Below are 72,089 nucleotides of genomic sequence, written 5' to 3'. Positions count from 1 at the left end.
TTGTGGCCCTAGCCTCCAGCAGGATTTGCAGCGAAAATCAGAGGCCTACCCCATCCCGAGTGACCGTGGGCTCCTGTGAAGCATTTCCTCATGAGGCGTCTTTGCTATCCCTTTCCCGTTGGCTTGTGGGTCCCCCGAAGACTTTCTTATCGAACCAAAAGGTTCCCCTGGTTGCTCCAGGCTTGCCCTCACTCACCCTTGCTGGGTGAGTCCCTCAGACCATGCTGGTCTGCACTGCTGACTTTATTCACTTTCCATGAGACTTGCTGTTGCCAAGGTTTGTTGGCTCCAATCCGGCTGCCGACACCTCAGTAAGCTGCAGATGTCGTGGGAGACTCTGAATCCAGCTGCTGGTCATCGTCGATGCCTCTTGGTCCTCATGAGCGAAGAGTCAAAACACCCTTGATCACCTGAAATCACCCGACTTCCGTGGACATCCATCTTCATGGCCCCGGGTCACTGGCAAGTGACTGAACACTGTCCCTTCTGCTTTCAGGTCATCTTCATCCTGAATCCACCCTTGGATTCCACCGGACACTTCTTCAGTCTTCGCAAGCAGCAAATCTTCTTTGGTCTCCATAGAAAACAGCGACGCGACCCGACACCAAAAGACACCTATGCACCCGGCTTCCCTGGGTGAGGTAACTCGTGCACTCCGGTGCCCTAGTGTGTGTTGGCCCTCGAATTACTTACCTTGTAAGTGGCTTGCTTGTAGACTTCCTCGAAGTACCCTTAAACTTTAAAAATCAAACCGCGACTTGCTCCATTGAAATCAATAGGGAACCCGCGGCTGTGTTCTCACACTGCACGCGTCTCCCGTGGGTCTTTTACATGCCTGCTTTTGCTGCATTAGTGAAGCCCCAGCGACTCTACAGGCCCTAGGCCTTGTCCCTCTCCAAGTCGACTTTCCTAAACCTCTTTTTTAGTATATGGTCTGGTACGCCCCTAGGGCCCCAGCCATAGTTGTGCTTAAATTATTGTGAAACATTGATAATTGAATGTGTTCCTGACTTCTAATCTCATCAAGAGATTAGTAGAGTGTGTCTAGAAATAAATATATATATATACCTATGTGGTGTCCTTTCATGTAGTAATTCAAGAGATTATAAGGTAAAAACAAGCTGCTTTACATTCCTCAGAGACTTATCCTGAAGGCTGCTCTCCACAGCTACCACTAGGATAGCTTTCTTTAAAAGGTTGTCTTAAACCTATCTACCATAAGAGTCAAATTTGACTGGTGCAAGGTGGCCACTATAACTAGTGACCAGCATATGCCAGGCCAACTTCTCACAATTCCCCTGAAAAACTGGCTTGGCAACTTGATCCCCCCTCCCTGTCCCTAGTGCAAGCCTGTCTATCCCGGCAATACAGCAGCCCCTCTCCCAAGTGGTTCCCATTTGCCCTTCAAAGGTGGTTTCTGGTTTGAAGCTTACCTTTTGGGCCAACATTCATCGACTTCCTACAGGAGGGAGAACACCTCCTTCCAGTAAAGGCCCCTATTGTATCCTTTCCTGGGAGTCAACATGTCTCCCCAGGAAAGCGGCAAGCTGACTCAATGACAAGACCTAACGTGTAACTGTTAAGGGCACGGGGGATTAAAAGCAACACAGTGGGTTCATGAGCTCCCATATTCTCACTCTAACAATGATATCACTTGCTCTAGGTGTGACATTGTATCTCTCAGCAATTAAAATATTCTGTGACTTTTAGATATGTATTCACCCCTAATCACTCTTAAAATGCTTCCCACAGCGTAGCCACAGAGGTAACAGAGCCCTGGTTCAACGTGTAGAATAAAATCACTTGGCGACTTTCTGTTCAAAGACTGGGTCTGACAGCTCAGATGGTGGCAGCTGCTACATTCTATGCATCCCCAGATAGCTGTCAATGATCAAAACCATCAAAAGGGGACAATGATCGGACAGGGTCCTAGGTAAATGTGTTATAATTTCAACCCAGCCCATCTCATCTTTCGATTCTAACCAGAAAACTATCCTGGAAGATATTCCATGCACTATGGAATGTTTGCACTATGGAATGTTTGCACTAAGGAATGTTTACACTCTGGAATTAGGGCATTCAACAAGGTACAAGTCTAGCAGTTTGCACTGGTGCATAATATCCTATGGCATAGATCTTCCTGCACTTCAACTGGACCTGCTGCCGGTGCTATCCAAATTAGCTTGCAGCATTAAAGTATTTTCCACATATTACAAAGCAAGGGGGGGAGGGAGCATCCAAAAGCCAGTTTCTAACTTAAGTGAAAAAAAAAAAAAAAAAGTAGGATCATCGAAGTCCGGACCATATGTACTGATCAAGGTAATGTGTACCAACCCAACAATCCCTGTACAACCACACACCGGCCCTCTTCATCACAAAACGTGTCGACAGGCCTAAACCATAAGCCTTGTTTAACCAATATAGACACTTTCGTAGCGACTGAGGAAAAGAAATGGAGGTACGAGCTACAGATTTTGGAGAAATGATTAACCCCCACATAACAAGCATGCATCTCCGGAACTAATGGAAAACACACACCTTAGGCCTAATAAGGTATGCAGTCACAAGTTGGGACTTGTGGTGGTCATTCACCCCTCTCATTACAGGCAAGCAGCCTAGCCTTACATCCAGAGCTTATCCCAGTCATATGTGTTGTGTCTGCAATTTCGACCCCCCTTTCTTCCTGCTAAGCTTTTCTGTCAAATCAGAATTATTTGATCAGAAGTATTTCTACCATCAAAACCCTGTGTCACCTGTGTTCTAATGATAGTCACCCACACGGCCCTCCCAACTAAACCCTACCCACATTGTGTGAGTAACCTTACAGACCACCATGCATAAAAAGCAAAAGGAAATTTGAAGAAATCATCAGCCCAATACTAGAAGCCAGTGCTGATTCAGAGGACTACTGCATACTAGGTGATTTAAACCATCACCTCGAAAACTCAGAAGACCACAACAATTTGTCGCTAATATAGATGATGGCCAATGCCTCGTTGGAGAGGAAAGTCATGCATCCAACACATGACGCCGGTCACACCTTGGATGGGTTATTTACATCTAACCCCCACCTTAAAATAATAGAGGTTATGCCAGTACCCTGGTCAGATCACAGAGCCATCCTGTTCACCGTAACCACCACACATCACATTCCCGACCCACACATTCCCCATAAGACACTCAAAAGACGCAACTGGAGGCACATAAGCCCCCAACAGTTGCAATGCACTCTAGCATCCTCCAAACCTGACCTAAAACCTGAGGCAAACCTAGCTGCAGACAGTTTCTCCAACTGGGTCAAATCCGCAGTAGACTTGTTGGCACAAGAAAAAAGCGTTACCAGCAAGCGCACGAAGAAATCTGAACCCTGGTTCTGTGATGCCCTGCACAAACAGAAGCAGATCTGCAGAAAAGCCGAGCGGCGCTGGAGAAGTAACTACACAATAGCCGAAAAATAAATATATTCCCAATCATTGAGCACTTATAAAAAGATGATAATGGACAAAAAAAGTAAATACTTCTCAGATAAAATCCAACAAGCAGGCAACTCCAGCAAAGAACTATTTTCAAACTGAAGAAACTTGTCAAACTTCCAGAACCACATAGAAAGGACACTAGTGCAGCATTCTGCAACCAACTCGCAGGTTATTTTAAGGACAAAGTGCTTACCATTTTTGAATCCCCTACAGATTGGGATGATGGCATGACAGTCACTCCTGCTACAAACATCCCATGTCCCACCAGTGTCCTAGATTCCTTTGCACCACCCAGTATTGAACAAATAACACAGACAATCAAATCCATAAAATCTGGAACATCCTCGGACCCTTGTCCACCCATGATATTCCACATGGCACCAGACAATCAGCAAACAACTTAGCACACTCTAAAAAGAAGTTGTAACATCTGGCATCTTTCCAGACGCTTGAAATCGTTGTGTCAATTTTGCCTTTACTAAAAAAAACTAATTTAGATCCCAGCGATCACAGTAATTACAGACCTATAGCAAGGATTCCTTTTCCTGCCAAAATATTGGAAAAACTCCTCAACGCCCAACCTAGCGACTTACATCTCCCCGGCAGACCTACTGGATCCCTCCCAGTATGGTTTCCGACAAGGGGACGGCACAGAAACTGCCCTAATAATAGCGGCAGGAGAGATCTGGGCAATACTAGACACGGGAGCCAAGGCTGCCTTGATCCTGTTGGATCGGTCGGTGGCTTTCGACACCGTGAACCATGATATACTAATCTAACGGATCCAAGAGGCAGTAGTCAAGAATACTGCTCTAAAACTGGTAAACTCCTATCTGAACAACAGACATCAATATGTTCAGGTCGGTGACTCCCGTTCAGAGCAGTTCACGCTACCATGTGGGGTGCCACAGGGCTCCTCGTTGAGGCCTACTCTGTTCAACCTTAATGTGACTCCTCCAGCCAACATCATCAAGCAATATGGCTTCACAATAATATCTTACGCGGATGACACCCAAATCATGGTGTCTATTTCAAGCAGCCCTGAAGATACAGCGGATAGCTTTAATAAATGTATGCACCACATAAATCAATGGATGGGGTCGAACTGTTTGAAGCTTAACGGTACCAAAACAGAGGTCCTCCTACTGGGATCAGATACCTCTTTCTGGTCACAGAACTGGTGGCCCCCTAGTATGGGTGTGTACCCCACCCCAGTTCAAAAAGTGAGGAACTTGGGCATCATCTTTGATGACAAACTGTCCTTTCAACACCAGGTCAAGAAAGTCCTATCGATGATATTTCTGATTCTAAAATCTATCCGCAAAATACGCACTTTCATCCCCCCGGAAGCAGTAAAAACTCTAGTTACAGTTCTAGCCTTGGCCAAACTAGACTACGTAAATGCCCTATACTTAGGCCTCCTAAAACAGCACATGGCCAAGCTTCAGTGCACACAAAATGCCGCTGCCAGAACAATATTGTCACGATCCACTGTGGTTCCTGTAGATTCGAGTGAAGCACAAGGGTTCCACCTCCAGACGTCCCCGGCTCTGGCTTACAGAAACACAGAGTACCAGGGCAATCAGGCGAGGGAAAAGGAATAGGATGGGAACAGCGGGGATTGGGAGTCCTGCAATAGAAAGGAACAAAAGAACTTAGAGAAAAGACCACAAGTCAACCTACTCTCATTTAGGTCTCACTAATGATGCCTAACAAATGTGTCACATCAGTCATGCCACTGCACCTGCAGCTTAGCCTCAACCGATAGCGTTAACCCCAAAAAGAGAGGACACACCCCCTTCAACACCAGCAGGATAGTTTAGTCCTTTCACCCTCTTATTTCCCCTGTTTGCTTCCCCAGTATTAAATGGCACTGAAGTGCGTTTCTCTGGTTACCGCTCAATTGCCTAAACCCCACAGTTACTACTCTAGCATTATCAGCATGTAGAGATTAGTGGTTTCCGTTTCCATATAAGAGCGAGAGCGGAAGTATAAGCAAATGTCACGCAAGCCCCAGCACCTAACACGATTTGATTCGTTGTGCAAACTATATAGTCCCGAACAGGGCAGCCCCTCACTTGTTCTGGTGATACCTGGAATTTATAATGACTGCGGATCCTTACGAGAGTCCCAAATGATGCTGCCTCGAAGTCCGTTAGGAAGAGTTCGCTCCTAACCTCTCGACAGTCCTCAGTTCTGGGAACGCGGCGACGCTTACGTCAGTGTCCCGCGGTGGAGTTCCTTGAACACGGAACCAAAATTCCCTGAGCCGTGTACCTCCCGGCGGCTTCCTACCACAACAGGGTACATGCTCGCAACGATCTCGCAGACGCTAGCACCAGCATCTTCCTCATTCCACGAGTGGCATCTTCTCCAACCTGACTCCAATTGCCAGTATTACGCGCCCCGATTGGTTCTCGACACACGTATTTACCCGCCTTGGCCACGCCTCCGTACAGCCGGGAATTCTGGGTGATGTAGTCCTCCTCCGGCTGTACCTTCGGTAGGCGCACTTGATCAGCGCCTGACAGTATGCCCCCCCCTCCCGCGCGCCTCCTAGAACCAGGCTTGTCCGGGAAGCGGGCGTGGAACAAGCGTACAGCCTCCGGTGCGTGCACATCAGAAGACGGGACCCAGGAATCCTCCTCCGCCGAGTAACCCTTCCAGGCCAGGAGGTACCACAGCCGACCCCTCCGATATCGCGAATCCAACACCTTCCGCACTTCATATTCCACATGGCCGTCTCGGTAAATCGGCGGGGCTGCCACCCTCCTAGCCCCCGCCGCCGGCTTCAGCAAGCTGCAGTGGAACACCGGATGGATGCGCAAAGAGGCGGGCAAAGCCAATCTATACGCCACAGTGCCCACGCGGCGTAACACGGGATACGGACCTATGAATCGAGGATGGAAAATGCTGCACAACTTGAAGCGGAGGTATTTCGTGGACAACCACACACGGTCGCCCGGTTGTTACGAAGGTCCGTCCGGACGGTGGCGGTCCGCCCAGGCTTTGTAGATGCCTTTAGCCCGCTCCAGATTCATCTTTAGGCGCTCGTGCAGTTTCCCCAGAGCCTGTAACTGGGCCGCAATAGTGGGCTGCTCCCGTACTTCCGTGGGGAAGGATAAAGGAAGTACCTTGGCATGATATCCGTAGTTAGCCCTAAAGGGAGATTCCTTGATGGAGCTGTGCCACACGTTGTTATAGGAGATTTCGGCCAACCATAGAAGTGACACCCACGAAGCGCTTGCTTCTTTGGAGTAGCATCGGAGATATGTCTTGAGCGTTTGATTAAGACGTTTGGTCTGGCCATCCGTCTGCGGGTGGAAGCTGGTGGACGTGGCCACCTCCACTTGTAAGGCTGTACACCATGTTTTCCAGAACCGTGCAATAAACCGCGGGCCTCTGTCAGAAACGATCACTCCTGGAAATCCATGCAGTCGAACCACATGAGACAGCAACAGCTGGGCGGTCTGACTGGCCGAGGGTAGGTTTTTGCACGGTACAAAATGACCCATTTTGGTGAGGCTGTCCACCGCCACCATGATCGCATTGCATCCCTGGTCCATTGGTAGACCCACCACGAAGTCAATGCTTATGTTTTGCCAGGGCCCTGCGGGAGTCGGCATCAGGACCAACTTGCCTTTAGCTTTCGAGCGGTCTCCTTTGGCTCGGGCGCACACGTCGCACTGTTGGATCCATCGACGGATGTCCTCGTTCATGCGTTTCCACCAAGAGTGACGTTGTAGAAGTTGAAGAGTTTTTGTGCAACCGGGGTGACCCACGATCAGCGACTCGTGACACCATACGAAAGCCTGGCGCTACAGCGCCACTGACGGAACAAACAATCGTTCTCGGAAAAAAGGCAATCCTCCTTTCATATGCCGATCCGCCCCTTGTTCCGCCCATTGAAGCCATTGCACCATAGTGCAGTGTTTTCTTACAGAGTTCAGAAACGTGTCTGCCCTGACAACACATATCACTTTCTCCGGGGGGATGATGGCCTCTGTGACTTCCCGGTGAGACACCTGCCCTCCGTCTTGTCGAGATAGCGAATCTGCTTTCTTGTTCTCTGAACCAGGTCGGAAAGTGATGACAAAGTCAAAGCCAGCAAAAAACAGCATCCAGCGCATCTGCCGTTGCGTGAGATGCCGGGCTGTATTTAGGTATTGCAAATTCCTGTGGTCAGTATATACAGTTATCGGATGTTTGGCCCCCCACAGGTAGTGCCTCCATTCCTGAAACGCCTTTCTGACTGCCAGCAACTCCTTTTCAGCGATCGTGTAGTTTGCTTCAGCCGGGGTCAATTTTCTAGATAGAAAGGCTATGGGATGCAATTGTCCTGACAGTGCCTCACGTTGCGATAGTACGGCCCCCACTGCTATGTCGGAAGCGTCTGCTTCTACTATGAAAGGCACTTCTGATTGGGGATGTTGTAGAATTGGGGCGGCGGTAGTGAACGCCTTTTTTAAATCGCAGAACGCCTGCATGGCCTCCTGAGTCCATGAAAACGGATGTCCTTTTCTCAGCAAACAGGTAAGAGGAGAGACGAGCTGTGAAAAGTGAGAGATAAATCTTCTGTAATAATTAGAAAAGCCCAGAAAACACTGTACGTCTCTCACTGTCTTTGGGGTAGGCCACTCCTGTACTGCTGACACTTTTCTCTCAGCCATACTCAACCCTGAAGGACTTAGGACCACTCCCAGGAATTCCACCCTCTCTACATGAAATTCGCACTTGCTCAACTTGCAAAACAAATTGTTCTCTCTCAGTTTGTGTGAAGATTTGTGACACGTGCGTGCTGTGTGCTCTAGGATCCGTGGAATAAATCAGTATATCATCTATGTACACCACAGCTGTTTTATCTATATATTCCTTGAGTACATCATCGAGGAAGTATTGGAGAGCTGCCGGGGCGTTACACAGCCCAAACGGCATTACCATATACTCAAAAAGACCATATCGCGTTTTGAACGCCGTCTTCCACTAATCACCCTCCCTTATCCGGACCAAGTGATAGGCCCCCGCTCAGATCCAGTCTGGTGTAAATGGTTGCCTCCTTCACCTGGTCCAGCAAGACAGGGATGAGTGGAAGAGGGTAGCGGTTACGAACCGTGTTTTTATTCAAAACGCGATAATCGATACATGTCCTTAATTCGCCATTAGCTTTCTTGATAAAGAAAAGGGGCGAAGCGGCAGGAGAACGGGAAGGCCTGATAAACCCTATATCTACGTAGTGCTCCCAAGTATTGTCGCAGATGCTCTGTCTCCGGCTCAGATAAGGCATACACTCTGCAAGAAGGCATGATCGCCCCAGGGATCAAGTCTATTTGGCAGTCATAAACGCGGGTCGGTGGCAGGTTTTCCGCCTTAATCTCGCTAAACACTTCCCTGCACTTGTCATATGCTGCGGGGAGGACCGTCTCTTTCTCTGCGGCGGTGAGAATGTGATACCCCTGGGTGAGGGCAAGAAGATGTAATCGGTGAGCGTTAGCGCACTCCTCTCTGCAATATTCGGTTTCAAAGCCCACCGTCTTCCGCTTCCAATCTATCGTGGGATTATGGGTTGTTAACCAAGGCATACCTAGTATCAACTCATACTGGGGAGCCTCAATGATGTTTAAGGCTACCTCTTCCACATGATCCCAAAGAGGTCCCGGTTTGGTCAGGGTCAAAGTTTCAGTGACTTCCGTGATGGGCCCTGATTTAAGAGGTTTCCCATCCACTGCACATACCGTTTCTGGACTTGTTCTCGGAATGCGCCTTAACCCTAGCCGCTGCACCAACCCGCTATCACCAAAATTCCCTGTGGCACCGGAGTCAACCATCACTCCGACCTCATGTTCTTGTGTTCCCACCGTCAATCGCATGGTTAACATAACGTGAGATTCAGATGCGACTGACTCTATGACCGCCAATGAAGGCAGCTGTAAGACACTAGGTTTGGTTATCTTGGCTCCCTCTTCTGGAGTCTGGGTGTCTGGGAGGGATGCCTGCAACGTGGCTACCGCCACTTTCTTCATACCGGCATACCCACTTTTCTTGGGTTTTACGGGACAATCCCGAACATAATGGCCCTTCTTACCGCAGTACATGCATAAACCTGCGATTCTATGGTTTTCTCTTTCGGCCCTAGACAACGGGGCCCGGATCGCACCCACCTCCATGGGCTCTGCCTGGACCTCCGAGGGGGTCCCGGCGGTTCTGAATCCCCTCTCTGTTTTATCGACATGGGCATACACCCTCTCTCCCTTTCGCTCAGACAATCTATGATCTAGCCTTAATGTGAGGTTCATCAAATCTGTGTACGTGGAGGGCTGAGGATCGATTTGGGCCAGTACATCCTTCATGTCGTCTCGTAAACCCTGGTAATAGAGGGACATTCTTTTTTCCTCTGGCCACGCCGTCTCAGCAATGAGACGGTTGAACTGGGTCAGATACGTCACTAAGTCTTGTTTACCCTGTCTGAGTTCCAACAATTCTCGGTCAGCCGAGAAGGTGGTGGCCCTTCGATCAAACACCCGCTCGAACTCGCTTCTAAAGGCGTTCCAATCTGACAGCAGGGGATCGTCGTATTTGACCAAGGGTACTGCCCAATTGGCAGCGTCTCCCGTCATATACAAAATCGCAAAAGCCACCTGCGAATGATTAGAGGGAAAGGAAGCGGGTTTGCACAAAAAGTGCAAAGCTATTTGCGTCAGGAAGGTCTGGATCTTGTGGGGGTCTCCCGAGAACCTCTCCGGGCTAGCCAGGGGTATGGGAGGAGACACGTTCACCTGTATCGGTGACGAAGACTGCGTGGCGTCAAACGGATTCCGACCCTGTCGATCCACCCTCTCTTTCAGGGCGGCCGTCTCTGCCTTTGAGGCAGCCAATTCCTGTTGTACCAACAGGAGAGCCTGCAACACATCATCTAATGAGGCCATGTTTGTGCTTTACTCGAACCCCAAGGATAAATTTCGTGGGCGCATAATTCTGTCACGATCCACTGTGGTTCTTGTAGATTCGAGTGAAGCACCAGGGTTCCACCTCCAGACGTCCCCGGCTCTGGCTTACAGAAACACAGAGTACCAGGGCAATCAGGCGAGGGAAAAGGAATAGGATGGGAACAGCGGGGATTGGGAGTCCTGCAATAAAAAGGAACAAAAGAACATAGAGAAAAGACCACAAGTCAACCTACTCTCATTTAGGTCTCACTAATGATGCCTAACAAATGTGTCACATCAGTCATGTCACTGCACCTGCAGCTTAGCCTCAACCGATAGCGTTAACCCCAAAAAGAGAGGACAGACCCCCTCCAACACCAGCAGGATAGTTTAGTCCTTTCACCCTGTTATTTCCCCCGTTTGCTTCCCCAGTATTAAATGGCACTGAAGTGCGTTTCTCTGGTTACCGCTCAATTGCCTAAACCCCACAGTTACTACTCTAGCATTATCAGCATGTAGAGGTTAGTGGTTTCCGTTTCCATATAAGAGCGAGAGAGGAAGTATAAGCAAATGTCACGCAAGCCCCAGCACCTAACACGCTTTGATTCGTTGTGCAAACTATATAGTCCCGAACAGGGCAGCCCCTCACTTGTTCCGGTGATACCTGGAATTTATAATGACTGCGGATCCTTACGAGAGTCCCAAATGATGCTGCCTCGAAGTCCGTTAGGAAGAGTTCGCTCCTAACCTCTCGACAGTCCTCAGTTCTGGGAACGCGGCGACGCTTATGTCAGCATCCCGCGATGGAGTTCCTTGAACACGGAACCAAAATTCCCTGAGCCGTGTACCTCCCGGCGGCTTCCTACCACAACAGGGTACGTGCTCGTAACGATCTCGCAGACTCTACCACCAGCGTCTTCCTCGTTCCACGAGTGGCGTCTTCTCCAACCTGACTCCAATTGCCAGTATTACGCGCCCCGATTGGTTCTCGACACACGTATTTACCCGCCTTGGCCACGCCTCCGTACAGCCGGGAATTCTGGGTGATGTAGTCCTCCTCCGGCTGTACCTTTGGTAGGCGCACTTGATCAGCGCCTGACAAATATTGAACATCCCCAAACTCCAGTCCATATCAGAAGGCCTGGAAAAAACTCCACTGGCTCCCCATGAAGAAAAGAATAGACTTGAAGGCTCTATGTCTAGCATACAAAGAATTACATGGAAATGGCAGCATCTCACCTGGTTAAAAGGAAGGAAGTTTTGTTAAATTAAAACATGCGGAGCAATCCTTGCAGTGTGCCTGGCAAACCTAATGTTTCTCAGTGCTAGTGCAGTGTTTCAGTCTGTGAGAATTGTGAGAGGACAATACAAGGGTGCAAAATAAGATTTTGTCACAAGAACATTACATTTGTGCCACAATTCTGGATCCACGGTCAAAATCGGCACTGAAAAGTAAGACATTAATTCCTTTTTCAGGAATGGATGTTGCCCGGTACAAAACTTGGATAGCTGAGTCAGCTAGTAAGTTGGAAAATGAACGGCTGCTAATTAAAAGCCCGCTAGATAAACCCACAACAAGTACTGCAGCAGGGCATCCGGCGTAAAGTTCAACTTCGGAGCCTGAGGGCAGTGCGTTTGGCTCAGAACACTCACCAACACTATCGACAACAGCAAGAACCGGATCATTCGCCCCAGTAAAATTGTTAAGGGATTGGTATTTACAGCAAGGACTTGGTAGGTCCAGTGCTGATGCAGACAAAAGAACCCGAACAAAGTGTAGCACCCCTGAACATTGAGCGGATGGTCCGGGCCTATCTGGACAACCCAACAGAGGTGTACATTGATCAAAACCCATTGTGGTATTGGTATGGGAAAAGAGGCCAATGGCCACTGCTCAGAAGGCTGGCGATAAACTATCTGGCTTGCCCTTTCGCAAGTGTCTCTTCTGAACTTGTTTTCAGTGCTGCTGATTCCATTGTAACAGTGAGAAGGACCAGTCTCTCGCCCAAAAACGTGGAGAGGTTAACCATGATCAAAATGAATCAGCACTTTATACCACCGAATTACACAATACATGAATCAAGGGAGGAAGATGAGGACAGCGGCTCAGGTGACAGAAGTAGTGTGTTAGATGAGGATTACCTACTTCTGTTTCAACCCCCAGAGTTTGAGGACGAGCTAAACTTCCCTGACAATTAGGCTTGCACGTCTTACTGTCTTCCTCCCTTGTTTTGTTTCATTTGTGTGTTAGAAACTTCAAATCACAACAAATCCATCACCACTGTCTTCTAGTCTTTTTATTGCCATATACGAGTTTCAGCTGTCTGCATTTCACAGTTCACTCCTCCGAATCATGCTCCTCCATCCTCCTGAATCTCCCTAAATCCATTGCCCTCAAGCCAGATGATGATTGGATGATGCAAAATAGAAGAAAAAATAAAATCTTTCCTCGTTGAGTCCCTCCAAAAGAAGCGGAACATGATGATGACAACTATAGCTATCCTCCTTTCTGAGCCAAGAGAGACTGTCCTTTAACTGAAGACGAGATGGAACCGGTAAAGAATGATGCCATGCATTGGACGCTGACCGAGTGATTAGTGTTGTTGTGGTTTGTTGTGCATGAAGTTAATTCATTGTGTACTATATGTAATCTACACACTAAAAGTAATTCAAGGCAATTTTTCCCTTCTTGTATTTTTAATAACAAAATTGTACTTCTACTGCAGGCCGATACATTGCATTTTGAATATAGAAAGAGGACTCAATCTGTACACTGCACACTGAGCTGAACAACACCATGATGATAATGGAGAGAGAGACTGCCCCTTCACTTAAGATGAGAAGGACCAGGTAATGAATGGCATGCATTGGACACCGACTCTGAATGATTGGTGTATGTGTTGTTGTTGTTTGTTGTGCATGAAGTGAAGTCAAATTGTACTAGTATTTAATCTATACACTAACAGTGACTCAAGTCAATATTTCCACTGTTGTCGTTTAATAACAAAATTGTACTTCTACTGCAGGCCAATCCATTGCATTTTTTAATATGGAATCTGGACTCACTCGGTACACTGCAGACTGAGTTGAACAACACCATCATGATGACCACAGTGACATAGTATCTTCGCAGTCACTCAGTAGGATCAGAGATAATTGATGGAATAAGTCAGGGCGTTTCATGAGTGGCATAAAAGGTAAACAAGTCAACAAGAACCACAGCAGACCTAAATGTCTGTGTAGCGGTGGAGTCACGTGTAGTGTGGTATGACTAAATGGAGGATGTGCAAAGGATGCAGTCAACGTGGGCCTGCTCTGTCCGGTTGTTGTAGGTTAATGCTGGAAACAGACTAGAGTAGACATGCTGCATTCATGCCGCCTCTGAAAGTGTTCTTGTTGCACTACACCATAACTTGTGCATTTTTTTCCGACTTGGTTTTTCAATATCCCTTTTGTTTTTCCATCTACAAGGCCGGCTCTTACCATGTGCTATACTTGGGCAAACAATGCACACTTATCTTACCAATGTATTTACATCTGCCAGGCAGGCAGTGGCGTCACCCAAGATTGAGGGACGGAGCATCCATGGAAGGGAGGACCAAGAGGAATGCCGAGATGCAACTCCCTATTTTCACCAGGATAACACAGTAAAAGTATCAACTTTCATCGTCTTTTAAATAATTTGATTCATTTTTTTGTCTTCAATCATTACTACAGTGTGTTGTTATTATTATTATTATGTTTGCTCTTTGCTTATAATTCATCCCTACAGATATTTTTAAATTTTCTTTGCTATCTTTAAAAGTATGCCCGGTAGTGAGAGTTATGTGACTATTTTTACCAAACCAATGATCAAGTAGTCTGTTTGTTTGCTTCGTTGATGCCGGTTCTTACCCTGCTATTTTAAAGATGTGTGTGTTGGTTTGATTGTCGGCAAATACAGATCCAAGGGAGTTTTCTTTTTTTACTACGATCTTTAAAAGTATGCCCGGTACAACAGAACACAAACTGTATGTAATCCGGGTCTCCTTATCATCATGCATGCATTTCCTTTTTCTCCCTTAACAGATTGATATGGATATGGTAGTCTACAAAGATTGTGTTTTGTTGTTTGTCCATGCGTACTATTTTTCTCTGTCAAACCTTTCCCCAAACCCCCCTTCCCAACCATTCAATAAACCCTAACCCTCTTTCCCCGGGCTGTGTGACTTATTGAGGTGTGACTAAATTAAATGTACACCAATAATTTATCACACGCTTGCTGGGGCGGATGTGGCAAAAGCAACAGTAATTCAATTTCAAGGCAGGGCGAGGACCTTCTTCTGCTTGCCCACCCAAGAGCAGTATATTTGTGAGGTCATTTTTTTACCAAAGGAACCTAATACATCCGCATTAATTGCCGGCATCGATTGGATTTGTTGTCATCCTCCTACACAGCACTAACGGTTATGCTTGTGTCCAGTGTACTGTAGGCCTAGTCGAGTGACTTGACACAACTAGAGTTTGTAACTCTATGTACTAGGCTATCCCCAGCACCATTATGTTTTGTTGTATTTTTGCATATTATTGTTTGGCAGTAAGTTCTGTACTGTACTTCATTCTACTGCTCCTCCAACAGTCTCTCTCAGGCGACTGACTGTCTCATTTTCTTTTTTGCAAATGCTACTGCCAGTGTCTACTACTACTACTACTACTACTACTACCACCACCACCACCACCACCACATCCATGGTATGTTAGAAAAGAAAGCCATCATCACCATGCAGCCATCGCTGTGCCTAAGTTAATCATCAAGCAAAGGTAAGAGAAGTTTGGGGAGACATAATTAATAATGGACATTTTTTCATTAATTCAATTTCACACACCCCTTTGAGTCCAGTTGCAGAATGCATAGACGAGGAAGAGAGACTGACAGTACTAGTAGGACAAGTCACTCAATGAGGGGTGTCGCATCTATCTGTTCGTGTCTTACAAATTCCGCCAATTATTTAAATCAAACACTGGCTGTGGCCCTGCACCAGCAAGGAAACAGTGTGACGTAAAACAGAAACCCCACCCACAAAACATTAACAACATTGCATGTAAAGTATAAATATATAATTTAATCCCCTAACAAAAATAAACTATGTAAAAAATCCCACAACAACACCTGACCCACCCCTCCCCCTAACTCCAACCAATGTCCGTAACGAAAAAGTCCAACCTATATGAATGTCCAATTGTCCAAAGAAAGTTAACCCCAACGCCCGATTCCCACCCACCAAAAGAAGAAATAAAAAAGGGGCAATTAACAGGGTCTTATCGGCGGGCTCTCCTCTCCTGGAGGACACGAACTTGCTCCTCTAGCCGGGCAATGCGGCGCTTCAACGCGTGGCAATTGAATCCACCGGGGGGGGGCAGCAGTAATATTAAAAGAGGAGCAGCGGGCGGCTGCCAGACGGTGGTGCCATAACACTGGAGGGGGGTGGCTGGGGCCCGGGGCATTGGAAGAGGCTGCAGCTGCTGCTGCCGCCTACTCCTCCTTTGCCAGAACCACCAGCCGACGGTGTTCCCTTTGTATGGCCTCCAGCTTCCGGCGCCGGGCCTTGGCTGCCAACTCCTTCCTGTCCGGTTTCCTTTTGGAAGGAGTAGCTATATCAAGAAGAAAAAAACAAGACTATTGTAAAATATACTCTTAGCAAAGCAGTAAGACATATTAATTCTACACATAGTAGCACTAGCAAGCACAGTACATAACATTTGTGGTATGTATATATCCTCCCACTTCCTTGGCCTTTAACATTTGTGGAAGTTCCAAGCATTCAACCAGCCATGCATCTGATTCCTATCAGCCACCTATGCATGCATGCATCCCACGTATCCTTCTCTGCCAGTCATAAACATTAAATCTCGCCTGTCCTTCTTCCTTCCACCCTTCTTTCCCTTTTCATTCAACACATCCATCAAGGACATCTGATCTGAGTTTTAGTCTTCTCCATAAAACTTTCACAGCTGAGTTGATGTCATATAGAAGAGGCCATTGGTTACTCAACACTCCCACAGCTAATGCTTTTACTAATGCTAAGTAAAGGGTGTCTTCAACCGTTCACAACAACTTCTTACTTAGTAAGTCTCAACAGTACAGTATACAGTACACCCTTGCAGTGAGTGTAATGTCAATAAGTAAGGATTAGGAATATAACTTACCACCGCCTGCCACTGATGCTGGCTCACCGCCTGCAGCTCCTCCTGCAACTGCATCTTCTCCCTCAGCAGCCACATCGCAAACGCCGCTGGCCCCGGCACTGGTGGTCGGTAGTATGCCTAGAAAAAACAGTACACATTTTTTAGATGTCATATTCAACTCCCCCTATTTTTCACTAGCAAGAATGAAAAAATAGTTCTAATACATACATATACAACATACATCACTAGTATAAATCAGGTAGTAGAGTAGACACTAGTAGTGTTATATCATGGGTACTCACAAACTTTCTCTCGGAGGCCAAATTTACAGTGTGGTTTGTGGCAGAGGGCGGGCACCGGTGGGGGCAGGGTCAGTGGGGGAGGGGGGCAGGGCTAGAGCAAAAAAAATAAACTGTGACCATGAGGTTGAACACAGGCCCCTGCAGCGGACGCCTTCATCTACTGAGCCACCAGACCCGGAATACACATATCTATCTATCTATCCCTCTCTCTCTCTCTCTCTCTCTCTCTTTCTCTCTCTCTCTGTCTCACTCCCTCTGTCTCTCGCCCTCTCTCTATCTCGGTCTCCCTCTGTCTCCCTCCCTCTGTCTCCCTCTCTCTGTCTCCCTCTCTCTGTCTCCCTCTCTCTGTCTCCCTCTCTCTGTCTCCCTCTCTCTGTCTCCCTCTCTCTGTCTCCCTCTCTCTGTCTCCCTCTCTCTGTCTCCCTCTCTCTGTCTCCCTCTCTCTGTCTCCCTCTCTCTGTCTCCCTCTCTCTCTGTCTCCCTCCATCTGTCTCTATATGTCTCGCTGTCTGTCTCCCTCTCCCTCCCTGTCTCCCTCTCTCTCTGTCTCCCTCCTCCTCCCTCTCCCTCCCGCTCTCTCTCCCTCTCTCTCTCTCTCCGGCTCCCTCTCCATCTCCTTCTCTCTGTCTCTCTGTCTCTGTCCCTGTCTCTGTCTGTCCCTGTCTCCCTCCCTCTGTCTTCCTCTCTGTCTCTGTCTATGTCTGTCTCTATCGGTCTCTGTCTCTATCTGTCCCTGCCTCTATTTCTGTCTCTCTCTCTGTCTGTCTCTCTGTCTCTATTGCTCGCTACCTCTGTCTGTCTCTACCTCTATCTGTCTCTGCCTCTGCCCCTGCCTCTATCTGTCTCTGCCTCTATCTTTCCCTGTCTCTATCTAGCTCTGTCTGCCCCTGCCTCTATCTGTCTCTGCCTCTGTCTCTGCCTCTATCTGTCTCTGTCTGTCAGTCTGTCCCTGTCTGTCTCTATCTGTCTCCATCTGTCTGTTCTGTCTCTATCTGTCTCTGTGCCTTGGGCAGTGCACCCGTACTGTGTCTACACGCCCCCATCACCAGCCCAGAGACAGCTCCCCCCACTCCCGCCTCTCCCTGTGTAATGTAAAAGCCAGCTCGTTTTCTCGCTGAATTTGCTGCTTTGTGGAGTTTGTGTCCCACCACTGGGCCTGGGGTCACATCTGTCGCTGGCTTTAATTTGGACTCTCACCCCGAGCAGTCAGATCAAAGGCCCCCTTTGGCGCCAGTCACACGAGTACTTCACAGGTCTTTAACGAACATTTACTTGTTAATGAGGCCTTGTTGTATCTGACCTCTTCTTAGCTCCCCTGCATCTCCATTCTGACTATCTCTGGAATCACCCGGCCCCCATAGAGCAGCAACCGGCGGTGTTTGCAGACAAAATAACACTGGTATGATGTCTGCAACGTCTGCGGGCCGCACAGGAAGGCTTGCTGGGCCGCTGGCGGCCTGCAAGCCATACTATGAGTACCCGTTTGTTATATGGTCCCTAGGGTCATTCTAGTCTTTGCTTAGTTAGCCCGAGCCATGCAACCATTTTACCTTTGTGCCATTTATTTTTGTGCACGTTACCTTGCAGCTTGTTATGTAAGATGCCTTTGAGCCCACATGAGCTCATTCTGCTACTAAGCGCTGCATACAAGGTTGAACAAAACAAGCCACTTTGTTATGGAGTTCTGGTGTTAGTCCATATTGCTTATCCATAAAAATGCTACACTTTTTGGCACGACTGAGAAATGCTTACAATATACTAAAGCGCACCATTTTTCTCATAACAGACGGAAGATTCCCTTCTACGAACCAGAGCTTTGCAGAGCTAATGATGTAACCAGTACTAGGTTCTTCTAAGGTGAGGGGTCCCCAAAATTCACTCAGAGATCTTCATTTATAATTTTATATAAACTATATTCCTACCAAGGGGAGGGTGGTGCTTCCACCACTGTTCAGTTATCATGATTTCGCCTTTTGTCTTCTACTTGCAGTTGTTGTAAGTGTAACTAAGTGCAACAATGTTTATTATTTTAATCTTATGCATTTTGCTGTTGGTGCTGCATTACAGAACAACGTACAGAGCTTGTCACTTGAAAATAAACCTTTTCAATTTACATAGACTCAGTGGTATTTGGTGTGGACTTACACGAGTGAGTGAGCGAAAGGAAGGGTGTGCATGTGCAATGCTTCCGCAACTGTGAGGTCGGGAGTGTTATGTTCTGGGTTGTCTACTCATTGGGTATCTTGGGGGGGGTTGGAGAGCTAATAGTAATGAGACACTACTATAAGTAGTAGGGTAGGGGTTTGTGGTGGGTTCTGATTGAGGTGTGAGGAAGGTCCAACCTCTCATCACCAACGTCCTATTTTCATGTGCAAAGTTCTGTATGTGCTGAATCCCTACAACAGTAGTAGTATGTCCTATCCTATCAAAAATAGTAAAATCTGGTTGGCCATTTTGTTGGTGGGAATTGTCGAAAAGCCTCAAGATTAAGAAGACTAGAGGTAGTAGAAGAGGACAACCCAAAGGACTGGACTCCATAGCTAGAGCTATTGGTGAATCTGAGTTTTATTCAAAACCTTTTAAATAAAGAGTGGCCAACTGGGCAAGCTCAGCTACAGACAGACTAATATTAGTAATACAGAGAGTCATAGCAGAGACAGTTAGAGGCAGGGATAACAAGAATTTAGAAATACATAGTCTAGATCGAAGGAGAATTGCTAAAAAAATAGCATAAGGAAACGGAAACAATAGTTTGGAAAAAATAAGGTGCAGTAAAAGTTAAGGAATAATATTTATTAATTTTAAAAACAGGAAGACTTACTGGGGCCAGCAGCAGAGCCCTCGATAGAAGAGCGGTCCTGGTCCTGCTGTCCCTGATGTTCTCCAACTGCTCCCGTCGACTCCGACCCCGTCTTCTTGCCCATGGATGCTGATCATGAAAGGTATAAGAAAGAAAGAGACAAACATTGACGATTTGTGTGAAACAAAAAATATATTCTTTTAAATGGTCAAAATAACACTTATGTAAACAACAATTGCAATAAAATTCACCTAATCTGGTCGACTAGTAGTATCGGAGGATTCGCGGACCGACTAGTTACTATTTATCAACACTAATCCAGTGTTCCATTCTGATTCCAGAATACTAACTAAGCCTAAGTACCACCTGAACTAGCCCACCTATTCCAGGCGTGTCAATTGTTCATTAAGTCTGCATTTCCAGTTCTTTTAGTCCTCAAAAATGCATAGATGGAGGACACATGCCTACATTTTTGCATCCATCAAACTGTTGGTTGGTTGGTTGCTGCTGATGTTCTGCTAGTGCTAAGCCTATTACCACTCACTGAACAAACTACAAAAGGTTCTACTAAGGACTGGGGTAAGCAGCACTCAGCAGCACGTGACGTAACAGAGGGTGCGTCACACAGACCACTAAAAAATTACCAACTCATACTAATAAGTAACTAAACCTAAGTATCAATCCACCACTATCTCTTAGTGACAGGACAAAGGAAGGACTAGAGTCTCTCTAGCATTACCTAACTTAAGTTCTCTAAAAGGAACTCTTACATAATCACGCTAAGCGAGCGCAAAGTTGCAAACAAGTAAGATTAGTAGCGCAGAGCACCTGTGTCATAACAATCACAGAAGACTTTTAAACGTAATTTACCTGCAAAGTAAGCAGCAGCATTCTAGCTGGTCGGAAAAAAAATATATTCGCAATATATAACACAGAACAGAAGAACAGACACAAAGTAGTAATAATTAAATAGCTACTCACCAAGCCCCGGGACCTCCACTCCTAGCAGGTCCAGCAGGTCCTGCTCCCGGTCCAGGATATCGGACCACCGGTGCGTCAACTTATGGGTGCTCCGGACACCAGAGCAGCGAAACACTACCCGGTGCACCTTTCTCCAACGCTGATGCTCCCGGAGCCCGTACCCAGACCCAGGTCTGCCACCTGCTGCCAGGGTTAAGGGGAGGTGGAGCTGCACAAAAAAAACCAGTGCGGCCACCTCCGCCTTCCCAAATAAGGCCCGTGCCTGCACCCCTTGTGGGCGCCGCCTTCCGCAAGGAAGGCAGTCGCGGCTCTGGCAACGACGAGTCCTGTGGCCCTTTGCCATGTTTCTGGGTAGGCGGGGGGCGGAAAAGAAAAGGTAAAAATTAAAAAAGTAAGTAAAAGAAATTAAAAAAGCAGGTAATAGGAAGAGAGTGAAAAAGTAGTTAAAAACACACAAAAAGTAGACAAAAACAAAAAAAGATTAAAAAAAAGTTTCCTGAAACAAAGGATTGAAAAGATAGAGGGAGGATTAAAAAGCAGGCCCCAGAATCATAGCAATAGAGTGAAAAACAAAATGGCTGCGCCCATTGCGCCCGCATGGGCAAGTTCGCGCAATATTTCCCACCCCGAGCACACAAAGAGTGTTACAAACACGTAATACGCGTTCCCGAACAGGAAATAATTATCGCAAACGGACGGGAGCTTGCAATGCACGACACGGAACAGGAAATAAGCATTGCGAGCAGGCAGGACAAGTGAAAACAAGATGGCCGCGCCCATTAGCGATCGCATGGGCAAGTTGGCAACACATTTCCAACGCGATCACGCAAAAAACATCGCGAACAGGCGGGGCAAGCACTACCACGTCTTCGCGATATTTCCACGTGTTTGCAGAGATTTTTGCCGCTTTCGCAGAGATTTGCGTAACGCGAATACGTAAATTCCACCCACCCCTAGTGGCCAACAGACATAGGATACTGCTTCTGACCACGCCAGAAACCTTGGAATCATCAACAATCTCACCATGAAATCACAGATCAACGCCACCTCCTCTGCCTGCTTCCACACTCTATGCATATACAGAAGATGTTCAAGTGGCTACTCCTCCACGTAAGATGCACCGTGACACAGGCCCTCATCACCAGCCGACTGGACTATGGCAACACCCTCTACGTTGTCGCACACCTCCTGCAGAGACTTCAAACCAAACCGAATGCCACAGCCAGACTCATCATCTGCCTTTCCCGACAAACCCACATCACAAACCACCTCAGGCAACTCCACTGGTTCCCTGTATGGAAGAGATGACAATTCAAGCTGCTGACCCACGCACACAAAGCTCTACAAAACCAAGGACCCATATACATTAACCACTGCCTGAACTTCCACCAACCGTCGAGAAGACTACGCTCTGCCTCCCTTTTACTTACCCATACTCCCTGCATCCACCCAAGCAGAAGTGGAGGACCCTCGTCCCACATTGCAGCAAAGACCTGAAACAGCCTCCCACACTCCTCCGGACCATCACCTCACTTCCCATGTCCCTTTGAGGACATTGTTGGGCAGCATTTTGAGGGGCAGGGTCTAGTTGTCAACTGGCCGACCTGACCCAACCCCCTATTTAATGGGAGTCACGACGCGATGCAGCTGCGCCAAAGGCAAGCCTGTCTGCGCCCGTCCGTGGCCAGCACCAGCCATGCTGCCCGATTTTCTACCTTGACCCATATTGCCTGGTATGGAGATCAGCTTCTAAGCATGGACGAAGCGGCCTCGCCGGGTAAGGCCAAGATAAACCTGGGGACATGTGCCTTTGAGTATTGCTGCAACACATGCCTCTTTAAGCCGGTGGTTAGCGGAGGTAGGGCGAGTGGCAGTATGACCACGTCGAAGCCCCTTCTGATGCCCCCCTTGGCCAATAGCATTAATATCAAGGCCTGTTTGATCAACTGTACATCTTTACCCAAACACGCAGAGGACTGTTGGCTCTCCCTGGAGTCAAACTCCTGGGATCTTATGTTTCTAACAGAAACCTGGCTGAGGGAGGGTACTAACCCTGACCTGATGCTGGCAATACCCGGCGGCTTTTAGATTACTTGTGCCAATTGGGGTGGCAACAAGATAGGAGGGGGAATGGCTGTTATCCTGAGGGATGTTTGGGAGATCTCCAGTAGGAGAATGGAGCACATTGGGAACATTGAGGCTCTGACCTGTGTCAGAATCTCACCCTCCTCCTCCTCGCTGGCCAGGATGTTGGTATATAGACCTCCTGACAGCCCATCCTGCCACCTGTTACAGCTCCGCGACGTTGTCGCTCAACTCTCTCTGAAGTACATCAATCTAACTGTGCTGGAAACTTCAACATCCATGTGGATGATGAAAAGTTTTCCTAGGCATTATTGCTGGTAGAAACTCTAGAGGGTTTAAATCTCACGCAATGGGTGACCGCCCCTACGCATACGGCGGGCCATATGCTTGACCTTATTTTTTCCAACAATTCTAACCTTAAAGTGGAGGCACCAGTACACCTGACCTGGACGAACCATTTTCTGGTATCATTCAGTTTCTGGCTTGAATCCAATTGGTCTAACTCCTGGTTGATTTCTGACAGGAGGAGAAACTGGAGGAGGGTCACCCAGAAGCTATGGGACCGGCACTCCAAGATGCTCTCCCCCAGCGAGCGGGTGATCCCGACAGTGACGTATCCAGCTTCAATCGCTGGGTCACCTCCGCCTTAGACAGTGGCACCCCACCTTAGTCGGTGACGTCTTCAAGAAGGAAACCCTCAGCCACCTGGTTCTCCACAGAATTACGAACAAAGAAAAGTTTCTGCAAAAAAATTAGAACGTTCCTGGAGAAAATCCTATGATCCAGTGGCTAAATGCCTAAACAAAAAGGCATTGAAAAAAATCCATAGGCTTAAGCTCAGTAATATGAGAGAATATTTCTCTAACCAAATCAAACAATCTGACAAAGAATTGTTTAAAATTGTCCAAAGTTTTATTAATTCCACTGCTCTGTACAGTACAGTAATGCCATCTTCTACCCTCTGTGCTGACCTGTCAAAGTACTTTGAGGAAAAGATTCAAATGATCTACTTCACCTTTCCTCTGTCAACGTCCTCCCATGTGCCAAGTCTAACCCCAGACCCTCCTGGCACCTGGTCTGAATTCCGCCAGTTGCCGCCCGAGGTGTCACGCAGGGAGTTGCACAAGTGTAAATCTGGCTCTCCGGGAGATCCTTTCCCGGCTCAGTTCTTCAAACTACTGGTCCCTTGGCTCAATCTGCTTCGGAACCAGATCTGGAACTCCTCCCTGACAACTGGCATTTACCCAGCTGCCTGGAAAAAAGCATTCTTGCTGCCTCTACTTAAGAAACCAGATGTGGATCCAGCAGAACACAAGAATATTAGGCCCATCTCCCTACTGCCAGCTCCAGCGAAAATTCTGGAGAAGGAAGTCCAGAAGCAACTTGCTGAATTCCTTGAATTGGACAACTGCTTTCATGATTTGCAACCGTGTTTTAGAACGGGGTACAGACCGGAGTCCGCACTTCTTGAAGTCTCTCAAACTGTGCGTGAATCTATGGACCAGGGCACCTAGCTTTGCTGGTGTTGCTGGGCCTGTCCACGACTTTCGACACAGTAGCTCAGCCTATTCTACTGGAGAGACTGAGACAGGTGGGAGTGAGGGGTACTGCTCTGTCCTGGCTCCAGTCGTTCATGGAGAATCTCTAACAACAAGTATTCCTACGCCCTTATGTCCCCTCCCAGAAACCCCTTGTTTGTGGGATACCCCGGTGTTCAGCGCTGAGCACACTACTTTTTAATGTATACATGGCCCCTTAGAGACCCTGATTGAGACATGGGGTGTGAGAGTAATCTCCTAAGCTGATGACACTCAGCTGGTGTTCTCTTTCAAAGAACACTTGGAGGCTGCCTTTTTCCACTTTAAGCAATGCCCGAAAAACATCTTGGCGCGGATGATTTAGAATTGCTTAAAGCTTAATGCTGAGAAAACAGAGGTCTTATTCTTCACTCAGGCGGCACCACCACCTTCTAATTTGTGGTGGCCCTTGGAGCTGAACCTACCACCTAACACGGTGGATTTGGCCAGGAATCTGGGGTTTAAATTTGACAACGACGTCTCTTTCAAGACCCAGGTGCGCCGTGTCTCCTCTATATGCTTCTGGAAGTTAAGAGCTTTGAGAAAATTCTTACACTTTCTGCCAGAGGACTGCAGGAAGACTACAGTCCATGCACTGATAACCTCCCAGCTGAACTATTCTAACTGTCTTTATCTAGGGCTGCCAGCTTATCTGGTCCTGAGGCTGCAGATAATTCAAAACGCCGTTGCCAGACTAATTAGGAATGTGCTGCTTCGCCATCACATTTCCCCACATTTGCAGCACCTCCTTTGTCTTCCTGTTATTAGGAGGATTGAGTTCAAGGTGCTCACTTTGGCCTACAGAGCCACCAGATATCAGGGCCCTGGTTATCTGAGGCAGAGATTGCAAATATATCAGCATGACCGGGCCCTGAGATCAAACCACCTGCAACTGCTTAGAGTTCCTCTCTTCCTTAAGGCCAGGATAGGTGGCAGACTGTTCACGGTGAAAACTGCTAAACTCTGGAATGCTATGCCCCTTCACCTCCGCAAGATGGAGTCAGAACAGGACTTAAGGAAGGCACTAAAAACTTGGCTCTTTAACCTGCCTTAGATTGACCCACTTGTTACCCTCACTGCAAATCTGCAATCTAGCGGTGGGGCACCTCTGTTGAATTAGCCGTGCGCTCTACAAACGACATTTATTATTATTACTCCGGAATTCCGAATGGCCCTTGTTAGAAATGGGGGTCTCTAACTGGCAGAGGTAGGTACCTTTGTCCAAATAGGGACCCTTGCTTCTAGTCAGGGTAAGGGGATATACACTTCAGATAACCCTTGCTCACCCCCTTGGTAGCTTGGCACGAGCAGACAAGCTTATCCCAAAGGCAATATGTAAAGTATTTGTACCAACACTCACAGTAACACAGTGATAACACCACAAATGGACACCAGACTGGTTTAGAAAAAAAAAAAGCTTCTTTATCTAAACTTTACAAGACCAAAATTAAGCCTGGGCAAAGCACTACACTACGCTCGCGTAGTTTGCTAAGTTCGCACTACTTCGCACTACGCGAAATGCACGTAGCACAGTGCAAACATGCGTAGCGTAGTGTTGCGTAGTGCTGCGGTCATTTTTTGCTTGCTCGCGGTCCTCAACGTCAAGTTGGCGACTGCAAGCAAGCAAAATGACATCCCGGCGAGACTTTTTCCTTGTTCGCGATCAGCAACATCAAGTTGGCGATCGCGAGCATGGAAAATAAACCTCCCGGCGAGATTCCCAACGCGAGGAGGTCAGGTTTCTCATTGCGAGTGGTCGCGTATGCTCGCGACCGCTCGCGATGAGAAACTACCAGTTCGCGTTGAGAAAGCTGCTGCTCGAGTAAAAATCTACTCGAGCAGCAGAAAACGACAGCTCGCACTGTGCAAGATGCCATTTTCAATGATTGCACAGTGCCGGTTGCTTGTCCGCACTGTGCAATCATTGAAAACGAAATCTTGCACAGTGAGACCAAGGTACCACGCAGTTTGCGAAGTGCTACGCGTAGCTCGCGTAGTGCGAACTGCACTTTGCATAGCTTCGCGAAGTGCTACTTCGCGAACTATGCTCAGGGTTAACCAAAATGACAAAAATCCAACATACAAGTATTAAGAAAAATGAATTTCAAAAGGTTTTAGCAACTGAGTCCATAGAAAACTATGGATGTGTGATTTCATGCAAAGTACCTGTTGTTGCGACAAAATTCACCAAGCCAAACAGCCGCAGTGATGAGACGCGTCGAAAAACAAAGAGATGCGTTGTTCCTGAGACCTTCGTGGATGCGATGCGACAGTTCCGCTGTACACAGGGGAGCAATGCGTTGGGTCCAGTCTGTAGGGGGAAGCGATGCATCGATTCGGAGACGACTCCGATCCACGGGTGATGCGTGGGGGAAAACTTTCCACACAGGGGCAATGCTTGGAAATCCGGGATGCGTCGGCGAACGATGCAGCAAGGCACTGCATTGACCTTTTCAGCCGCGATCCCTCAATGCATCGATTATTGCCGCGGTGACAAGCGCTGCGTTGGTTTCGGCAGCGGCGTGGCGATGTGGGAAGATTCTTCTCGCACCCCGGCTTTGTGTTGGAAAAACTGTCGCAAAAAGAGCGATGCATCAATTTCCTTGTCGTTTCCAGCTCCCAACAGCAGAAACAACCTCCAGAGGCCCAAGACTCACAGGCCCCTCTTGGCAGGTCAGAACTCCCAGCAAGGAAGTTCAGGGGAGCTGGGGGTGAAGTCTTTGTGTTCCTGAGACTTCAAAACAGGAGGCAAGCTCTACTCAAGCCCTTTGAGACTTTCTTCAAGCAGGGGATACAACACACAGCAAAGTCCTTCTCCTTTCCTTGGCAGAAAACAGTAGCTGCAGGCCAACCCCAGACACAGCAAGGGCAGTACTTCCCCCTCAGTTTCTCCAGCTCTTCTCCTTAGCAAAGGTTCCTCTTGATTCTAGAACTAGTCTAAACTTCAGGGGTTTTAGGTCTAATGCTTATACCCAAAATGTCTTTATCCTCTTTGTGCAAAGGTCTCTGAGCCCAGTCCAAACTAGTTCTGTCCTCTCTGGTGCAGCTGCCCGGCAGGAGGTGGAGACAGCATTGTGTAAGGTGTTAAATGGTAGCGGCAGTTTCAGTCGATAACCTTTCAATTATTGCCCGGCGGTAATCGCCTCTCATACCATTCGATAATTTACCAACAAAAGAGGCAGGCGCCGGAGACTGGAAGGCAGGAAACAAGGTTTTATTCTCTCCGGAGGAGAACACATCAGATCAGACAGCAAGGTATCGTCACGAGGTGCTCTAACTACATCTCTGAGGCCTGGCCTCTTATACACAGGTTTATTGCAGGTTCATCATACATGGCACATTCCTGAGATCGCTTTGATACATGAAAGGACATCCTCGGAGCCCCCGGCTCAGGGCCGTTCCCACACATAGTTACAGTAGAAGTCCCCACCCCACCCGCGGTAGGAGATGGCTATCACACAGCTGGACATTCCGCCAATTCCCGGGGGTGTGTGCAACCGGTCGGGTCTAAGGGGGTGGGAGCCTTGATCAACTGTAATCCCTTTGATGTGGGATGTTTCCCTTAGAGAAGGGGCAATAAACTGCATCCGCGGGGCTTAGGTGATGGCCTGGGATCGGTTCGGACAATTTGGGCGCAGAGGAAGGGGGTTATCAAAGAGGTGCATGACCATGTATGGGATGTCGGTCAGGCGTGGGATGCGGTTCCACGGCAGGGTCGCGCAGAAGGAGAGGGTTTATGGCCCATGTATGAGAGAGCGGGGGTGGCCGGCGCGCGGGGGAATGTTTGCAGCGTTAGGGGGATGCGTTGGTGGTCGGCGGGGGAGGGAAGGGGCAGAGGGCCCATGGTGCTTTCGAAAAATGGCTACTGCTTGAGGGAGTGTGCGAGCTTGGGAGGGGACAAGATGGCGCCGATTATGTTGACATTGCAAACCAGATTTTAACAAAGGCAGACAGGCCCTATTCAGGTGCAAGGGAAATCCTCTCCCATATTCAGGTTCAAGGGAAATCCTCTCCCACCACTCTAAATGCAGACCCGGCCTACTTAGGTGCTAGTGAGAACTCCTCCCCCTACTCTGAATGCAGCCCAGGTCTATTCAGCCCAGCCCTGACTCATTCAGGAAAGGCAGGACACACATCAACCCCCCCCCCCCCCCCCCGGTGGATGGCTCAGATAATGCACCTCCCCAGCCCCTGTCACTCCAAAACCAGACAGTCAATACACAATTTAACAAACATTGGCATAGCCAATAGGTCTCGCCTTTGGGACCTTATTAGTATTTAATTATGTAGCACAATATCCTCACTGCAACAACATTAACTGTTGCATGGCTAAACACTTATAAGGTCCCAAAGGCGAGACCTATTGGCTATGCCAATGCTTTTTTTTGCTTACTGTGCCCCTCTAGACAGAGGCCCAACTACTGCAAATCAGTACTGACCCGGTTTCTCTTGGAAACAGTTCATCCTACCACTCAACTGCTTTTGCGATTCACACATCAAGAATTTCACTGAATAAGCTCCGCCCCGGTGTTGCATGCTTTAGCAGGTCAAACCCAGACCTGTTAGCTTTGACAATGTTTTTCTTTTCCTGTTGTGTTGTTATACCTTGCATACACAGTTGTTACCTATATTTACAAGGCTGTGTTACAGTCTGAGTAGATATAAATGCATAGTTGTCGTGATACTGTGGTGGCATCCAGTTACTTAGCATTTGGTGGCGCATGCTGCGTTCTGCACTCTCGGTGGAGCGGAATTAACATTCCTAGCGGATAAACATTCTAATGTGTTATTCATGTTTGGATGCCTTGAGAAGTGGAGCAACCAGGGCTGGTGTGCTTAAATATTAAAGACATCTATAAACACCCCCTCACGGCATGCTTAACCTCATGGTCCCACCTTACAGCCTATAAAATGATCAGTTAAATCCATCATAGTACGGTATCCACCGCTGACCTGGAAATGAATACATCGTATTCAAGGCCAAGCCACTAAGCCAATGGTCAGCAATGGGCGGAACGCGTTCCCAGGGAAGCTTTTTGAGTGTCCCCAAGATGTTGTCGCTAAACCAGACTTTTGGACCTGAACAGAGCAGCTGCAGAGAAGTGCATGTGGGTGCACGCACTCACGCACAGCGGCTGACACGTGCATATGCGTGCACTCACTCAGCACAGTCTCAAGTTAATCAAAGACAGAGACGTACTGGCGCGTGCACGCTCTCGCACGCTAGACTCAAAGAAAAATAGATAGAAGTACACGTGCTTACACGCACTCACGCTCCGTCTCAAAGATAATTAGCTTAGTCTCAAAGGTGAACACACACGGAGATGTATACTCATGTGCACTGTGCACACACTCAGGTAAACACACACGGAGATGTATACTCGTGTGCACTGTGCACGCACTCAGGTAAACACATGGATATGTAAGTATACTCCTGTACACACTGAGATGTATACTCGTGTGCACTGTGCACGCACTCAAAGGTAAACACACAGAGGTGTATACTCTTGTGCAGTGTGCACATACTCGTATGAACAGTCTGAAATGTACACACAGAGGAAGGGGAGTATACGTGCATGCACACACGCACAGCCTCAAATGTAAACACAGATGCAGACAGGGGAGCGGGCACAGGAGCCACACACTCCACGCACGTACTGGGGCCACACTGGTGAAGTCTTGAGAGGGGGGGCACCTCAAGATGGAGTGTGGTGGCAGAGGGGGGGCCCCACCCCCACCCTCTCATCCGTGCCCTTTCTCCAGCTGGATCAGGTCTTGTTGCTATCGCTCCTCTGAGAGGCCCTTCACTGCACTCTCAGTACCTCTGCTGCACCTCCGGCGGCAGACTCGGTGAGGGGTGCACCTAGCTTATCCCCCCCGCACCACCACGCTGCTGAAAATCCCCTCCCACCGACGCACATGTTCAGCAGATTCGTCTGGGTCTTGGGCTCTATGTGAATGTCCACTCTGCCCTCGTCTGTGTGTGCTTCTGTGGGTAGGGGGTCTGTGTGTGTGTAGGGGGGTGGGGGTGCGTGTGTTTGTGTGGGTAGGTGCGCACGTGTGTGTGCTTTAAAGGCCCTAATCAAATTTGAGTATATATATGAATGTGTGTGTGCATGGAAGTATAAGTGCATGTTTCCTGCCACATGCGTCGGTGTTTGCTTGTGTGTGTGCTTGCACAAGTGTGTGTGTGCGCACGCGTTAGCTTGCTTGCACAAGTGTGTCTTTTCTTGCGTGAGTGTGTGTGCGCCTGTCTGTGTGTGCATAGATACATGTGTTGGTTTCCTTCTGCATATGTCAATGTTGGCTTGTGTGTTTACTTGCACAAGTATGTGTGTGCATGTGTGTGTTCAATGGGCTTCCATCACAAGTGCAAATTCACCACGTTACACCCATTCCTGGGAGCAGCCCTCTTCCCAGAGGTCCCCGCGTGGTAGTATTTATATCACCCACAGCCAGGTGTCCATAAAATCCTCGATCTGATGTTCTGACCGTGCTGCTCAGTGCCCACCTCCCACAGCAGACATCCTAGCAGACACACATCACTGAGACGCATCAGCAGCTCTCGCCACGCGCTCTGTGTGTCTGGGTGTCTCTATCAGTCATCGGCTGTGGTTGTTTATATAGGGGTGGCATCTTTATGTGTGGCAAGGGGGAGGCGAGCTTGTATCAGTGGTAGGGCAATCATTATATAAATAAACAAGGTTGGTATCGTACGTGAGAGCTGCAATAGTAAAGGCTTGCACAGACGGGACGCAGATGGCATGCTGCAAATCCACCCTTCACTGCCACCACCAACCTTTTGCCCTCAGAGCTCTTACAAGCCTTTTTTGTCATTTTCCTTCTTTTTAGATCTCGCCTCACCTGCTACGACATGTTACACAGTTGGCACACTAGACAGCTGTCACTCGTAACTGAGTTTAAAAAGTTGCTTTATAGTGCAGTATGAGCATGGTCCCCTATAAACGCAATAAATGTTTATATTTACACCTCTCACTCCCTGCATGTACATGTGACCTATTTATGCCAAGGTGTTTCCTCCATGTGTGCCTAGGAGTTAACGTGTAAAGGCAGCGGATGTGAAATGAGTGGTGCGTGCGCCACACCGAGACATATGTTTCCTATTATCGCGCACGCCTCTGTGCACGATAATTGCAAACAGATGTCGGGCCTGCGGGTAACCAACACCAATAGGCCATGGGCGGAGCAATGCGCCCGCCTTCGGCCAATTGCGTGCTGTCTTTGTTAAAAAGACGCACACAAAGGCCAATAGCGTGGGCCAAAACAAAAAGCACACGCATGAGAGTGTGCGATTCTTAGGTTAGTTTTCGAAAGCCCCTACATGAAGTCTTCGCCAGAGCCTAATCTTTATTTTTCTATCTTATACTATGAGAAGATATGCTTGTAAAATGTTAGAGCATTCCCCATTCTGTCCTATTGGGCAAGATAGCCTATCAATAGTGAAAAACGAAATTGGCAGTATTTCACTATCAGGACATGTTGTACACATCAGTACATGTCCTACCTTTCACATACACTGCATCCTGCGCAGGGGGCTACCTTGGGCCTACCATAAGAGTGTCCTATATGTAAGAAAAGGGAAGGTTAGGGCCTGGCAAGTGGGTGCACTTGCCAAGTCGACATGGCAGTTAGCAAACTGCACACAAGCCATGCAGTGGCAGGCCTGAGACATCTTTTTAGGGCAACTCATGTGGGTGGCACAATCAGTGCTGCAGCCCACTAGTATTTGATTTACCAGCCCCGGCACACCCAGATCACTTTACTAGGGACTGACCAGTAAATCAAAATATGCCAATCAGGGAGAACCAATCATAATAATTTACAAAGAGAGCATATACACTTTTGCACTGATAAGCAGTGGTAAAGTGCCCAGAGTCCTAAAAACAACAACAGGTCAGCAAAAAATAGGAGGAAGAAGCAAAATGTTTGGGGATAACCCTGCAAAAAGGACCACGTCCAACAGCCCTCAAGACCTGGCTGTTCGAATAAGCCTACAGGACCTGCAAGCGCCTGGATAACCTATTGGGCGATTAGCCGTGCTTTATAAATCCTGCTCGACTGAAGCCTTGATCACTGTGGAATTAACAGTTAGCCTTTCATAAAAAAGTAAAGCGAAGCCACCAGTTTTTTTATAGCCTCTATCCAAGTATCGATGTCTTCAGGATGGTGAAACACTGACCTATCAATTGTCCCTTCTGTCCATTCAAGGACTGAGGATTTATTTTTGTATACTTCCCACTGTGGCTCTTCGGTCACCAAATGGGCCCATACAGTTCAGTAGTATTATGTTTGTTATCCTTGTTACTCAATCAGACTCCCGCCCTACTCCTGAACCCAAGGACATCATCTGCAGCACCTCACAAGGATCCTCCGTTAGCCCCCCTTCTCCTACACTTACATGACACCCCGAGCCAACATTGTCAGTTCACACGGGCTGAAGGTCATCTACACCGACTAGACCCACCTCACTAAACCCAGAGACAACTTTCATAGGTGCACGGCCAACATCACCGACTGGATGAAGCACAACTGCCTAAAACTGAACATGGACAAGACAGAAGTCCTCATCTTCAGTAACCACGCATCTCCTTGAAGCAACGCATGGTGGTCAGCAGAAACTGGCTTCTTCCCCTTCCCTACCGACCATGCCCGTGACTCCAGCATTGTCCTGGACAACAAGCTCTCTATGAAGAAGCAAATCAACATGATCTCTGCCATCTGTTTCCTCACAATGCGCATACGCCGCAAGATCTTTAGATGGCTCCCCGCCAGATACATGCATTCTGCCTCCCTCTTCCTAGCTTTAACTCCTAGAGTCTAAGGCACAAGGAACGGAGGTCGCTCTTACTCTCACCTGGCTGCAAAGACCTGGAATGAACTCCCCCTGCACCAGAGATCTGCCTCATCACTGAATCTGGAAAAAGAGTCAAGACCTGGCTGTTCAACTGATCGGCCCCTCCGGACAACAACTCCTCACCCAGCGCCTTGAGAACCTCACTGATGATTTGCCGCGCTTAATACCCATTGATTGATTTAGTCTGTAGATTCATATAGATTTTTCTCAGTGGGGACTTTCTGATGCGGATTTAACTCTCCCTTGTCAATAAATGCCTTGCTGAATTCAGTGAGGGCTTCAGGGTTGACTTTTGATGCAGAGTTAGCTCTCCATTTATGAATGCATGGTCACATTCAACACATTTATAGAGTTTCTCTCCTGTGTGAACATTCTGATATACTACATTTTGTAATCAATCCCTTGTCACATTCCATTCATTGATAAGGTTTCTCCCTAGTGTGGATTTGTTTATGCTGCATTAACTTAATAAAGTCTTCCACAGGAAGAATAAACTCTGTACAAACATTGGCTTTCCTGCCATGTAGATTTTCAGATGTTGCTTCAGTTTTCCCTTTATTATGAATGCTTTGTGGTATTCAGAACATACATATGTTTTCTCCCCTGTGTGAACTTCCTGATCTTGTATTACATTTTGTTTTGTAATAGATCCCTTGTTACATTCCATAAATTCATGTGGTTTCTCCCCAGTGTGGACGCTGATATTCCTTTAATTCTCCCATTATAATAAGTACCTTGTCACGTGCGGTGCAGTTGAATGGTCACCCTCCATTTGGAATAAAAATGCTATGTCACATTTTGTACAATTATATGGCTTCTTTCATGTGTGAACATTCGGATGTATTTTTAAACTTTGCTTTGTAATAATTGCTAAGTTACATTCAGTACAGCCATATCGTTTCTCACCAGTGTGGAATTTCTGATGTAGTATTTATCTTTGCCTAGTAATAAATGTCTTGTTGCATTATGCATATTCAGAGGGTTTCTCTCCTACATGGACTATCTGATGTTGCATAAGATGCTACTTTCTAATAAATGCCTTCTCACATTCAGTCCAGTTGAATGGTCTCTCTCCGGTGGAGATCTTCTATTGTTGCTTCAGCTCTCCATTGATTAAAAAGGATCAGTCACATTCTGTACATTGATATGGTTTCTCCCCAGTTTGGACCTTTTGATGTCGCTTCAACTGTTGATTTGTTATAAATGCTTTGCCACATTCTGTGCATTGGTATGGTTTCTCCCCAGTGTGGAATTTCAGATGTTGTTTTAGGTGTCCAATTGTTATAAATGCTTTGTCACATTCTGTACATTTATATGGTTTCTCCCCAGTGTGGAATTTCAGATGTTGTTTTAGGTATCGAATTGTTATAAATGCTTTGTCACATTCTGTACATATATATGGTTTCTCCCCAGTGTGGATTTTCTGATGTTGTTGTAGCTCTCCATTAGTTATAAATGCTTTGTCACATTCTGTACATTTATATGGTTTCTCCCCAGTGTGGATTTTCTGATGTCGCTTTAGCACTCCATTTGTTACAAATGCTTTGTCACATTCTGTACATTGGTATGGTTTCTCCCCAGTGTGGAATTTCAGATGTTGTTTTAGGAGTCCAATTGTTATAAATGCTTTGTCACATTCTGTACATTTATATGGTTTCTCCCCAGTGTGGAATTTCAGATGTTGTTTTAGCGGTCCAATTGTTATAAATGCTTTGTCACATTCTGTACATTTATATGGTTTCTCCCCAGTGTGGAATTTCAGATGTTGTTTTAGGTGTCCAATTGTTATAAATGCTTTGTCACATTCTGTACATTTATATGGTTTCTCCCCAGTGTGCAATTTCAGATGTTGTTGTAGGTTTCTATTACATATAAATGCTTTGTCACATTCTGTACATTTATATGGTCTCTCCCCCGTGTGGATTTTGTGGTGTCGTTTAAGACCTTTACTTGTTTTGAATGATTTGTCACATTCTGTACATATATATGCTTTCTCCCCAGTGTGGATTTTCTGATGTTGTTGTAGGTCTCCATTAGTTATAAATGCTTTGTCACATTCTGTACATTTATATGGTTTCTCCCCAGTGTGGTATTTCTGATGTTGCTTTAGCTCTCCATTTGTTACAAATGCTTTGTCACATTCTGTACATTTATATGGTTTCTCCCCAGTTTGGACCATTTGATGTCGCTTCAACTGTCGATTTGTTATAAATGCTTTGACACATTCTGTGCATGTATATGGTTTCTCCTCTACGTGGACACTCTGATGCTGCTTTAGGTCTTTCATTGCAAAGAAACTTTTCCACAGTCAGTCCGTCAATATGGTTCTTCTCCAGTATGATATTCTGATGTTGCACTTGATTTCTCTCCTTAATAAATGTGTTGTCATTTTCTAGATATTCATACGGTTTCTCTTCTGTGTGTTCTTTCTGATCCAGGTTAGCTCTTCCTCTGTAATGAGAAGAACCTTATCAGACTTGCTTCAGTATGTCAGTGTGTTATTTTGTCAATGTATATCAGGTGATCCCTAAGAGCCAAGTACAGACCACACTGGGCAGTTTGGATTTATTGCTGTAGAAAAAGACTTTGGCGAGGCATTAGCCTTCAAGGGAAGAAATTTCGAGGTGTACTGTTTTTACATCACTTCCTACACAAGTGATGTTTAATGCTTCACCTTTTTTGTTCATTACTGTATTTAGTTCACCTGTTGGAAAATTAAAAAAAAAAAAACACTGGATAAGCTTAAATGGTGGGTCCATCACGAAAATCTATTGGCATTTAATGATACATTTAATTGACCACATAGACAAGTGTGCTGAAGAAATTCTAGATTACACTTTCAATGTAAAGATGCAATAGGCAGAGCAAGGGCATACGATCCTTCCTTGACGCCCTCCTATCGCGGAGTGTGGACTCAAGGATTAACCAAGACTCCAGTTGAGTCTTTTGTGTAGCACCACAGTTCTTCTGACAGCGGTTCTGTGTAGATCCATAAGAGTCGGATTTGATGGGGCTAGAGACTCAGCACTTACGTCCAAATTGGCCTTTGATATGAGGGAAACTTCAAAGAGTGGTTTTGAAGTACACCAGTATCTCTTTCAATCCCAGCACTCACTCCAGACTACCAAAGAGAGCTATCATTCCTTTGTATGTGGTCAGTCTACTACCCTGTGAAGGGTAAGAGTGGACCCCCTTCCTCCCATCTGCCCAGAAAGACCCATCAGGATGCAGATGGATGCAGATAAGTGCTAAATCACACCCAACCCTTGCAGTGTCTGTGGCTCTCTAGAAGGAATACAAAAAGGGGTCGGTCACCTAGCCCAGACGTGTACTAGAGACACAAAGAGCAGTACAAGCAGAAAAAAGTCCACTTTCTGAAAGTAGCCTTTCTAAAATAGTAATGTTAAATCCGACTTTACCAGTAAAGAGGATTTCTCATTACCATTGCAAAGATATAAAACATGAAAAGGCTACTCCTTTCCAATCAGGAATTACAGCTTAAAGGTATTCTAAGGAATGCCCAGTTCTAGCCAATGACAGGAGTAGGCCTTACAGCAGTAAAAAAGTACTTTAGCTGTTTGTCACTACCAGGACATGTAAAACATAGAAGTATAGCATCCTGCCCTTTGGGTTACCAAGGGGCGACTTATATGTAATAAAAGGGGAGTTTTAGGCTTGGCAAGTAGCTTTAAATGCCAAGTCGATGTGCCAGTAAACTTCACACACAGGCACTGCAGTGGCAGGCCTGAGACATGATTTCAGGCTGCATATGTGGGTGGCACAGTCAGTGCTACAACCCACTAGTAGCAAATAATTAGCAGGCCCTGGGCACATGTAGTGCACTTTACTAGGGACATAAGCAAATTAAATATGCCAACTGAGTAGGAGCCCATGTTACCATGTTTAGGGGAGAGAGCACAAACATGTTAGCACTGATTAGCAGTGGTAACAGGTGCAGAGTCCTAAAGCCAGCAAAAACGAGCACAGAAAATGGAGGGAGGCAGGTAAAAAGTTGGGGAAACGCCGCCCTAAGGCTGTCAGGTCTAAGAGAGCCTTTTCCAGTGAATGGACCACACAACAAAGAGCTCAAGAGAAACAGGGGAACCCTACTCACTAAGGAACCAGTGTAATAGTTATATAGGAAAAACAGTGGTTCCTGTGGAATGATATACTATGAGGTTATGATACATAAGCACAATCGTAATATAGAGGGTTAGATAATGGCAGAGCGCGAAGGCACCACTAACACACCGATTCCAGTGTAGTATATTTTATGGATTTTTTAAACAATAAAGTTAGGAGTAAACATTATACATCAAAACAACATTTGTGCAGTGTCCCAAGTGACAAAGAGAACCTAAACCTAAGTGACAATGTGAATATTATATACAAGGTTTACACCTTTTGTACAAGTCGACCATTAGCAAAATAATTCCATGTGAACAGCTGCTATATACAATGATATGTGCTGGGAAAATGGTTCGCTTCTGTTTGTCGACGACGTTTCGACCCTCAAAACAATGTGGGGTCTCTTCAGGACTACTGATGAAGGGACATCTAAATGGGAATGAAATAAAAAGAGCATAAGGCTCATAGACCGACACAGATGCGAAAAAAGGAAAATAAAGGCAGTTGGCTAAAAGGTACCTGAATTTATGATCGCGCAGCCTTGAGAAAAGGATGTGCCACATGTGAAGAATAGAGGAAAAGGGTTTGCTCACATGAGGACACGTCTGGGTACTATGATTGTAAGAAAAGAAGAATTTTGCAATTACTGATAATTGGACAATGCGCTGTGTATAATCAAATACGAGTTTCACCGAGGTTCTTACCTCAATGTGAGGACAGGCTGTCAATCCAATAGGGTATGTAGATAGGCCAGAGGGGCTCAATTAATGTTACGCCACAGCCGTAGCATTGTAGAATCCCTTGTGGATTAACAGTGACAATGCACTGGGAGTTTCTCTGGAAATTCAAATAATAATGATCTAGGGGTCAATATGCTAAAAGAAGGGCTCAGCGCAAGGGCTAAGCGGCCTGGATGTGCCATTTCTCACCTCAGTAGAAGACAAAATCTTATAATCTAACAAGCATTTGCAATGCAGCAAGTCTTGCATTTGTATAGCCAGAGCATTTGGTGTTTACAAATGACAGTGCGGTGAAAATCTGGGTCTGAGGGTTGTTATGAATTGATAATTAGGGTGTGTGTATGTGGAAAGCTTGCTGACGGTGAGGGATGTTTTAAGGGAAAACGAAGTAGCGCAAAAGCACTTTTATGTATACAGCGGAAGGGCTGGAAGCAATTTTCTGCCTGCCCTCTTACCCCCCACAAGGCTAACAAAAAACAAGCATTGAAAATGCAATAGGTCTCGCCTTTTAAGTTAAAGCCACTTGCTTCGCTATACAATACCATTAACAAAGCAAATGGCTTTATCTTAATCAAAGGTGAGACCTACCGCATTTTCAATGCTTGTTCTGAATCTACACGCAGAGCGCTATCCCGCTTTTCTAATCTTCTACTGGAGGTAAGAACTGGCACATCCAGGCCGCTTAGCCCTTGCGCTGAGCCCTTCTTTTAGCATACTGACCCCTAGATCATTATTATTTGAATTTCCAGAGAAACTCCCAGTGCATTGTCACTGTTAATCCACAAAGGGATTCTACAACGCTACGGCTGTGGTGTAAAATTAATTGAGCCCCTCTGGCCTACCTACATACCCTATTGGATTGACAGCCTGTCCTCACATTGAGGTAAGAACCTCGGTGAAACTCGTATTTGATTATACACAGCGCATTGTCCAATTATCAGTAATTGCAACATTCTTCTTTGCTTCTTTTCTCACAATCATAGTACCCAGACGGGTCCTCATGTGAGCAAACCCTTTTCCTCTATTCTTCACATGTGGCACATCCTTTTCACAAGGCTGCGCGATCATAAATTCAGGTACCTTTTAGCCAACTGCCTTTATTTTCCTTTTTTCGCATTTGTGCCGGTATATGGGCCTTATGCTCTTTTTATTTCATTCCCATTTAGATGTCCCTTCATCAGTAGTCCTGAAGAGACCCCACATTGTTTTGAGGGTCGAAACGTCGTCGACAAACAGAAGCGAACCATTTTCCCAGCACATATTGTATATAGCAGCTGTTCACATGGAATTATTTTGATAATGGTCGACTTGTACAAACTGTGTAAACCTTGTATATAATATTCACATTGTCACTTAGGTTTAGGATCCCTTTGTCACTTGGGACACTATGCACAAATTGTGTTTTGATGTATAATGTTTACTCCTAACTTTATTGTTTAAAAAGTTCATAAAATATACAACACTGGAATCGGTGTGTTAGTGGTGCCTTCGCGCTCTGCCATTATCTAACCCTCTATATTACGATTGTGCTTATGTATCATAACCTCATTCTATATCATTCCACAGGAACCACTGTATTTCCTATATAACACAACACAGAGCATCACAATAACGGCGGGAAATATAATCAATTGCTGCAAGGGAGTCCTTTATAGTATCAGAGCCCGTGATAGGACCCGGACAATAATCTGAGCATCTTTCACATAGTGTAACTCCAGAGATCAGAGGCTCTGACCAGATCTACACAAGGTACAGGAGGTTTACAACCACAATAAACACACATTGGCAAAATCAAGAAGTCTCACCTTTTAGACATATAGGCTTTCCCAATGCTGCACAACATCAAGAAAGAACAAGCATTTGCAATGCAGTAGGTCTCGCATTTTTTAGAGTTGGAGCTATAAGTGTAAATATAAATATTTTTTACTTATGCATTTAGTGGTGGATGGATGTGATGGCAATGGTGTGTTTTACAATTAATTTATAAGCAAGCGTATTGATTGTATTTCTGGTGTATGGGGCTTACTGGGATACAGTTTAAAGCAATCCTGGATTTGTTTTAGAAAATAAATACTATGCAGTTATTAAGGACACAACGAGAATGCTTTATTACATAAAGGCAAATGCCGGGTATGGACATATTTAACCGAAGAGAATAAGAGTCACCTGATTATTTGATTTGTGGGTATTTGATAACGTTAAGCAGTATGATGGTGCTAATTTTACCTGTTTTTTAACACTCCGTTGGGTGCCTGCTATGAATGGGTCCCTGTCCTGGGGTGGGTACACCCCCTATCCTGCCCCTCTCCTGTGGGAGGGGGGCAGTAGCCTAATCCTGATTGGGTAGGGCTTCCCATCTTCAAGATGGCGAGAGGGGTGGGGTTGGCAGGCTGGCACATCCCCTGTCCTTATTTGGGGTTTCCGGCCAAGCTTCCTGCCAGAGTGGGGGGTTGCAGTGGCCTGGGGAAGCTCACAGTGGCGGCATGCCTTTGAAGCTTCCCCCTGCCCATCCTGGGGGAGGAGATTAGCACCTCGCTCAGGATGTGCATTGTTGCAGACCCAGGAGAGCAGGGGCTCTCCTACCCAGGGGTCCAGCAACATGTCTGCTGTGTGGCAGCCTAGGCAGCCTCAGAACAGACGTGGATTGTAGTTTAGGTTTTAGGGGGCATCTCTGGGGTGATTGGTACATTAAAATCCCACACTGGCATCAGTGTGGGTTTAATGAGCTGAGAAGTTTGATACCAAACTTCTCAGTCTTCAGTGCTGCCTTTATGGTGCTGTGGAGTTCGTGTTTGACAAGCTCTCAGCACCATGTACTCTTAAAGGGCAGCACTGCACTTACAGTGCACAGGAATGGACCTGGGTACTGTAGAGGCACAGGGCTCCTGCTCCTGTGCCCACACCATTGGCATAGGGCACCCAGCTAGAGGGGTGGCTGATGTATGCCATGGCAGTGTAGGTGATGGGCAGGGCACACAGGGATGTGTGCCATGTCGACTCTTTGTTTTGTCCTGCACCCAGACTGCAAGGGCAGTGTGTGTGTGTAAGGGTACAGGGCCTCTAAGGGTGGCACAATGAGTGCTGCAGCCCTTAGAGGCCTTCCCTGGTCACAGGGCCCTGGGTACCATTTACCAGAGGCTGACATGTGGCCAGGGTTTGCCAATTTGGGTTTTGTGTTTTTAGGGAAGGAACATAGGCCCTAGGCACCTGATTGGCACGAGTCCAGGGCACACTCAGTCAAAGTACATTCAGCAAAAAGTGGGGGCATACCATGCAAGAAAGATGGCACTTTCTCACATTGCCTGTCTGGTTTCTGTAAGTGACAGGACTGGGGAATTCCAGAGGGGCAGGGCTAGGTAGCCTGGTGGTGAATAAAGAGATTGACATCCAGATGGGTGGGAGGAGTGCACCTGGACTCTGAATAGGACTGTGCTCTGCCACCACAATGCTGGCTCCATCTCCTGTGGAGCGGCTGATGTCTCTGCCCTGCACCTTGAATGGAAAGTCAGAGACATGTCAACAAAGTGCTCATGAACTGGTTCAGGCTGGGCAAAGGCCCCTCTACCCCAGAGGAACAAAGGAATTAAGGGTATAAGTATTGGGACCCTGCTCCCAAGAAATTAGATCCTGCTTGACAAGAAGAACCTCTGCCTGAGGAGAAGGAACTGGGAAAGCTGTAGGAGGAGGACTGTCCCTGACCTGGGGGACTGGCCTGCAGTGATTGCCTTGCTGCTGGAGAGGAGAAAGACTACAAAGAAACTTTGCTTCAACTTGTGCTGAAAGATCTCCAAGGGCTTGTGAGTGAGCTTGCCCCCTGAACGAAGTCCCAGGACCAGTGATCTTCATCCGCCTCTCAATCCGCTACTGGAAATGCTGTTTTCAACATTTGCCGAGGCCGGGAGCTGGGTACGCTTCGTACCACCAAATCGCATCTAGCAACGCACCGTACCCCGCCGGTCCGCTTCGAACAACGCGTACTATGATCCGTAGATCGCACCGTGACTAGCTGACTTCGCCGCGTACAACGCTGCGCTTCATCGAACCATCTTGGTGGGTACGACCCGCACCCTGCGCTGAAGTCAAGGCTGCCATTCGTATCGAAGGAGGGAGTACGCACCGTATGTACGCTCCGCATTGCAGCCAAAGACTGAGAGCCGCTCCCGCAGTACGGCTTGTACGCCGCAACGAACAGAAGCACCGTACAACGTCCCGTCCCCTCAAGCAACGCAACTCAGGCCCCCATCGAGCCGTAAGCTCGCACCGCGAAAGGAGGACATCTCAGCGTACCACGCTTTGCTTTCACCGCAGCGTCCGTGACGAACTCTTCAAAGTTAAGGTTCTGTTTAAGTTCGCACTGTAGGGTGTACGCTTCGCACCGAAGCGTCCGTAACGCTTATAGACTCATTCTGTAGGCCAATTCATCCCCGTACGGGCCGAACTAAGAAGAACGAAGCGCACAGACCTTTTAAAGTACACTGTATCCAAGAACTGATTATTGCTAATAGTATTGTGGGCCTTTTTATCGTTATTTGGTCTTGTGCTAAACCGGATATAAAAATACTTATTTTTTGATAATCCCAGTGTGGAGTTCATTTGTGGGGTTGTCACTGAGTTACTGTATGTGGTCACAAATGCTTAACCTATAACGCTCTGAGATAGGCCTTGTCTGCTCACGCCAAGCTACCTAGAGGGTGAGCAGGGGTTATTGTAGGAGTGTACCCCCTTACCCGGACTAGAGGAGAGGGTCCCTGCTTGACACAAGTACCTACCTGTGCCAACCAGAGATCCCCAATTCTAACACTATGCTTCCACAAGAAGAGCAGGCATCTTTTTGATGCTAATAATCATATCCAAAATTAAACTCACTTTTATTAAAAAAAAATTAAAAAATGCTCTAGCTAGGAAGGCATGTGTTATTGATATGTATTGAATGACTAGATTATTGCCACAAATAGAAAAGTACCCGACTACTGGAACTGGAAGGGATTTAGCGTATGACAACTCTACAGAGGGTTCATTTTACAAAGTTGAGTTTTTAACAAACCAGGTAGGTTTAAGAGCCCACTTCAGAGAATGGAGCATACTTCAGAGGTCAAAAGGTTCGCACACCAGTGGGGCTGACTAAGGCCATTGTTTCAAAGGTCGTGCAAATTTGGCTGGGATAGTAGTGCTTAAATATCAAAAGGGGAGGGGGGGGGGGGAAGTAGAAGCGTTCTGGGGGCCCCACTCAGCTTCCGGCTATATATCACTAAATCAAAAAGGAGTGGAGCCAATAGGCCTCAAAGGATCTGGCACCAATATGTAGCAGACCCTCAACAGAAATTATCCGCCATTGGCGTAATCTTGGCTGATAGCATCATCATCTGCTCTTTTGTTGGCCTCCACCAGGAGGAGACCCTCTAAAACTGGTTAGGATCTAGTTTGTGCAGAATAGAAAATGTTAAATTACCTCTTTATCATGTGGTGCAATTTATTCACAGAAATTATAGGGTAAGATTAAAAAAGGTGGATGTGAAATATGGGATGTGCAAGGTGTCCTTCACATCACTTTGTCAACATGTTTCAGCCTGCATGCACCCTTGCCGGTTCGATGGCTTTCGTCAGGAACTTATTGGGGAGAAAAACTAATCCCCCTTTAAATGTCTTAGTCACGTCAAGTGGAGTACTATCCCCTGGGTTTGGTGATACCACTGGTTCTATTCATTCCTGTATCAACATTCAGTAATGGGGAGACCGCACAGGAAGCTAACCTCCGCGTCTCAAGAGTGCAGCCAACACCTCTCTCCAACAACCCTATGGGGAACTCCTAAAAATCTTAAAAGCAGAGGAGAAATGCTTCCTTCGTACCCAAAAAAATGTGATACCGCAGGGTGCAATATTTATTGGATGTAATATTACAACACTAGAGTGATATTTGGATGTATGAACGGGATAACTTATAAATAGCACACGTTTACCACAATTCTGAATTCCTCAGTCTTGGAGCGCGGGCAACGTGTCAATTCAAAGTCTAAAATAGGAATTCAACTGTTTGAGAATAACACTTTTTTTACAAAAGATAATTACATTCTATGCACATTATACAAAATAGATATGTGAGTAAACTCAGCATCTGTTTTCTTTTAGCTAACCAAAATTCACATTAGCCAAATCTACAGATGTCCGTGCCGTAAAATAAAGATTGAGAATTTTTATGCTTGTGGGAGAATGTACTTTCATCACATGACTGAGAATTAAAGACGTCATGGTTGTTTTTTATTCTCGGAGGGACAGATTAAGGAATGAGTAAGGGCGTAATCACACAACGAGAGGTAATGGAACATTTTTTAAAGTGTAAGAACATGCGGAAAACAGTCTGTAAATTCAAACATATGTTGTGCAGAGTTTTTTTTTCTGCAATAGAAAAACCACATCTGCAAGTGCATCCAAAAGGGGACCATTTTTACAAAGTCCCCAAGGTTTTTCAAATTAAGCACAAAAAAACATGGATTGTGTTTCGATGCCACCCTGCATTTATTTGCGGTTCAATCTCGCCATTTCTCCCGTGCATTTTATGACGAGTGAAATGAAATTTTTTGGGAACAGCGCTTGGTATTTTCACACTTGACTGCCTAAGCCAGTCAGGCTTTTAACAGCCGTTCACAGCCTCCAGATAACTGCACGGCTCAGGGGAGCGGGATGCGAGCACATCCCACCCTTTGATGGGCTTGGAATGGAGAGGGGACCATGTGCCTGGAGCCCTGGCCCCCAAACTGCAGCCAGACGAGCCCAGTGGGAAGTCAGTGCAGGCAGACCGAGCGCACACAGTATACTCATCTGCTGTCCATCGGACCTGCAGGAGCAACTGATGTCTAGACATCTCTTCAACCTGCCGCCAGCTCACTGGTGAGTTGGAGCAAGGTTTATCCCTGCCGCAGCTCTCTGGCGAGACTCATTCAATGTTTACTCACAAGATTCCTGCCCTGCTGTAGCTCTCTGGAAAAGACTCATTCAATGTTTACTCACAAGGTTCCTTCCCTGCTTTAACTCTCTGGCCGAGACTCATTCAATGTTTACTCACGCTCCTCCTTGAAGCTGCACGCGTAGCTCTCACTGGGTTTGCACAACTCTGCTGTTATCCCAGCTGAAGCGGCGGTGCTGCTCAAATTAAATAAGCAGTTGCAATGCAATGGGAAAACGCCTATACAATGAGGTAAATAAATTTCATGCATTTGCCTCGCACTTTTTTAGCACACATTTTTTACCACGATTATACATTTACATCGCATACCAATACCACAAATTTAAGGTAAGTTAGGGGAGTGGGCGGTCTAAATATAAAAACAAAGCGGGGTATTGGAATGCGATGAAAATGCATAATCGCGGTAAAAAAAATGCACGCAATATATTTATCAGCATTGTACCGTTGTACAACCCTATGCAATAGGTAACACATTTGCGAGAGTTTAAGCTATTAGCATTGTAAATGACAGGCCCTTTTATTTATCTGTTTTGATAATTAACACATAAATAAAAGGCACTGTCATTTAAAATGCCAATAGCTCAAATTCTTGTAAAATGCGAGACCTATTTCATTTCAAATAAGCGGCCGCCATTATCCCGGACTGCTTGGAAAGTGAAAGAGCGCATGGTGCAGTGAATGTTGCAGGAAAGCATGTCGTGCCTGTAGTATGAGCAACTCATTAAAGTAGTGTTTACAGACTAAATAAGACATACCATGTAACAACAGAAGTAAAAGGGTAAGTCCACATGGGAGGTTACAAACGAAGACAAGGCGGTACTAAGGAGGGACAAACAAGCCTGATAACAAATCAGAAGTCAGCATGTACGAAGAACATGGACACAAGCCAATGACAAATATGGGTAGACAGTGGGCAGGGTTTCGCGTCTATTCTCGAATACAGCATGCCTCACAGACCAGCACATGCACTGCCCAAGCTCGACCTAAGAAGTCAGTCCTCACAGTGGTGTGTGTCTTGTTTTGTCAGTGTTTACTACCACTGGGAGGAGCTACCAGTGTAAGTGAAAAATAAAACACACACACACTAAAAATACTTAGATTTTGAAATATACTGGTTTATGCAAAGAAAAGGAATCCGAAAATGACCCAGTGCAGGTTTGCATTTCTTCGCATGTTTGGAATGTGTCATGTGGAAGGTCAGTGAAGGCCCTCGAGGGAGTGAAATGCTGGAGAATGATGTCAACAAGCAGCATCTCAGTCTGGAAGAATGAGTGACGTGCCTTGGAATTCCTACCATGGACGCCCGAGTCTCATGACAACGAACAGATGCCCCTCTGACCCACATATGAATGTGAGGTGAGGGTACCAGCAGCGCAACATGAGACAGACAGACAACCCATTACTGGAAGCTCCGTATAAACATAGATCTGAGTGACACTGCAGGAATGCGCCACAGCAGACGCTCAACCTCCAACAAGATATCCCCACCCCAGTTCTTTTAATACTTGATTTTTAATAAAATACTGCCCTAAGCGTCAGATGCGTGCCATGTTTCCCACACGTACACCAAGCCAAACATAACATTTAAACGAGAAGCAACACAGAGAGTAGCCTGTCCACATGTTGACAGAGTGCACACTATAAGTCTCCCTGCTACAATTAGGTTAATACAAAAAAACAATTGTTGCTTCTGGCCAAGTAATAGCGCAGAAGATAAAAGCAGAAAACTAAACTGCAGAGATGAACCCTGTAGATCAGAGATACTTAGTTAATTATCCTCCATTATAGCTATAAACCAAAAACAGAAGCACCACGGAGATGAATTCCATCTTTACATGCAAGGCCGAGCCAGCAGTGACTGCATGCGACCTCCTCTGAATTCATGCAACTGACAGGCAAGAGAAACTACACCCACCCTCCCTTCAAGCAAACTCACACAAGATAAAGAAAATGAAGCTGTAGCAGACATCTATTTTATGTGAAAGAGGGACAGTAAATCTCTTTTGTTATGTTATATTTAATTTATACAGCGCACGACTACTCAAAGAGTGTCCCGGCACACAGATCAAAAGCTAAAGAGCAGCGTTTTTAGTTTGGTCTTAAAAAGCAATGGATCCTGGGTGCCCCAGAGCGCCAGGGGCAACATGTTCCAGGCCAGACCAGCTTTCTGAACAAAGGAGCTCCCACCGAGCCTTTGGAGATTGAACCTCGGGGTCTGAATCAGCAGCTGAGCGGACGAGCGCAACTGTTTCCCTGGTTTATAGAACACAAATCTCTTCTGAAGATAAATAGGGCCTAAGCCGTAGAGGGCCCGATGAGCGATGGACAGCATTTTGAATTTTAGACTAGATTCAACTGGGAGCCAATGCAAGGTGCGCAGGTGGGTGCGTACACTATGCCTAGATGACAGACCCAATAGCAGTCTGGCTGCCGAGTTTTGGACTACTTGCAATTTCTTGGTAAGAAAACCCGGACTACCAACCAGAAGGGCATTGGCATAGTCCAAGCGGGACAAGATCAGGGTGCGGACCACAGTTTCTTTGGCACTTCTAGGCAGAAGGGGAAGAAACTTCCTCAGGATTTTCAAAGTGCCAAAGCAGGTCCCTGCCAACTTCTTCACTTGTGTCGAAAAGTTCAAATTTGTCATCGAACCAGACGCCGAGATTTTTTACGGCACTTTTTCCCGCAATGGGCCGAGGAAAACCGGGAGGCCAAAGCCTCTCTCTGAAATCAGCAGATAAAGAGCCATACAAGAGCACCTCAGATTTTCCTTCGTTACACTGCAGCTGTGCATTCGCAATCCAGAGAAAGACAGAAGACAGACAGTGTTGCGCAGCCACGACAGAGTCATCCTACTTACTCCAGGAAAACAAAAGAGTATCATCAGCGTATGCCATCACTTTGGCCACTAATGTCTCCGCAAGATAGACCAGCGGAGTCACATAGATGTTAAAAAGAAGGGGGCTAAGTGATGACCCCTGCGGATCGCCGGTTGTCACCTGCATAGGCACGGAGGCACATGGGGGGAGCCAGACCTGCTGCGACCGGCCTTCCAAGAAGGACCTGATCCACTGCAGAGCCGATCCAGAAATACCTATTTCTGATAGACGATCAAGGAGCAGGGAGTGGGGCACAGTGTCGAATGCCGCCGAAAGGTCTAGCATAACCAAGGCTGCTCTCCCGCCGGCATCGAGACACTCCCGGATCGCCTCTGTCACCTCTAACAATTCTGACTCCGTACTATCCAAGGCACGAAAACCGGATTGCGCCGGATGAAGCAGGCCTGAAGCCTCTACATAGAAGGTAAGTTGAGACATGACCACCTTCTCGCAGACCTTAGCCAAGCTTGGCAAAAGAAAGATAGGGCGGTATCAGGTAACAGAGGGTCAAGCTGCTGCTCTTTGAGAAGGGGAAGAATCAGCGCCTGTTTCCTCGACATTGGAACGAACGCCTCGGAAGCGACATGTTAACCATTAGATTCACCTCTGGATTAATAGTTTCCGCCACTTCGGACATAAGCCTGGCCGCACACGGGTCACTAGGTGAGCCCGACTTTAGCGCCTTAAGGATTCTGAGAGAGCTGGGCCGATCGACAGGCCTAAACGTGGAAAGAAATGGAGGCAGATTCTGACATCAGCTTTCCTAACGGGGAGACTATAAGCTTCCTGGAAGTAGTCGAAAAAGTACTTTGTATACTAATCATTTTGTCCCTGAAACATTTCGCCACGGTGTTACACCAGGTCTCCGAGGCTGGCGCCACATTAGCCTGGGCGCTGAGGGCCAAGAAACTCTGCACGATTGCAAACATTTCTTTCGAATTGTTATTGGCCCGGTCAATGCGTGTGGAGTAATGCTGGCCTTTGGCCACTGCAATAGCTGCATAGTAGAGTTTTTGTTTGGCTCTAAGAGCGTGTTTGGCAATGGAACAATAGCCACTGGAGCACCATGCTCTCTCCAATACTTTACAAGCATGTTTCAGAGTCTTCAACTCAGGGGTAAACCAAGGCTTGGAGGGGGTCTCTCTCCTCAGCTTTGGCTGACATGGTGCAGATAGAGCACAAACCGAGTCAGAGATCCAATCTGCAAACCTAGACACATTTTCCTCCAGGTCCCCTTGAAGGGAAGGCCGCAAGGCTGCCAGAAAGCTACTAAGCTGCCCAGGGTCCATTTTCCTAGAGGTCGGAGGGGGGGAATGGCAGCTGGCCAGTCGCGAAGGACGCTTAATATCCCATGAGAAAAATATGGGAAAGTGGTCCGACCAGGAGACCGGCAATGGCCTTACAACCGAAATGGGGAAATTTGAGCAGATGGTATCCAAAGTGTGCCCTCCTTGATGGGTAGGATACCTGACCCATTGGGAGAGCTGGGCCAAGTGAAGGGAGTCAAGAAAAGTCGCAGAGTCGGTCATCTCCGTGTGGTCAAGGTGGAGATTGACATCCCCAAGGAGCACATAGTTCGAAAAACGCAATGCTCGCTCTGTCAGCACGTCCCCGCAAGTTTCCAGAAAGACACTGGCTGGTCAAGGCGGCCGATATATCAGGGACCCCCCCCCCCCCCAAGAGTGAAATGAGCAGAAAGTTGTAGGCTAAAATCCAGGACCTCACAGTCACCCCTGAGAGTGGATGTTTCACTATGAAGGGTCCAGCATTCCCTGTACAGAATAGCCAAACCACCACCTCTGCCAATTGGGCTATCCACCCGATGAACTTTAAAGTCAACAGGTGTGGCCAAGGCCACGATGGGGTTTGAAAAGGCATCAAGCCAGGTCTCAGTAATGAACAATAGATCTAAAAGATTGTCAGAGACCAATTCTGCAACATCTACATAGTGCTTCCTCAGTGATCTGTGTGAGAAGTTGGCCTGGCATATGCTGGTCACTAGTTATAGTGGCCACCTTGCACCAGTCCAATTCGACTCTTGGTAGATAGGTTTAAAGACAACCTTTTAAAGAAAGCTATCCTAGTGGTAGCTGTGGAGAGCAGCCTTCAGGCTAAGTCTCTGAGGAATGTAAAGCAGCTTGTTTTACCTTATAATCTCTTGAATTACCAAATGAAAAGACACCACACAGGTATATATATCAAATATATATGTATTTATTACTAAATATACTCTACTAATCTCTTTATGAGATTAGAGCCAGGTAAACATTCAAAAGATCAACAGTTCTCAATAAATTAAGCACAAATATGGCTGGAGCCCTAGGGGCGTACCAGACCATATACTAAAATAGTGGTGTAACAAACTCGACTTGCAAAAGTAAGAGGCCTAGGGCCTTGGGAATCGCTGGGGCTTCACTACTGCAGTATTTACAGGTAAGTAATCAGCCCACGGAGGACGCGTGCAGTGTCTAAACACACACGCGGGTCTCAATGAGTTTCAATGGTAAATGTCGCGGTTTGTATTTTACAGTTCTAGGGCACTTCTGAATGGACAACAAGCAAACAACTTACAGGGTAAGTACTTCGATAGCCAATGCACACTTGGGCACCGTAATGCCAGAGTTACCTCACCCAGGGAAGCCGGGTGCATAGGTGTCCTTTGGTGTCGGGTCGCGATGCTGTTTTCAATGGGAATCGAGGTGTTCTTGCTGCTTGCGTCGTCGGGTGAAGTGTCCGTGGAAATCCAACGATGGATGGAAGTTGCAGGCGACCTAGAAATTGAGGGGACAGAGTTCAGAGTCACTTGCCAGTGACCGGTGGTCTTCGGGATAGATGACCACAGCTGTCGCGTCGCTGATGTAGTTTTGTCTCTTCGCCCACGTGGTCCAGGAGAGATCGAGGAAGACCAGCAGCTGGAGTTGGAGGGTCCCACGACGTCTGCAGCTGATGGCGGTGTCGGCACTCGGATCGGAGCCAACAAACCTTGGCAACTGCAAGTCTCGTGTGGATGGAAGAATGTGGATGGATCGGGCCAGCAAGGTCCGATGGACTTACCCAGCGAGGGTAAGTGAGGGCAGGCCAAGAGCAACCAGGCGAACCCTTGGAGCAGTTCAGAAAGTCTTCGGGAGGGTTACTAGCCAACGGGCAAGTAACCGCAAAGACGCCTTTGCAGGGAAACTTCAGGAGCAGCCCACGGTCACTCGGGACGAGGTAGGCCGCTGATCTTGGGTTCCAGACCTGCTAGGGACTTGGACATTAAGTGGTCCAAAGCACAAATTTGTAGTTCGTCGTTCAGGGCTTGCACTCGAAATCAGTGCACGGTTCCCTGGTATTGCTGTTCCTCGTCACTCGTGGGGTCCAGACGCCACAGCTTCGCTGGGGACTCAAAATGGCCGACGAGAGGTCAGGAAATCAGCTGCAGGGGACGCAGGGACTTCGGGCTCGTGCAACCGTGTTCAGTCCTTTAGGTGCCTGCCAAGCAGGGGAGTCACTCCTTGACTCCAAGGGAGATCCTTCGGTCTTCTAAAGGTAGTAGAAAGTTGAAGGGCCAGGATTCTTCTTCTTGAGCGTCGTCCAGGTGTAATCTGAATTGCATTGGCAATGTGTGGTATCTTATACTGATAAGATGGGAGGGACTAGCTCTATGGCCACTCCTCTAGGAGGGCCAGGGTAGTGGGTGGTTACACCCACTTCCCTTTGTCCAGTTTTGCGCCAGGACAGGGGCAAGCAGCCCCTGAACCGGTTTGAGCTGGCATATGCATAGAGGAGCCTTTTGCTCCCCCAGTGCAGGACTTCAAAGCACTCTAAGAGTGCACCCACCCAGCTCCAATAAACTAAATCCTGTCTGGGAGGTGGTAACACCTCCCTGTGACAGGAACGCTTTTGTTGGGCTCCCTCCACTGCGAGTTTCGGTCAGCAGCAGGAGGGCAGCCTAGTGTCTGTGCTGGTGGCATCCATTTTGCGATGCCAGGGCCTTAGAAGATTTCTGTCGTTTAGTACAGGGTGTACATGTCGTCCCCTCTAGTAGGGTGGGATCCTACTCCCACACCAGTTAATGGTGTGGGGGTAGGATTCCAAGTTGTTTGACACCAAACACGACATGTTTTGATGCAGTCATTCCAAAGTTAGCATTTACCGCGAGGTTATATGCACTTAAGAGTATATGGTTTAACCGCATCCACAAACAGCAGCAGAGAATAGACTCTGCCAGCTGCAGAGGGGTCCTGCTCAGGCAGAAGCACCCCCTCACATAGTAAACCAAGCACCCTGCCCTTGGGATTGATAGGGCCTACCATAGGGGTGACTGATAGGTTTATATGTGTGTGTATGGTGAGATATAGGAACCTATACCTCAGTGAGGAGTACTAACACTACCTCACACAGGCTGCAGTAGCAGGCCTGTGGTGTCAGATTATGAGTGCTTCCCAGGGGTGGCATAATACATGCTGCAGCCCCTGGTAGGCCTGTGAAGTACCAATGCCCTAGGTACCTAAGGTACCATATACTAGGGGCTCATAAGGTACCACAGTATCCAATCACTAGTGCATCTAATATGCACACCAAGTTGTTTAGAGAGATCAGGTAGACTGGGGCCCTGATTAGCAGGGACCCAGCCAGATTATAGCCAGAAACCAGTGTATACATCAGAAAAAAAGTGGGGGCAACACAAGTGCAGATCCTACTCTCCTACAATCTGGCATTGATAAGGCAGGCACTGATGCTCCCAAACATGAATGAATCAGCAGACATGTTATTCAGAGAGAACTCCGGCATAAATATGTACCCACAATCCACGCAGACAGAATCACTTGTAAGACCTACCGAGTTGCCGCTATGTGACGGGCATGATAGAGGTCTGAGGGATTTTAAGAACTCACTCGATAACTGGTTGTAATTTCTGGTCCTGATTCAAGTCGGGCAGTATGACTCGCCCTGAGTGCTGACGGGCTTGCCTTAGGCGCGCCTTTGGTGCGCCATCGGCGCGCCCACTGCGCGTTCGAACGGAGGCCATTTAAAAAGGGTATGGCTGATACCGGCATGCAGCGTGCAACGACTGGAACGCTGACCGCGATCAGTGCGAGTCACGTCCAAGATGGCCACTAACCGGCAGTAGCCTCCCAAAAGTGCAAATAAAGTTGCGTGGAGTATAACACACTTCAAGTGAAGTTAAAAAGAGGTAACATACAAAAGTAAAAAAAATTCTGTGGTTAAAAAATAGCAGCTATATTCTTGCAGTATTTATAGAAAACATTCCCAATTCCCCATGCCCTAACAAGCTGAGTAAAATCTTTTACAATAATCAGGATTCAAATAGGTGAGCAAGTTAACCTTTCCAAATCAAACATTTTGATAAAATTTAAATAAAACGCAATCACTGTATTTGTATTCTGAATTTATATAGTGCTGCTCTGTCGGAGGAGCAGAAGAGAGAAAGGAGGGACAAAGAGGCAGGACTGACCACTTGCAAGCAGGGATTTTTGAAGGACGCTCACAGACAAATGAAAAGCAATGTCAAGAAAGGGGATGGACTTTATGTCCACAGACCGATTACAGTACAACCTAAAAAATGCATTGAGAGAGAAAGCGTGTCCTGCCTGCAACATCAGGCAGAAGAAAACCAATTAAGAAAATAGTGCTCCCAGGCTCTAATTAAAGCAAACATGTAACAACCGAAGTAAAAGGGCCAGTCGCCATGGGCGGTTGCAAATGAAGACAAGGGAGGGACTAACAAGCTTATTATCCAATCAGAAGCCATATTTATGAAGGACAATGACAATCCAATGACAAATATGGGCGGGGCTTCAATTACTTACTCCAATATTGCATGCCTCTTAGAGCAGCGCATGCTAGACCTAAAAACATTAAACATTTCAATGGGACTCATGAAATATGGCTTTCATCGCCATGACCATTCCTCATAATTCTGGTGAGATTTCCGGTTTAATCAACATTCCGTTAATCAAAACCTTAAAACTCTAGTCTCAATCAGCACAACTTGTGGGAAACAGATTGAAGAATTTCTCCATTCTAAATAAGGGGTGGGTATTTAACAAAGGAAACCTGGTCTAACTTTTTCGTTCCAGCAATAACATTTAGTATTTATTCTTCATTACAGATAAACAGACAGTCTATGATTTTACTTACAATTTTCAGTAAACAAGTTTTCCCTGGGGGTGGGGAGGGCGGCCTACTTAAAGTAAACATACTCAAAATAAGCGTGACTTAACTAAAAAGGTCACAATGTGATGCCTCCATTATTAAAACAATGGAGTGTGTACACAACCAGCCAGGTGATTGACAACCGTCCAACGACACAAACAGCAGAGAATGCATGCGAGGCCCGACAAGAACACACCCCTGATCCTCACAGCCAACCTACTGCCACGTTCAATGTACAGTACTCAGGCAATATATATCTTGGGTGGAAGGAACTCCATTAAAAAAGGCTGACATCAAAATATGTGGTCGGAGTGAGAGTAGGGTACACCCAATATGTGTTGCCGAGTAGGAGGAGGGTACACCCAATATGTGCTCCGAGTGGGAGGAGGGTACACCCAATATGTGCTCCGAGTGGGAGTAGGTTGCACCCAATATGTGCTCCGAGTGGGAGTAGGTTGCACCCAATATGTGCTCCGAGTAGGGTACACCCAATATGTACTAAGAGTGGGAGCAGGTTGCAACCAATATGTGCTCCGAGTGGGAGTAGGGTAAAACCAATATGTGCTCCGAGTGGGAGTAGGGTAAAACCAATATGAGAGGATGTAACGTTACGGATAGAGCGGTCGACCTCGAAGCTGGGGAACCGGGTTCGAGTCTCGGCAATGACGCTCCTGTGATCCTGGGCAAATCACTTAATCTCCCCGTGCCTACCAAGAAATGAATGTGTCCTTCTGTAACAAAACTTGTACTGATGTAAAGACCACTGATACCCGATGTCTCAGGTCTAGTTCGCACTATCTAAAACTCCCCCCCCAAAAAAACAGGTACTCCAAGTGGGAGTAGGGTATATCCAGTATGTACTCCGAGTGGGAGTAGCGTACACCAATATATGCTCCGAGTGGGAGTAGGGTACATCCAATATGTGCTCCGAGTTGGTGTAGGGTACATCCAATATGTGCTCAGAGTGGGAGTAGGGTACATCCAATATGTGCTCCGAGTGGGAGTAGGGTACATCCAATATGTGCTCCGAGTGGGAGTAGGGTACATCCAATATGTGCTCCGAGTGAGGGTAGGGTACATCCAATATGTGCTCCGAGTGAGGGTAGGGTACATCCAATATGTGCTCCGAGTGAGAGTAGGGTACATCCAATATGTGCTCAGAGTGGGAGTAGGGTACATCCAATATGTGCTCCGAGCGGGAGTAGGGTACATCCAATATGTGCTCCGAGTGGGAGTAGGGTACTCTGAGCTGGAGTAGGGTCACCCATCACCCTCAGGTCTCTCACATCCGACAGTGTTAAGCACTTTGACAGTCACACAAGTTGCTGGATTATCAAATGAGCACTGCTCTGATGCTTAATGACAAAACCAACCCCAACATTAAAGCCATGTTGTTCAACATTTCATTTACGATTAACATCAAACAATCCAATGTACCTTGCTCTTTATTTTTGCTGTACTTTCACTGCACAGTATTTCTATAGGTGCTGTGCATTTCTAAGCTAAGGTCTATGTAAACACACCAATGTGTTATAATCCAGGGGCACTGCCCCTAACTTCAACACGTGGTATACCCGGGCCCACACTCTTAGGGGGCTCTGGGGGCCACTTTTCCATTTCAGCCCAAGTTCCCAAGGAGTGACAGTCTGAGCAGTGATATTTTTTTTCTTAAATTGTTCATAGCCATCTATGTAAGATTGGTAATGTTACTGTTTAATAATACCCTTGGACTGTACTCAGAGCTAGGCGCGCTGCTAGCACCGGATTAGAAACAAGGTCCTGGATAGCAGGGTTAAAAACAAGCATTTGCAATGCAATCGGTCTCGCCTTTGGGACCTTATATGTATTTAGCTATGCAGCACATTAGCCTGGGCGCTGAAACATCTACTGTTCTTTAACATGGAGGGAAAGTAAGCACCAAACTGCGTGACACAACAGGTATGGGAACACATGGAGAGAAATATTGCCTTTCAGCGGGAAATGGCATAGTCCAAAAGCTCAGTTTTTAATATAAAATCAGGGCCTTCGGTGGTTATATCACTGAAAATACAAGATTTGAAAAAAATATTATTGTCTACGGATGCTCGTGGAAGACAAGTTCTATGGGCTGGAATCTAGAGAATGCTAAAGTGATTCTGGTATTTTACTGACCTTTGCTGGTCGTTTTCTATCAAGGAAGGTAAATAGAGGCAGGATGGACACAGACACCAGATGGTGCCTATATATCCAAGGCCTGGAGTCCCAATGTCCTGCCTGCTGAGTCCGAAGTACATTGCTCAGCCACACTTCTTCCACCGCATTCCCGTAGGCTGCTATTTACTGAACTACAGTTCAGACTGGGCAGTTGTTTATTAGATAAGATTTACAAGCCCTGATTCTATTCGTGGCCTGCATCTAAGCATCATGCATTTTCTTCCTTATGTTGCTCAAACTCCTGCCTCTAGAATTGCTTCCTTGCTGCTCATAGAGCTCGTAGAGCCTTCCTTCATTGGGTCTTGTTGCGTTAGATGTCTCGAACTTCACATGACCCTAGTGATTCCTAATTATGAGAAGCATTATCTAAGATGTTTATTTACTTTTGGTCCTGATGAAGATTGGCGGATAATTGGAGGATGTCCACCGAAACATTTTTATTGTCCACAGTGGCTTGGCAGAAGGAATGCTAAAGACACTTTCTCCGGTTTGTTGAAGACCCTCATGCTGCTACTAGGCCTGGTTTTTAATGAATGGACTATTTGGGTGTTATCGTTTGTGGGGTTCTTTTTGATGATTTAATTAATCTGTTCATTGTAATGATGTCTTTGATTATCAATTAAAGATAATCTATTTTTCAATGTATCTTCTGGATTTTAATACAATAGTCTAAGCAACATTTTTTACAGCTTAAAAATGATTTGCATGGCTCCCACTTGGGCCGCACACAGTGTTCACTGTTTTACTGTATACATTTTGACCAGGCATTCCAAAAAAGTTTGAATTAATTTAGTTCTTTTTTGTAATATTAATGATCCAGCAATGAGCATAAAAACAGGTATTAATTTACAAAACTCAACTGATAATCCCAATGAGGATAAATATACAAGTAAAACGAGAGAGAGAGAGAGAGAGAGAGAGAGAGAGAGAGAGAGAGAGAGAGAGAGAGAGAGAGAGAGAGAGAGAGAGAGAGAGAGAGAGAGAGAGAGAGAGAGAGAGAGAGAGAGAGAGAGAGAGAGAGATTCCCAAGATTGCAGCTCGCCGCCTGGCAGTGGCAGTGCCAGCGACAGCTTGGACCAGTCTACAATACCCTTGAAGTGAAACGTCCCTTCCAGCGGGAATAGAACACAGCGGCACACCAACTCATTAGAATCCCGTTTGTTTATTCAAAGACTATGTATTTCGGCTAGTGCCGTAGGCTTTGTCAAGTTGGCAAACAAGCTCCCATTGTGCAGACATAAAGGGTAAAGTTCATGAACAAAGAAGTTGTAATTTCAAATTTCATTTTGAAACAATATCTATATTTTATTTACTTCTTTCCTTTAAACTTTTTGACTTTCCCCAAAGAGTGGATTTAATGGAATGCCTAATCTTCACAATTATAGGTACCAGGCATAGACATAGAAGACATAATACTGGCTGCATTTCGACACCTTTGTAACCCGGTCCATTCAATTCATTCTAGCACAACGACTTGAGCTACCTCGTGGCCAGACATTTTCATCTGAAGCACAATGGGGAAAATACCCTTTTGAAATATACTGGCATAGACCGAGTTGTAAAGGGGGCGTGGCCAAGAAGCTGATGAGGACGGACGCGTGAGCTGGGAGCTCTGCGCCGCCCCAACGATTATCATGACTTGGGAGCCGGTAGAGGACAACAGACCGTACATAGCTCCCACCGGAGTCGAGAGCTGCCCACAGAGATATTTGCCGTGATTGGACCCCCATTGCTGACCGGCGGTTCAATCGGGGAAACAAGACCTGTTGGAGTGATTCAAGATGGCGCCGCTGATGGCCAATCGAAGAGGCTGGAAGACGGCTTTGCACGGCGGCCGCAGCGCTTGAAGAGTCTTGGCCACGGGAGGTGGGAACTCCGCGGCACTGGCCCTGGTGTGATCTTCTGAGGGATGGCTGGTGCGGGACCCGCGGTGCTGCGGGACTGGCGTCTCCTGCCTGGTGCTGGGGGTGCACGGCAGTGCAGTGCTCCGCCGCTGGGAGTGACTGATTGGCCGATTACGGATCCAATATCCAGAGGCGCGAGGGGGGATCACACATCTCCTCTAAAGCTGTGCTTTCTGCTGAGAGAGAGACCCGCGAGCGGGATCGCTATCTTGGGAACTCCGGTGAGTGGCCCACCCGCGAGTGGGAGCACATGTGAAGGCACCTTGGCAGCACTGAAGACAGTGGAGCGAGTGCAGTACCGACAGCTCCAGCTGGCGGAGGGTGCCTGGGGGATTCGGTAGGGGCCTGACAGTAGTATTGCAGTGGCCGTGAGGACTGGCCTCGTAGGGGAGAAGCCCCTTGTACATGAGAAGGACAGCGGGTGGTCATTTGTGCAGAGATGTGAGGAATGGCGAAGTGAAGAGAGTATTGGAGTGTCTCCCCCTAGGAGAGCAGGGGGTCGCCCTGGCTGGGAGCGTTGCGAAGGACCCGAGATACACATCCGTGCTTTATGCAGGGCGTGTGGCCCACGGACGAGGACGCCATTCAGTGCACTCTGTGAGTGGCAGGTCCGTGACTGGGAACAAGGAAGAGGGCTCCCCTGGTGGCATTAAAGGCAATGAAACACGGCTGTGGGAGTGCAGCAGTTGCGGTAGCAGCTGACAGTGGGTGCCCCAGGGGGACCGGCTGGGCCCCGACAGCAGTGGCGAACCGGTTGAGAGGACTGACCCAGCGGTGGAGGAGCCCCCAGAACATGAGAAGGTTGGTGAGGAGACATGTGGGCGGTGATGCAGCCAGGGATGGTGAGGTGAAGAGGGGACTGGCGCCTCTCCCCTAGGAAGTTCAGGGCATCGTCTTTGCTAGGAGCGCTGTGGAGGATCCTGGCTGCTGTTCCCACAGCGTTTGGGGCGCTGGCTATCGCTGCTGGGGGCACGTTGAGGAGGATTCTTGAAGGTGGCTGGGGCGGTTCTCTGGGGCTGCTGACAGTGTTAAAGCGCTAATGGCGAGCGCTCTGTAGACAGTTGATAGAAGTATTAATTGGAGCTTGCAAGCCTGGAACCGACCGGTGCTGCAGAACGGAGACCTGGTACAGGACTAGTGCCTGCTGAGCAGAGACCTTCCTACTCTGAGTGTCTGGAGATGAGGAGTGGAAGGCTGGGGGGAAGCATTTTTTTCTGCTTGGGAAGCTGAAATTGTGGAGGGGGGCTACTGGACAGACAAGAGAGCGGGGGAGCGGTCAGGAAGTCGCTGGAGAGTGGGGACCACTATTACAGCGGGTGTTGACAGGTGCCTATGCCCAGCCCCTATGCAGTGACGGGAACCTCAGAGGACTGAGCAGCAGTCGGAGACCTGCAGCGCCGTGACCAATGGTGAAACCATGAGGGAAGCAGGGGGGGGGGGGGGGGGGGAGCACCCCAGGAGCTAGGGGAGGAGGTAGTGGAACAACGGAAGCAAGGCGGTGTGGAGCCGCAATCCGAAGGGATGATGCAGCAGCAGGTCGATCAAATACTCAAAGCCATCACTAACACTAGGGACGCCCTCCAGCAGGACATAGCTCATGTGGCACAGGGGTTGGACCTCCTTAGAGCGGACCACGCAAAGCTGACTGACCATGTGAAGCAGACCGAAACCACATTGGAGGTCCTGGAACCTGCCCAGAAAGCGCTGGAGGCACGGATGGGGGACGTCGATCACCGGTTACAGGTTCTGGAGCGGAGAGCCGAGGATGCTAACGGGTGGAACAGAAGGAATAATGTGAGGGTGAAGGGGCTGCCGGAAGGAGTGTAAGGGGCTAATATGTTAGAATATCTGGAAAACTGGTTGCGGACTGAAGTTGCCCCCGAGGGTCTGTCACCATTCTACACCTTGGAAAGAGCACACAGAGTACCGGCTCACCCGTCAGCACCCGGTCAACCGCCCAGACCAGTGGTGGCGCGACTGCTCCACTGCAAGGACAGGACCTGTTACTGAACAGGGCTTGCTCCTCGGGCCCCTACAGGGTAGATAATAACGTGACACTGCTCCCGGATTATACGTACGACGTGCAACGCCGACGGGCTTCGTTTATGGAGGTCAAGAAAGCACTCCGTGATGAAGGCATTCAGTACTCTCTGATGTTCCCTGCATGCCTAAGGGTGACCATGGACGGTAAAGCATTTTTGCATGATAATCCTGAGGAAGCTTGGACATGGTTGGAGTCTTATAGAGCAGGATCGGGCGCTGCAGGGTGCGGCACAGAGTCGCTGGCAGAGGCACCGCGTTCACGCAGGTCGCGGCATGATGGCCGATGCCATCAGGGTGCGCAGAGGCCCACAGTGACTCAAACAGAGAGGGAAAGATCGGTGATGTTGCAGGCGGTCACTGAAATATCGCAGGACGGAGGAGCAGCATCGATGATGGCGACGGAATCAGAAAAGGTCTTGGCGGGGTCTGACTCAGATGACACGGACACGGGAAGTGTTCAATTGCCACATGGGACAGCGGATGGGCTAGTCGATGCGTAAAGTTGTAAGACTTTACAGAGAGATCTCTTGGGAGGAACAGTACATGGTTGGTCCTCTCTTGACCCATGGGTGTGGAGGTCAGTAGTGATGACAAGGACTAGAGGGCTTTTGGAAAGTGTGGCTCCCTCAAACCGGACCACCTCTTGAGAGGCTAGGGGTTCTTTTCTAATGGGGTACGGCACTGGATACTGGACGTATTGTGGACAAGACCCTCTCAGCTCTTGGTCGCCTCTCACGTTTTTGTTAGCCGGGTGGTTCCCTGGCAGCTACCAGAGGGGCCATTAATTTGTTAGTTTGGCTGGGTGCTAGAGTCTTAGGACCTGTTCTGGGGGGGGGAGGGGAGGAGGTTGGGGTTTTTTGAGGTGGGAGTTTGTTCAGGGATGTAAGGGCCACCGGTGTGTCTACAAGGAGCTAACAGACATTTATGCAGCTTGGAACACAACATGGGGACGGTATCGGACTTGAAATGCATTACATGGAATGTACGGGAGATACATACGATGAGGCGCCATAAGGTACATGCTTTTTTGGTGCATAGGGGAGCACAAATAGCTTTCCTCCAGGAAACCCACATTAACTGCACAGAAGGGTTGGCGTTGCAGCGTAGGTGGAGCGGGCAACTTTATTATACAACAAACTCAGCTTTTGCTAGAGGGACGCTAATATGGATTAGTAGATGACACAGCAGTTAGTGGATCCAGATGGGAGGTTTGTGGTGGTGGTTGGACGTCTGAATGGGGTGGAAGTGATGTTGTGCAGTGTATATGCCCCCAATGTGGACCAAGCGGCATTCTTTGCTCACTTGTCTGTGAGGTTGGCGCCCTATTTGATCGGTTCGGTAATGATGGGTGGTGACTTTAACTCTATAGCAGACACCAATATGAACAGGTCCCATCCCCCTTTGCCAGAAGCACCCATACATAGACTTTCTAAAGTCAGACGGGATTGGCAGGATAGATGGGGACTGGTAGACACGTGGCGTGCGCAGTACCCAGGGGACGGCGACTATTCTATCTTCTCGGCATTACATGACCTGCATGTACGGCTTGACGCGATATTGTGCACCCCAGACATTCATGTAAAAGAGGGACACAGTGAATATCTTGCGAGAACACATTCAGATCATAACCCGTTATTGCTGAAAATACACTGGGTCCAGGAGAGACCTGTGATCCCGATCTGGCGGCTGAGGCCAGAGGCACTGGAAGATCTGGTCTTCCATGCCGAGGTTGAGATGGGCATCACTCACTACTTCCTCGAGAATGAGGGTACTGCGTCGACGTTGGCAATGGAGTGGGAGGCTTTTAATGTAGTGGCGCGGGGATTGTGCATTACTAAAATGGTGGGAGTGCGGAAGACATTATTACAGGATCTAGAGATGGTGGAGAAACATTTGTGAAGGGCAGAGAGGGCCTGCCCTGAGAACCCTGGAGTGCAAGGCGAAGCCTCCGACGCTAGAGAGGCACTGGCAGCGCAAATAGAGTGGTCGCGCGGCTTTGATCATAGATCATACCTGGCGAGGGCACATGCGGAATGGGATAAAGCGAGTACGCTGCTGGCATGGTTGGCCAACCCGGCCCCTAGGGGCACACCCATATTGGAGTTGGCCACAGCGACGGGAACATCTGTATATACCCAGCAAGGGATAAACGGGTTGTTCATGGAGTACTATACGGATTTCTTAGAAGATATAGAGTTGCCACGAATAGAAGAGGAGCAGGCAGATGTGTTAGGACAGGAGATCTCCTTGGGGGAAATAAGATCGGCGGTTAAACACATGGCGCGTAATAAAACGCCGGGTACGGATGGGCTGCCTATCGAGTTTTATTCGCAATATATTGATTTATTGGCCCCCTAAGCAGTTGGCTGTTTTTAGGGAAGCACAGAAGATGGGTAGGCTGCCAGCCTCCACTAGAGAGGCAGTTATTATCCCTCTATTGAAGTCAGGGAAGGACCCAACGGGTAGGTCGGCCTACAGACCATTATCCATGTTGACTATTGATTATAAAATATTGAGCAGGATCCTCACAACTCGGCTTCTCCCGCACATGGTGCAGCTGGTCCACTGTGATCAGGCCGGATTCATCCCTACACGAAATACATCCACTAATGTGAGACGTTTACTCCGCATAGTGGGGGAAGGTCACGGCATGACCCCTGCCGCGGCAGTCCTTTCGATAGATATTGTAAAGGCATTTGACAGCCTGGAATGGCCCTACCTGTTCCAAGTTATGCGCGCCTTTGGTTTTGGGGAGGCATACGTGGGGTGGACAGAGATTCTTTATAGATCGGCAACGGCTCGGGTACAGACGGGGATGATGGTCTCTTCCTCCTGCTTAGTGGGACGGGGAACGTGACAGGGATGCCCACTTTCTCCGTTACTGTTCGCATTGGCCATTGAGCCCTTGGCGGCACATGCCAGATTGGGACAACACTACCTTGGTTGAGATTTGCGAGGGGATATGCAAAATATATCATTATATGCGGACGATTTACTTATGTTTTTGGCCAATACGGCAGATGCATTGGACGGAGCAACAACATTGCTCTGCGCATTTGGTAGGGTCTCGGGGTGAGCTGGACGAAGACTTGTTCGTTTGCGGTGAATCCATCGGAGGTGGGTCCGTCTCAGGTGGCAGGTATTAGGTGGGAGCCTCGATGTCTGCCTTATCTTGGAACTAATATTTATCATACATCTGATGATTTGTTGGAGGGTAATATAGGCAGAGCTGTGCGGGGACTTCGGGCAGTCTAGCGTTTTGGGGTAATCTGCCACTTTCGCTAGCTGGGCGGGTGGCACTACTGAAGATGGTGGCGCTCCCTCGATTGCTGTACTATTTTCGGACGTTGCTGATTTGGGTCCCGGGATCAATTTTCAGACCGCTCCGGATGATGATCAGTGGATTTTTTGTGGGGCTCTGGTCGACGGCGGGTAGCATTGGCTACATTGATGCATCCGAGAGCTGATGGGGGCTTGGCTGTGCCGATTTCGAATTATACTATTTGGCAGACCAACTGCAATGGCTTACTCAGGCGGTGGCTCAGGAGTCCAGATGGTCCTGAGGGTCAATGGATACCACGCCATGTATTGTTCTTTGTGGTACTTCAGCAGCGGCTGCACCTCGGGACACTATGGGGCAGATTTATGTTTCCTGGTGCATCCCTGCAAATCAGCAAGGATGCGCCAGGAAAGATGCGTCACGCAAGTTTACCCTTGCGCCACACATGATACGCCGCATTTACAATGCGGCGCATCATGGCGCAGGAATAAACAGATGCGTGACGCATCCGATGGCGTAAGGTTGGCGCAGTGCTTAAGTTGCGTCGCAAGCGCGACGCAACTCCAGCACTTTTCCAACCTACCCTATCCCTAACATGGTGCGTCAAGTCGTACGCCTGCTTCAAGCAGGCGCAGGGTTTTGGCGCATCAGCGTTGGGAAATTGACTCAGTCAAATCTTATAGATTTGACTGAGTCACTTTTCAGGGGCGTTCCTGCGACGGAACGCCCCCCCCCCTCTGTCGACACGCCCACGTGAAACCTGACGCAGGTTTTACATGGCGCAGGGCTTTACATCGTGACGCATCTCCATAGATGCGTCACGATGTAAATATGGCGCAGGGTTTACACCGCCGCTGTGTCACAAAAGTGACGCAACGGCGGCGTAAAAGTGGCGCATCTCCAATATAGATCTGCCCCTATCTATTGAGGAGCGGACTCTGAGACTGTGTTGGAATCGGAGCCAGCGCAGGGCTGGCATTGCCCGCCCTTACGCTCCGGAGATACCTTTGGGCATGTGTACCGCCCTCTTGCATGGAGGGGACTGGAACGCGTTGGCCGAGTGGGAGAGGATGGGTGTACAAGTATTGGGAGATGTATACGAAGATGGGGCCCTGTTACCATATCAGGCACTTCAGGACAGATATGGCCTCCCTCAGGGAGACTATTTGCTGCACACTGCCCTGGTGGCGGCAATCCAACGTTACTGGAGGGAAGGTTTGATGGAACCGCAAACGACCATGGCATGCCAGTATGTAGTGATGGCGGCGGGGACCTTTAAGGCCATTACGTGTCTCTATTGGCGCATGGTGAACGAGGGAATGGAACCGCTGCGAGAACTACAGAGAAAGTGGGAAGTAGACCTAGGTACGGAGATACCTGAGAAAACATGGGCTCAGTTGATTAGGAGGGTGTGGAAGGGTACCAGGAATGTTAGATTCCAGTTGGTCAATTTTTTTATATTACACAGAGCGTATTTAACCCCTGCTAAGATTAATCAATACTTCAAGACAGACTCGGCCCAATGCCCGCGTTGCAATCTGGTAGGGGCGCCGCACTCTGAGCCAGGGGCGCCGCACTCTGAGCCAGGGGCGCCGCACTCTGAGCCAGGGGCGCCGCACTCTGAGCCAGGGGCCGCTGCATTCTATGCCAGCCAGGAGACGCTGCATTCTATGCCAGCCAGGGGCGCCGCACTCCGAACCAGGGGACGCTGCATTCTATGCCAGCCAGGGGTGTCGCACTCCGAGCCAGGGGCGCCGCACTCCGAGCCAGGGGCGCCGCACCAGATTATCCCTGTAGAACGTCCATCCGCCGCTATGTCACTAGGGACACTTTCCAGTCCTGGATTTTGCGTGACTGCCTAATTGAATCTGGGTGTTGTCGTCTTACTTTGCATCCATTGTGCTAATTAGACTAACATACCTAAAATGAATAATTTATAGATGAGAAGTTCAGGACTGGAGACAGAGTCCATAATAATCTAGAGTGAAGGGGTCACTCTATATTCATGTGATAGTCTGAAAATGAAAAATGTTGGAATAAACAGCTTCCAAATTCAAATTGAAATGACTCAAAGCATAATAACTGCATTGAGAGGTGGGAAGCCTACCATGGTCGACTTTCGAGAACATGTTTAGAATGCCAAAGCCTGCACCAGGGGGTCAGGGACACGGACAACACCAACGGCAACAGAGGCACAGAAATGGGTCGGTGCAACATAGACATACAACTACAAGGGCAGTGGCACAGCTAAACTAGCAACATTAAGAGACACTCTGTGCATCAGCACCATAGATATGGAATAGACTGCAACAATAGGACACGGATCCGCAAAGAAAGACACAGTGCTGGCGATGCAGGCTGAAAAACAAGACAGCAAATCAACACATGTGATGTGATCTAAATACAGACGCACAGTCTATTCCTTTAACACAAAGGCGTGGAGCTATGGGTCTTAATCTGGGGCCTTAAACAACAATTTATGGGAGCCTTGACAGGTGAGAAATGAAATAATATTAGAAACATTGTAAAATTGAAAAACATACAACTCTGTGCAAATGTGAGGGAACATGAAATGAGAGGCTAAAATGTAAGTTGTCTCCTTAGCCTGATTAGTGGGAGCAGCACAAGGACAGCAAGCAGAATCCTGCTGGTATGGGTGGTCTCAAGTGAAGCACTGGTATGCGTCAACAAAAGGACAACATGCAGCATGAGTAAGCCTCCCTGTTTTCTGTTTTTACAGATTTTTACAGATAAATAGATCTATTTACTGACACACTGCTGCTGCTATTGACACACTGCACTTTACCTAGGCTGCTGGAGGCTAGCTCCGCTTTTTAGATAGTTTTAAAATTGTTTTGTATGCTCGTGTACATTTTAATTAATCTGGGTGATTAGAGTGCTAATTTATTAACCCACCACTCGTGATTATACTTTGATTGCTTACCTGCTAACCCTCAAATTTACAGGCTAGCTGGGCTATTCTCGCCGGAATACTTCCGCCCGCCATCTTGTGAGGGCTAGACACGCGGACACCACGATTGGGTGCTTTGCGGTCTAGTCCTTGGCTCGTATCCCCTGCCACTTCCTATTTACTCTTCCTAGAATGCAGGCGCGCAACGAATGCGCGCAGCGGGGCGCCAGAGGAAAGCCCGTCTGTGCCCGTCCGGACCCAGACGGGCCTAGGGCCTGCCATTATGCCCGTTGTTCCATCTTTGCAGGGTAGTTTCATCAGGTATGCCACGATTGATCTCCTGTCATTGCGACCCCCTAAATCGGATACATGTGGGTTCATTGTGAACCTTTTGTAAGTTGTAAGGTGTGTAGCCCAGGGCCTGGGGCCCATAAGGCTAGAAAAAAGTTAGAATTTGGTCTGTTGAACTGTAGGTCACTTCCCTGTCACTCCACAGAAATTAACTCATTAATCCTGGACTATGATCTTGATGTCTTATTTTTAACGGAGACATGGATCACGTCCACATCCGGCCCAGATATGGTCCGAGCCCTCCCGCCGGGATTTGTGATTTTCCATCTCGACAGACCCATAGGGCGGGGAGGGGGTATGGCTATTCTGTACAGGGATACGCTCAGTTGTAAAGCGCAGGAGGCCGGGGTCAAGGACTGTGAAAGCTGTCAATTCTCCCTCCGGCTGTCCCCCACGGTCGCCATTTCAGGTCTCCTTGTCTATCGCCCCCCTGGGGCAGTGGCCGGTTTCATTGATTCACTAATGGAATCTGTTACCTACCTAGCTTCCTCTACTACGAATTTTGTCGTTTTAGGAGACCTGAACCTCCATTTTGAGGATTCAATGGACCTGCCGGCTACTGACCTGCAGTGTGACCTGGGCGCTATGCAGATGAGACGAATTAATTTAGGTGCGACCCATGAAAAGGGTCATCTGCTTGACCCAATTATCTCAAATATGGAGCAACTAACCGCCCTACCTCCCCTTGCCCTACCGTGGACAGACCATTTTTTGGTCTTAGTCAGCTGGGCTCCTGCGGTTTGGGATCTCCCCACACCCAGGACATTTAGGACGGATAGAGCTTGGTCGAGGCTCCCTATGGATAAATGGGCGGCCCACTTGGAGTCAACATGCCCCCAAGGGGGGTCTGACCCGGTGGATGCGGATGCCAGCCTGGAGAGCTGGTTGAGTAGCTCCCTAGACGCCATTCTCCCAAAGAAAAAGATGCTCATCAGGGATAAGAGAGCGGGCTCGGCCCCATGGTACTCTCCTGAGCTGAGGGCACTGAGAAAGAGCATGAGTAAGGAAACAAAGTGGTATGCTAGTCTAACATATAGCTTTGCCTTTTAGAAATAAAAACATATTTTGAAAAGTTCCAACCTTCCCATTAAAATGTGATTTTTAATATATTTTTGGTGTGTTTATTAAGTCAAACATTTCATAATTTTGCATTGTTTTTTGTATATTTCTCTCTGTATTTTGCGCATAGTTTTGAGGTTCAAAGCAAAGAAATAGCTTCGGTTGGGGTCCCCGGTTTTCAGCAGTGATTCAGCGGGGGCCACAGAAGTCAAAGGGTTAAGAATTGAGCCCTGAGAATGAGACTGAAACAAAAGAGACAAATTGTGTGACACTGGCAGTGCCAGGAAGGATTGCAATGCAGGGAGGGGGCAGCCACAGATATACAGCCAAATGTTGGGGGTCACTCTAGAGACCTGTCACTAAGTGAGAGGCACAAGGATTGAACCAATGCCCCACACGCAGGAACAAAGGTGATGGACAAAGTGCCAAGGAGAGCCCCAGAGGTGGAAGGGAGTGGAGGCAAGTGAGCGTGGAAATAAGACACAACATTAACCAATGGAGCACAATTGTGCCAAAGACACAAGAGCAGCAAATAATGTGTGTGTGCGAGCATGCAAGACTCGGAACAAGTGCCCCTAGAGATTAACAACCAACTAAAACCGCCCCCTCCTCAGCACAGCATTTAGACTCGAAGGCCCCGAAATCTGCATAGACCCTGGCTTGTAAAGCGCCTGTGAGCGCACCCCTCAAACTCCTTTTGTGTTAGTGGGGGCACTTTTTAAGTGTGAAAGAGTCCCTCATACATTGAAATGAAAGTACTGCATGATGGAGGTGAAAGGGTGATAGAAGGGGTGGCACTGCCATGCTCGCGGGCACAGCTGGTATACTTTATACACTCAGTGTCCATGGATGCATACGTCACTTGTGCCCTCATGCCAGACCAATGAAGAGGGGGGGGCGTGCTCTCATGCCAGACCAATGAAGGGGGGGTGCTCTCATGCCAGACCAATGAAGAGGGGGGCGTGCTCACATGCCAGACCAATGAAGAGGGGGGGTTGAATAGGGCGTGATGCCGCTCACTGGAAGGAAAGCGGACTGGCACAAGGGGTCACACGGTCAGATTGAATGCAAGAGAGAGTGCGAGGAATGATCCTGGCGCGCCTGTGAGAGGGGGGCAATCTCAAGGGGTCAGTTGTTGTGTACCCAGTGCCCGCATCCATAAATGAAAACATTACACTTCGGCTTGGAACAAACGGCGGAAAACTGCATGAAGCACAACCAGTGCAGCACAGGGTGAAAGTAATCCGAGGGGGTGTGTCTGCCACCCCACAACTCACCTGCATCAGATCACACGGCGCGCTCACCTCACACAGCACCACAACTCACCTGCATCAGATCACAAGGCGCGCTCACCTCACACAGCACCACAACTCCCCTGCAGCAGATCACACGGCGCGCTCACCTCACACAACACCACAACTCACCTGCATCAGATCACACGGCGCGCTCACCTCACACAGCACCACAACTCACCTGCATCAGATCACACGGCGCGCTCACCTCACACAGCACCACAACTCCCCTGCAACAGATCACACGGCGCGCTCACCTCACACAACACCACAACTCACCTGCAGCAGATCACACGGCGCGCTCACCTCACACAGCACCACAACCCACCTGCATCAGATCACACGGCGCGCTCACCTCACACAGCACCACAACTCCCCTGCAACAGATCACACGGCGCGCTCACCTCACACAACACCACAACTCACCTGCAGCAGATCACACGGCGCGCTCACCTCACACAGCACCACAACTCCCCTGCAACAGATCACACGGCGCGCTCACCTCACACAACACCACAACTCACCTGCAGCAGATCACACGGCGTGCTCACCTCACACAGGCCCACAACTCACCTGCAGCAGATCACACGGCGCGCTCACCTCACACAGCACCTCCGAATGAAAATAACTCGCCTGCCGGAGTCTGGCATTCAGGACTTATGTGGTCGCCCTGCCATTGCCAGTGACGTCAGAAGGGCGTCATCCAGGGGGAGTGGTCAGATGGGGGGCAGTCCCAAAACACCCTGTCTGTTATGCCCCTTCGTTCGTCGCCCATCCCCCAAGGGAGGGGATGTGTCTGGACCGGCCCCCCTCTTCTACAGAGGGAAGGAGGGGGGAGTTGGAGGGCTGGGGATGCAGGAGGTGCTGGGGCGGGAGGTATAAAAGGAGATTCCATGCCCCCCCCATGGGCAGCGATGCATCAGCACCTGGACTGTGCCAGCTCGAGGACTGGTGCTCCCCCACCAGGGAAGGCCTGTGGGTGGGGTGACCAGATCTTGAGAAGCGAAAACCGGGACCTTTTGCAAAAATAGGACTACAATTTTACATCAACAATGCTGCGCAGAATGACAACTCTTATCAACAGTGGAACCCAGAAGAAGCGCTAAGAAAATAAATAAAATGTAATTTCTAAAACCAGCACCATACCTGTTCATTAACTTGCTTCCTTTTAACAGCTGCTAACCAGCACAACTTTAGAACACCCAATCTCACTTCTCACTGGTTTCAGGCGACCCCCTCTAAAAAGCGGAACATGAGCCAAAACTGCAAAAATCTGCCAGGACAGTTGGTTAAAAGCCGGGACTGTCCGGGCAAATCCGGGACGCCTGGTCACCCCACCTGTGGGGCTGGCTCTCCATCCGCGGGCCCCGTGGGAAGGGCCCCCTCCCAGCCCCTTCATCCCCTTCTGTCGCCTTTCTTAGTGTGTGTGTGGATACAGGCTCAATATAGTGCTAGAAGGTGGGGTTTTGTAGCGCTCAGAGGTTGCAGGCTGCGGCACTTAGTGCCAAAATCGGCAAACACTCACCCTCCCCCATACAGCATTCTCCTAGAGCAATAACCAGACAAGACACCTTCTTTGTGGAGAAAATTGCTGCAGGTTTATTAGCATTACAAATATGCCAACATTGGTGGGTTATCTTACAGGCGATCCCAAGGCAGGCAGCCCCTCGCCGCCTGCCACCTGATGAGGCAAATGACACCATGGCCCTGCCCAACAGTGTTTGCCATATTTTTGGGGAGTGGAGACCCCTCCCACCGGTGGGCCAACTGCCCACCCCTTTGCTCACGCCCCATAAGGGGGCGGAACCTGCCAGGCAACCCCCGGTTGCTCAGGTCCACAACCGCCCGTAGGACTAACGGGGCGCCGTCGCTCCTCCAGGGTCCAACGCGAGGACCTCCCTGGGGATATTTGGCCTATGCACCCTTGTTGTGCTCCTGCAGAGGGTACCCCTCTGTACCTTACAGCCTCTGGATCGCCCTGTAACTCCGCCACAGCTCTGGGTGTGGCCACCTTCACCCCAGAGCCCCCACCAAGATTGCCTTCATTACTTACACCCTGCTGTCTCTAAGGCCTCCCCCAGATCAAGTAAGAACAGGTCCATACCCACTCTGGACAGGTGTACCCCATCTTTATCAAAACACCCTGTGGCCTTAGTGTGCAGTAACCCATGACGGATGAAGCCAAACCCCCTTTGCTCAGTGAATTTCCTCATAGCGCTGTCAACCTTCCTGCGACAGGCCTCCATGGCTTCCCTTCATTGTGCGCCCTGCCACACTCGCCGGGGCGTTATCCCAGACCACCATATCTCACAGGTCCCCAGCTGGTTGCTCCGTACACATGGTGCCCGTCAGTGCTTGAAGCAGTGCCCTTCTCCCCAGAGATGCCAGATTATTCCCTCCCAGGTGTATGACCAGCACATTAGGAGGAGGAATCCCCCCCAAGACTCTTCTGTAGCTATTTCAGCAAGCAGGTCCAGGGCACGCCCGGGTATCCTAGCCAAATAATGTCTACTCTGTTCAGTGAATTTACGCTTGGCGCGGTTAACTCTTTTGCGCGAGGCTTCCAGGCCTCCCTTGACCGGGCTCCTTGCTTCACTAAGCAAGTGGTTATCCTTGACCCCTATAACTCGCATGTCCCTCAATAGTTGCCATCTTACGCATGGAGGACTTAATTTCTTACATCAGTGCCTTCCTACCCAGGGAAGACAACTCATTGCCTCTTAACTGTATGTCCCACTGTAGGAGGGGAGACACCCCCCCCCCCCCCGGGTCTGTGCCGCAGCTATCTTCAGCAAGCTGTTCAAGCGCCAGCCTAGGCCCCCAAACCGAATTAACTCAGTGGTGGAAACAACACCTGTCTCAGATGCCTGCATTCCGCCCCTCGCGCCACCCTGAAGACGCATAAAAGGCCATATGCCCACCCCTTGACCCTGGCAAAATAAAACAATGCTGGGTTGCTTAACACCATTAATTGAGCACTGCACACCTTCATTCAGCTGATACAC

The 72,089-nt window shown here is 48.0% G+C and overlaps 1 protein-coding gene across 1 annotated transcript; it reads right to left on the bottom strand.

Moving 5' to 3' along the window:
• Positions 1 to 33,722: 33,722 nt before the first annotated feature.
• Positions 33,723 to 70,020, bottom strand: LOC146822485 (uncharacterized). The gene is made up of 2 exons (XM_085613598.1): positions 69,658 to 70,020; positions 33,723 to 35,888 (listed from the first exon to the last, which is right to left on the bottom strand). The coding sequence occupies exon 2, from the start codon at positions 35,469 to 35,471 to the stop codon at positions 34,308 to 34,310; it is 1,164 nt and encodes a 387-aa protein (XP_085469724.1). The 5' UTR covers positions 35,472 to 35,888; positions 69,658 to 70,020; the 3' UTR covers positions 33,723 to 34,307.
• Positions 70,021 to 72,089: the final 2,069 nt, after the last annotated feature.

Source organism: Triturus cristatus, chromosome 6, assembly GCF_964204655.1.
Source record: "Triturus cristatus chromosome 6, aTriCri1.1, whole genome shotgun sequence".
Classification (NCBI taxonomy): domain Eukaryota; kingdom Metazoa; phylum Chordata; class Amphibia; order Caudata; family Salamandridae; genus Triturus; species Triturus cristatus.
Note: the sequence above shows the minus strand (reverse complement) of the source record. Positions and strands in the feature narration are given on the sequence as shown.

What these genes read in the sequence shown, in the direction of transcription:
- LOC146822485 (XM_085613598.1), bottom strand. Translation starts at nt 35,471, where the DNA reads ATGAAAGACCTAAAGCAGCATCAGAGTGTCCACGTAGAGGAGAAACCA.